Genomic DNA, 72,089 nt, shown 5'->3' on the forward strand with positions numbered 1-72,089 from the left:
CTGTAGATTATAACTCTTTGCACGTGTTTGGCTCAACTGCATATTATCATGTGACGGAGTCAAAATTGGATCCAAGGGCAAAGAAGGCTATTTTTATGGGAATTACTTCTGGAGTCAAAGGATATCGCTTATGGTGTCCTATGACAAAGAAAGTAATATTCAGCAGAGATGTTACCTTTGATGAATTTGCTATGGTAAATAAGGTAACAGAAGATACCAAACAAAATGAAGGTGCTTCTAAGCAGGTGGAGTTTGAGGGAAAATTTATTTTTCCTACACAAGAAGCAGAGGAGGAAACAAATGAAGATTACCCTCTGGAAGGAGAGCCAGTAGAGGAGATTCCAACTCAGGAATCTCAACAACAACTTGAATCAATAGCAACCAGCAGGCCAAAAAGAACAATAACGAAACCTGTTCGTCTCATAGAGACGGTTGCTTGTGCAACCTCAATTGTAGCTGATGATGTTCCTACTACTTATAAAGACGCTGTCCAAAGTTCAGAAGAAGATAAGTGGAGGATTTCCATGAATGATGAAATACAGTCCCTTCATCAGAATCATACATGGAGATTGGCCAATCTCCCGAAGGGAAAGAAAGCAATTGGGTGCAAATGGGTATTTGCAAAGAAAGAAGGATTTCCTAACCAATTAGATGTTCGCTACAAAGCAAGATTGGTGGCCAAAGGATATGCTCAAAAGGAGGGAATTGATTACAATGAAGTGTTTTCTCCAGTTGTAAAACATTCCTCCATTAGAATTATGTTGGCTTTGGTAGCACAATTGGATTTGGAACTAGTTCAGATGGATGTAAAAACTGCGTTTTTACATGGAAACTTGGAGGAGGAAATCTACATGACTCAGCCAGAAGGATTCAAAGTTGCTGGAAAAGAAAATATGGTGTGCAAACTTGAAAAATCGTTGTACGGATTGAAACAATCTTCTAGACAATGGTACAAGCGATTTGACGAGTTTATGTTGCGGCAAGGGTACAAGAGAAGCAAATACGATCATTGTGTGTATTTGCACAAGCTTAAAGATGGTTCCTTTGTATATCTTCTCCTATATGTTGATGATATGTTGATAGCTTCCAAGAATTTGGAAGAAATTGATAAGTTGAAGATTCAACTGAAGAAGGAGTTCGAGATGAAGGATTTGGGTGAGGCAAAGAAAATTCTTGGCATGGAGATAATTAGAGATAGACGTTCAAAGAAACTCTGTTTATCTCAAAAGGAATATTTGAAGAGAGTACTTCAACGTTTTGGCATAGATGACAAGACTAAGCCAGTTAGTACTCCACTTGCTTCCCATTTTAAGCTAAGTACTACTATGTCGCCAATGGATGAAGCTGAACGAGAGTATATGTCAAAGGTACCATACGCAAATGTTGTTGGTAGCTTGATGTATGCAATGGTTTGCACAAGGCCTGACATTTCACAAGCTGTTGGAGTTATTAGCAGATATATGCACAATCCAGGGAAGGAGCATTGGCAAGCTGTGAAGTGGATTCTACGGTATATTCATAATACTGTAGATGTCGGGTTAGTTTTTGAGCAGGAAGACAATCAGTCTGTAGTTGGATATTGTGACTCAGATTTTGCGGGTGATATGGACAAACGAAGATCAACTACTGGTTATGTGTTTACTTTTGCAAAGGCACCAGTTAGTTGGAAGTCTACTTTGCAGTCAACAGTTGCTTTGTCTACAACAGAGGCAGAATACATGGCTATTACAGATGCTGTGAAAGAGGCAATTTGGCTTCAAGGATTGCTAAAGGAGCTTGGTGTTGAACAAAAAGGTATCACAATTTTTTGTGATAGTCAAAGTGCTATTCAATTAGCGAAGAACCAAGTTTATCATGCAAGGACGAAGCACATTGATGTTCGGTATCATTTCGTACGCGAAATCATAGAAGAAGGTGGAGTCACGGTGAAGAAAATTCATACTACAGAGAATCCTGCTGATATGCTGACAAAGGTGGTGACTGCGGTCAAGTTTCAACATTGTTTGGATTTGATCAACATTGTTGAACACTGAAGATTGAAGATGAAGACACAACCAAAATTTGTTATTGAGAGAGAATTGAAAATGTGGAATTTTGCCAAGGTGGAGATTTGTTGAAGTTTGGCAAAATGCCAAAGTCCCACATTGGTTGGGAGTTAAGTTTGGGGGGATTTTTCCCCTATAAAAGAAGGCCTAATGTTTAGGATTGAAACACACCTCTCATTTGCCTTCTCATCTGTTTAAGGCATTTGTATCTTCTCTCTTTAGTATTATTTCACTTGTATTTTTGGAGTGAAATAAAATATTGGTTGTGTCCGAGGAGTAGGCAAAATTAGCCGAACCTCGTAAATTCTGGTGTTCCCTTTATTATTGTTTTATTGTCTTATTTATTATTTGGTGGCTGTCATAATTTTTGGTATAGTAGTTGTGACTTATTCACACTATATACATTTGGCTTCCGCAACAACTAACCCTCCTAAAATTAATAATTTATTACCCAATAATCTTGACATGCACCAGTCCACGTGTATGCTAGATTCTACTAAGTGTGATAATAGTAATAATACTCCTACTAATCTCATTACTCTAGTCCCCAATTTATCTTCTAATAACCTTCAGCCAAGTCATCTCCCTAATGACCCTAACAATATTAATTATATTACCCCTAAATATTTCTCCACTAAAAACAAAAACCATGCTCTTACTACCTCACACATGTCCAGTGAAACACATCCAAACGAACAAATGGACAAAGCCACACGACAAGTGGCAGAACAGTGCCATGCAAAATCCACCCCAAAATCCCCAAAATCTTCTTCTAATACTCATACGCTAGCCTATTCAAAATGCATGCATGTAGATGCAATTATAACCTATCCTTATACCCCTCCATTTTAAGTATATACAAAGATCCCAAACATGCCAAGGCTTCCATTGAATAATCGAAGGAGATATAGACTTATACAACTCCTTCGTCCATCAAGGCCACTGAATATGGAAAATCTTCCACCACTACCATATCAACTCCCAAACAACCCAGTAATCTATGTCCAAACACCATTACCTCAAGACCATCACCCACTATCCTGGATAGAGATAGGTCTAATGGGGCGAGGTCTAATGTTCAATGCCACCATCAACGGGTAGGAGAGTGTGATACTAATCCAAAACCCAAGATACTTAGCACAACTAGTGTCAGAGGGCCTCCATCTGGCCATGAACAATTACATGAACCACGTCTAGGTGAACAACATTTTACAACCTTTAGCTCCAGCAATGAATCCAAATCTAGTCCAAGAAATGAGAGCTCAATAGAACCTACCCCCTCGCTTCAATCCCGTTCCAATTCTACCCCAGAATTTAGGCCTAGACCTACCCTTCTTTCCCCCGGAAGCCCTAACTGTTGTGAACCCTATCTTAATGCAGTGGGATGTACCACAACCCCACCCACACCCACAGAACATCAACATGGAAGTCCCTATGGAAAATATCAATCTCAACCCCCCAGTAGCTCCAAACGTAGAAACTACATGGAAGAGGAAATGATAGATCCAATAGATTTGATAGGAGAATCAGTGGTGGAGTTGGGAAACCTAAGCGAAGTAAAGTTCTTTCTATTCAAAGAAAATCAAGAGAAGAAGCACATTCTCTCTTGCCCTCAGAATCTTTTCAAGTGTTCAATGGACATTCGTCCACCACACTATCCAATAGTGGGGAACAGGGCAATGATCCTTGTACCAACACTGAGGGGGAACTCAAACCCTACCAGGGAAATATTGGAGAATGGTCACAACCCAACCCCAAATGTTAACATGTTTAATCCCACTAATTTCATAATATGAAATATTAGGGGAGGGAATAATGAGGATTTTAGAAGAAACTTCAGGGATCTTATTGACACCCACAGGCCATGCATGGTAACACTGCTCGAGACTAGAATGCAATCCCATGCACCATTATTAAACGAGTTTGGATTTTCTGAACTCATTGAGGTGCCAGCAGATGGACAAGCTGGAGGCATGGTGCTCCTTTGGGACCATACCAAAGTGACTGTCCACAATGTTGTGCATAGAAACCATGAAATTCACGCAACAATTGAGGTGCGCCCTACTAACCTTAAATGGCTTTTTTCATCAATATATGCTAGCACTAATACTGCAGATAGAGATGTCATGTGGAACAACCTGAAAAATATAGCTGACTCTCACAAGGACTCATGGCTAGTAGGAGGGGATTTTAATGATGTGTTTAGTGCTAATGACAAAATTGGAGGGATACCCTTAATCGTAGACGTGCTTTTAAGCTCTGGGATAATTTAAACTATTATAAACTACAAGATTTAGGCTATAAAGGATGCAAATATTCTTGGTCTAATCGTAGGTTTGGTAATAATGGCCTAATCATGGAACGTTTGGATAAGATTTTTGGTAATAATGAATGGATTCAATGTTTTCCAAACGCTTCTATTACTCATCTACCTAAGATCCACTCTGATTACAAGCCTCTTCTTATTAATCTTATCCCTAAAAAGAGTCATTTACTTAATAAACCATTCCGATTAGAACCTTACTGGTGCAAACACCCTCACTTTAAGGCATTAGTTAGTAATGCTTGGTGTAACAACTCTTATAATCAAGCTTTGTCGACCTTTAAAGATGTTGTCATTAGTTGGAAAAATATTACCTTTGGGGACCTTTTCAAAAATAAGAGAAACATTCTTGCAAGACTTAAAGGTATCCAAAACTCTCCTTCCTACTATTATAGTAAATTTCTTCAATCCTTAGAGCACTCACTAATTCATGATTATAACAACATTCTTCGTATTGAGGAAGATTACTGGAAGCTTCGCTCTAGAATCCATTGGTTAAACGAAGGCGACGCTAACACAAAATTCTTCCATATTGTGGCTACCAACAGGAAAAGAATTAATAAGATTAATTTCTTCAAAAACGACCTAGGAATGTGGATTGATAATCCTAAAGATATTATTATCCACACAAAAGACTACTTTGAAAAAGCTTTCACTTCTTCTCATATTAGTAGCAATTGGAGACATATTAAAGATGACCCCAGGTGTTTTATTAACTTAGATTTATCCTCCCTTGACGACCCCGTTACACATTCTGAAATTACAAAAGCTTGTTTCTCTTTTAAACCATATAAGGCACCCGGGCCTGATGGACTTCACCCTTTTTTCTTCCAAAATTATTGGAATGTTGGAAATTCTGTCACTAGTCTATGCCAAGAAGTTTTCAAGACTGGCATTATCCCTAGGAATATTAACGATACTTTACTGTGACTAATTCCTAAAATCCCTAATGCTAATAATTTAAAAACTTTAGACCTATAGGACTTTATAATACTGTCTATAAAATCATTACTAAGATCATCTCTACCAGGCTGAAACCCTTCCTTAATAACTTAATTAGCCCATTCCAAAGTAGCTTCCTAAAAAATAGGAAAGCAAGTGATAATGCCATTATCATTCAAGAATTAACTCTTAAAATGAATAAATATAGTGGTAATAAACACAACATGATTTTGAAAATTGACTTAGAAAAAGCTTTCGATCGTTTAGAATGGTCCTTTGTCTATAGAGCTTTAAGATTTTTCAAATTTCCTCCTAATATTACAAAGCTCATAATGAACTGTATCTCTTCTAGTAGAATATCCATCTTGGTCAATGGTACAAGAACTAGTTATTTTTCACCAAGTAGAGGTATTAGACAAGGTGACCCTATGTCTCCATATATTTTTATCCTTTGTATGGAGATGCTCTCTACCCTAATTAACCATAAAGTCGATATAGGTTGTTGGGATCCCATTACAATTGGCAGCAATAAGCACCAAATATCTCATCTATTTTTTGCAGATGACCTAACCCTAATGACTAAAATTAATGATAAAACAATTGAAGCCATCAATGACTATCTCAACTCTTTTTGTCACCTATCAGGGCAATCCATCAACAAAGCTAAGTCCAAAATCATTATTTCCAAGCACTGCCATAAGCCTACACAAGTTATCCTCTCACAAACCCTTAAGATCAAAGTTAGTAGTTTTTTCGAAAAATACTTAGGTTTTCCTATTACAAGCTCCAAACCCAGGGCCCAAGATTTATAATTTGTCCTTGACAACATGATTTCTAGACTCAGTACCTGGAAATCAAATTTACTAAGCATGGTTGGTAGATGTACCTTAGTAACCTCTTGTCTAAACTCTCTTCCAAATCACTTAATGCAATATACCCTTCTACCGGCTAAGATTCTAAGTAAAATTGATAAGATCCAACGGGATTTTATATGGGGTACTTATGGAACCTCAAAAAAACTTCATCTCATGAAATGGGACAATATCACTCAAAACAAAAAGGATGGTGGGTTAGGGCTTCATGCTGCAAAAAAGAAAAACCTAGTAAGCCTAGCTAACCTAACTTGGAGACTCCTCCACAATACCCATTCTCCCTGGGCTAAAACAATATTAGGTCTATATGGTGCAAGGAAAACACTGAAAAATAATTCCTTTATATGGAATAGTATTGAACTAGGCTGGGAAATATGTAGCAAAGAGATTACTTGGCTGCCTCATAAGTCCTCGGCCTTGAGTATGTGGAATAGTCGTTGGATTCACCAATCCAACTCTCTCTGTCAATATATTCAGGGTCCTTTAACCCTCTAGGATGAAACCCTTACCATAAAGAATATATGGAAATAAAACATTCGGGAGTTATCTCATCTATCAATGACCCTAGAACCCGGAATTATCAAGAAGATAAATGCTACACAACCCACAAACAAATCCCATGATACTCCGGTTTGGTCATTGAACTCCAATGGTCTTTTCACTAGCAAATCATGCTACTCTCTCTTAGACAATCAGTTGGATTGCTACAAGGATTTCTCGTGGATTTAGGAATCTAATTGTCCAAATAAGATAAAATTTCTTTTGTGGAAAAGCTACCATAATAGACTTTCAACAAGAAGCTTCTTAAACCATATTGGCATTAACATAGATCCTATATGTTCTACTTGTAAAACTGATAAGGAAACTATTAATCATGTTTTCTTGGAATGCATGGCAGTTAAACAACTATGGTCATACTTAGGAATTGATCCCAAAAGTCGGAATGGTGCTACATATTGGCTTACTTATATTCGATATCACAACTCTACTTTTAAAAACCCTATTATCACTTGGCATGACCTATTTCCCTTTGTCATTTGGATAATTTGGATTAACAGAAATAACAATTTATACAATAACTACATGCATTTGGCAAGTCTTAAAAGTGCTATTAACTTATCAGTAGAGTTCAAGCTTTTAACTGGAAAAGAAAATAATAGGCGGGAAACAATTCTAATAAACGTTAACTGGAATAAACCCCCTAGAGGTCTCATCAAGCTCAATATTGATGGCTCCTTCAATGAGGACCAATCGCTCTGTGGATTTGGTGGGGTGTTCAGAGACAACTATGGCCAATGGATAGTTGGCTTTCATAGAAACACCCCAGGAACTTCTGCACTTCAGGCGGAATTAATGGCCCTGAATATTGGTTTGAAAACTGCCATTAGGCAAGGATTTACAAAATTAGAAGTAGAAACAGACTCAATCGATGTTATTACTTGTTTGGATAATGGAATGGTATTACTTAATGACATTATTAACGAGTGCAGGTTGTTAATGGGACAAGTGAAGATCCAGGGAGTACATCACATCTTCAGGGAGGCCAACAAGCCGGCACACATACTGGCTAAAGATAGGGTTGTGCACGGATCGGATAGGATCGGATTTAGCATATTTCGGATTCGAATTTCGGATTTCGGATTCTAGAAAATGCAATCCAAATTCGATCCGAATTATAGCGGATCGGATCGGATTTTAAAGTTTGGATCGGATCGGATATCGGATCGTATTATTATGCCTCAAAGTTAAACTAATATGTATATTTTCTTTGTAAAAGCGGCAATACATTAAGAAAAATTCATGTTTATGCAATTATGAGAGTACTATGGTGCCAGTATAGCTAAATCTAGCAATTGTAAAGGTAATAACTTGGAGGTTGATGTAAATTAAAGTGTAGTATTTATACATGTCCTAATAATTTCGGATTTCGGATTGGATTGGATTAAAATATACCAATCCGAAATTTTAATAATCATAATCCGAAATCCGATCCAATCCGAAATCCGAAATTTAAAATTGAATGGATCGGTTCAGATTTCGGATATCCGATCCGAATGAACAGCCCTAGCTAAAGAAGGGCTGAGTGGCAACAACAATAGGGATCTTAATGTTATCTACTATGCACCTTATTTTGTAACCAATATCTTGAAATCAGATTATAAAGGAAAGACTTATGCCGTTAGGTTCCTTAACAAGGATGTTTGCTCTAGGCTAGCAGCTTTTGGTAACAAAAATGTCCTAAGGGACATGTTATTAGTTTGTAATAACCAAGTAGGTAATGCCCCTTCGGGCAACATGAACAACATTATCTCTACTATTTCGTGATATATATAATATGATCCCTGTTGGAAAATTAATATTTTGTGTTATTTTAGACAGTTTTCTTCGCAGTGAAGAATTAAAAAAAACCAAAAAAATAGAATTACTTGTCCAACCCCAACCAAACTCTTTTGGACAAATATCCTTTTTATAAATGATGATTTTTTGTTTTTTTAAACCTTTCTGAGTATTTGTATTTTGACCGTTGATTTTCTAAATATATTGTGATTGTTGAGAGTTGTAGCAGTTTTATTCTTGAGTTGGTTATGTAGAATCAGTATTCCTTATTCTATATTAATTTATATTTTTATTTTATAACTCAAAATATTTATATAAAATTTAATAAGTTTTTATTTATTTAAATAGGTTACACGTGCAATGCACGTAAGTAAGACTATTATACCGGTGTAAGCATAGTTACCACCAAAGCGGGGTGGCGTGTCAATCTCTCCCTGCAACATGGATCCGCATAGATCCGCACTTGGATACAATCAGTATTTGTTCCGTGCCAAGCTGATAGAGGAGTATGATCAAAATAGAGAAGTTACTGTCTTTTAATTTTATTAATAATAATTATGCAAAAGTTCTTTTTGGGTCAATTTTATAAACTCTATGATTAGCCTTAAGAAGTTATTGTCTCACCAACATCATTCCAAACACTTGCTTCTCCACGTTTGTTAAAAAAAGGATATTGAGCATTTATTGGCTTCTAATTTTGTACTATTTAGTCATTTGATAGCCAAAGATATGACTGATAGACAAAGGAAGATTTGTATATTAATTAGATGCAATATGCCTCCTTAAACTGTGTAGATAACTAGATTACAAAATATAAGAGACAAATCTCATGAAAATGACACACATCACAAGAAATAAAATGAAATGAAGACATCCAGCATCTCCAGCCTGTATTATTGACCCAAATGAAAATGTGAATCGAACAAGAGCCACCAATTGAACAAAGTCGGTTCCCAGTTCCAACCCCACCCCATTTATTAACAAATCCTAAAAGGAAATGTGATTCTTGTACGTTATAGTTGGCTTATTATTTCTTAGTACTTAGAATTGATGGGAGACCAAATCATAACCTTGTGTAACAAAGAAGTGCAGAAAGGACAAAATAGTTCTTGGACTTGTCGATATGTGATTGGAAAACAAGATTTACATGAATTTGGGGGTAAATTTCACTAATAGTAATATAATTATGACTTTTTTCACCAAAGTCTCACACACATGTATATATATATAAATCATAAAAGTTTTACTAAGTCACGTAAAAATCATAGTGACTGAAAATACAACTTTTCAGTAGTATTTTCTTATTCTACAATTATTTTCAGTTTAATAAATAATATTTTAATTAAAATAGGAATGACTCAACCTCACTCGACCCTATATATATATATATATATATATATATATATATATATACAAAAAGTGAATCATTTAAAATACAATACTTCTATCTTGTTTTTCAAGATTTTCATCCAAATTGATTGCATTTTGTATCAAGTGCTCTAAAATTATACTCCCTTCGGTTCACAATAAGTGACCAATTTTCTTTTAGCACGCCCATTAAGAAAATACTAAATTCTATGCAAAAATGCCTACTATGACTAAACTACCCCTAATTAAACATTTAATGTGAGGAGTAAGAAAACTTTTTAGGGATATGTACATAGGGGTTATTTTGTAAAAATAAATTGAATTCTTTCTTGATTACATAACTGGACACTTATTTTGAACCAAAATTAAAAAGTAAATTGGTCACTTATTGTGAACCGGAGGGAGTAACTTTTATTTCTTTCTTTTTTTAACCAGAATCTCATGCATGCCAAACTAAGTTTTTTATAGTGGAAGGATTCATTTTTAGTATTAGTTAATATATGATATGGGTATTGGGTCAAGTTGGGATGGGTCATTTCTATTTTAAGGGAAAAATATAAAATTGACCGATCGGTCAAAATTAATTGCATTCTCTAGCCAATAATTATATTAAAATATATAGATATTATATGTATATAATACACACATATATAAATATATATATATATATATTATCGGCTATTATTTTTAGAACGGCTAAAATATATATATCCTATTTTAACTAGCTTATTATTTATTAGACTGAAAATAAAAATCAAAGAATCTGGAAGAAAATATTACCGAAAAATTATATTTTTCGGGTCACTATGATTTTATTGTGAGTTCGTGAAAGTTTTATGGTTTTTGTGTGAGAAAACAAAATTATATGATTTTAGTGAAAGAAAGCCATAGTTATATGATCATTTGTGAAATTTACCCTGAATTTTAGTCGAGTAGTAATATAAACTATGCTCAAATAAGATGTGTCACGCCTCCTTTTTTTACTACCCCAAAAGGGATATGAGGGAGTTTTTTTCAATTTAAGTGACAATCGAAACGGGATCATTATTTAAAATTCAGAGTCGTCACTTGGGATAATTTATGGTGTCCCAAGTCACCGGTTTAAAATTCCGAATCGAGGAAAGTTTGACTCTAATTATGGTCCGTGAACACAGAAATCCGGGTAAGAAATTCTGTTAACTCGGGAGAAGGTGTTAGGCTTTCACGGGTTCCGTAGTTCTAGCATGGTCGCTCAACTATTATATTGGCTTGATTACAACAACAACGACCCAGTATAAATCCCACAAGTGGGGTCTGGGGAGGGTAATATGTACGCAAACCTTACCCCTACCCCGAAAGGTAGAGAGGCTGTTTCCAGAAGACCCTCGGCTCAAAAAAGCAACATGAGACGATATATTAGTGCCATAAAAATGCATAATAAAATAACAGCAATATAAGAGATATAAAATACAGAATACGAAATAGATGGCTAGTATAGTAAAAACTAGCAGGTAAAGCCCTGCATCAATAGACGACCAATGGCATTCTTAGTCTAACTTCTAACTGGCTAGTCTCACTCTATTGTGCTGTAGAAATATTCACAATTTTCCCCTAACCTACAACCTTAATGCTCGACCTCCATAATTCCCTGTCAAGGGCCATGTCCTCAGTAATCCTAAGTCGCGCCATGTCCTGTCTGATCACCTCTCCCCAATACTTCTTAGGTCGCCCTCTACCTCTCCGCGTGCCCACTACAGCCAGTCGCTCACACCTCCTCACCGGTGCATCAGTGCTCCTCCTCTGAATGTGCCCGAACCATCTGAGTCTTACTTCCCGCATCTTGTCCTCCATGGGGGCCACGCCCACCTTCTCTCGAATATCTTCATTCCTAATCTTATCCATCCTTGTATGCCCGCACATCCACCTCAACATCCTCATCTCTGCTACTTTCATCTTCTGGATGTGTGAGTTCTTTACCGGCCAACATTCAGTTCCATATAACATGGCAGGCCTAACCACTGCTCTATAAAACTTACCTTTTAGTAACGGTGGCACTTTCTTATCACACAAGACTCCCGACGCATTTTTAAACTTTATAACTACTTTTAATATTTTAGGAAAATTCAAGATTATTTAAAACGCATCCTAAGCTATGCTACATGAAATGCACCTGCGGTTTATAATATTTAACCTTGTTGGAAATTAGAATTGGTTCATCCTAAAATGTACACCCGGATTTTAGTTAACACGCCTAAAACAAATTACGAGATTCATTTTTAATATCTAAGTTATAAAATATGAGAGCCATAGGTTATGAAATTTATTTATGAAATGGCGCACCTCAATTTATCTTAAAATCTTATAGGAACACATTCCATTGCTAGCAACTAAATCCGCCATTCCCCACGATCTAACACTCGTTTGAAAAATGACAATTCCGTATCCAACCAACTAGTCAGCTAAATAAGCGCCTAACAAGCAAAGATCCAAACCATAGAATTAAGAGAAACTAGAATACAACAAAAGTAAGAAATGTGAATCCAATCCATCAGAAAGAGCCATTTAAACGTCCTCTACCACCCTAATTCCGTCGTAAATTTCCAATTAAAACAGTGATAAATATCTGGACTGATTTAACAATCCAACACACAATGGGAAAAGAAAGAAACGGGTTGGGTTTGACATTCGATGAGCCAATTAAGATGTGAAGGTCTTAAAAATATCCCTAGCCATTTCTATAGATTATTACTGTATGAGACTTGCAAAAGATGAGATTATAACACAAAGAGAATTTAGACCTGAATGCTTAAAAGACTCGGCTAGCAGACAAAATGAGTTTAAAAAATGCTAAAATTGGGTCCAAATGGGTAGGAGAACTTACAAGAATTTCATGAACTTACTTTTACTCTAGTTAGGAGATTATGACAGAACTCATGAAAAGAACTAGAGCCACTGATTCAGATTAGAAGGACAATTTAAGGACATGCCTATTATTTTGATATAAACTAATGGACCAAAACAGCGACAAATCAATTTTTATGCAGATTCGATGATTCGATCTTACTTAAAAATCTAGGAAACCGATGAATGTTTCGATCCATTTTTAGAGTGCAGACTGAAGAAGGAAATATTTTTTAAAACCAATATGTTATCATTTCCTCAAAGAAATAACCAAACAGATACACAAATTGGGCACAGTAATTATACAAAAATACGGAACCGAAACATATTTCAAATTTACTATGACCAAACAACAGAAGAGAGTCATGAAAGGCAAACAATCTAATTGATTCAAGCTGAATAAACAGTTTCTTGCATAAATATATTTTAAGTCTGTATAATAGTCACGATGTGATCCCACCTTCGTCGGACTCTATGCATAACAAGAGCTCAATGCACCATACAATTTTTTTTACTGTATTATAGAGAAATATCTAACTCTAATTCAAAAAAATAATCTGTTGATACAAAATAAATGTAACGTTGTTATGACAAAATAATTAATAATATATATATATATTTTTGTAACGACCCGGTCGGTCGTCTCGAGCTTTAGCGTTCCATTCGGTGGTTTGAGACTTTGAGTAGCTTCATATTATTTATTATGACTTGTGTGTATGGTTGATTTCGATTTTCGAGCGGTTCGGGATTGATTTGCAAGAATGATTCTCATTTTTGAAGCTTTAAGTTGGAAGAGTTGACCTGTCACGACCCTAAATCCGTACCCAGTCGTGATGGCGCCTATCGTGAAACAAGGCCAGCCGACACAACACCCAATTCATTTTAAACAACTATAATAACACAATTTAAGTCATTAACTTGCTAATAATCCCAAAATAAAAGTGAACTAGTACAATTTGCGAAAAACTAACACACCCCGACATCGAGTTGTCACCAGTCATGAGCATCTAAACATGTGTCTAAGAGTCTGAGAGAGCTTATACAGTCAATTACAGAACTAGAAACAGAAAGTAAGATAAGAGGGAGAAACACTAGGCTGCGAACGCCGAGCAGTTACCTAATGGACTCCGAATAGCCTGCTGGGAGCAATCAACCCTCACTGGTGGGATCCGAAACTCTTGAATCTGCACACAGGGTACAGGGAGTAAAGTGAGTACTCCAACTTAGTGAGTAATAAAAATAAATAAAGACTGAGCGATAAAAAAACACGTAAAACACAGCAAAATGCTACAAAGAGGCAGTGTAAAGCCAATACAATGCAATAAAACAGTGAAATCTTATAAAAACACCTTAGTTCAGTATAAGCTTCTTTAAAACATCTTTTTAATAGTTAAACCAGTAAATGAAAAGCAGCGAGAAAAGATAAACACATAAACTCAACCCCTCGGGCACAATACCAATAGAAATCAGCTCCTCAGGCAACAACATGGAACAACCTCAACTCCTCGGGCTATATCACATATCTCATTGGGTACCCGCGCTCACTGGGGGTGTACAATCTCGGGGAGGGCCCTTTACGGCCCAAGCGTAATATCAAGCTATCTCGTGGAATAATCAATAGGCTCTCAGCCTCATATCAAGCCACATTGTGGCGTACAACTTAGGCCATCGACCTCATAATCATAATCAGTACAACATTGATGTGACGTGCAACCCGATCCCATAATGATCCTTACAACACAGGCCCTCGGCCCTACTCAGTCAGAAATCTCTAAAAGCTACTCGGGCACAGTAAAATATGATGCACAACCCCAAAATATCATTTAAGATATCAAAACAGAGTAAACATGGCTGAGTTATAAAAACAGTAAAATATGGCATGACTGAGTACAAGTATAAAGTCAAAACAGTGAGAAAATAGTAATAAAAATCCCCTAAGGGTCCAAAACTGTTGGCACGAGGCCTAAATATGGCATTCATCCCAAAACATGATGATAGCAAACAATTTTCAATCAAATACACGGTAAAACAGTCATTCGAGATGGACTAAGTCACAATCCCCAACGGTGCACGATCCCACGCTCGTCATCTAGAGTGTGTGTCACCTCAACATAGCACAACGATATGCAATTCGGCGTTTCATACCCTCGGGACAACATTTACAATCATTACTCACCTCGATTCGGTCCAAACTCTAACCCGTGATGTCCTTGCCTCTCGAATCGGCCCCCGGATGCTCCAAATCTAACCAAAATCAGTACTAAACCATCAAAATGTGCTAAGGAAACAAAGCCCACTCGAAAGAAATCAATTTAAAACACAAATCCCGAAATTGGCCAAATTCGACCCCCGGGCCCACGTCTCGGAATCCGATAAAATTTATATCAATAGACTCCTTATCACCCCTCCCCCTTACTTCCCGAGTTCATTCATATCAAAAGCACCAAAATCTAACCACAAACGACCCCTCAAATCCCAAATTCTAGGTCTCCAATTACAAGCCTTAGTTCTTCAATATTTAGGCTTAAATTCTCCAAATTCCATGATTATTTAGGTAGAAATCACATTAGCATTGAGTATTAAGTCCATAAATCTTACCTCCAAGTGTTCCCCCTTGATTCCCTCTTCAATCCCCTTCAAACAGCTTCAAAATCGCCCAAAATGGAGGAACTTAGGCTAAAAATCGCAGAATAGGCCTTTTAAATCATTCTGCCCAGTTATTTTAGTTCCTTCTTCGCGAACGCGGTCAATGCCTCATGTTCGTGAAGCACAAACTTAAGTTGACCAGAAATTCCTCTTACGCGAACGTGACCACCCCTCTTGAATGCGATGACTCAACTACTCAACCTTTCACGGATGCGGCATCAACCTCGTGAACGCGATGACCAATGAGCTCAACCCTTCGTGATCGTGGGACCTCCTTCGTGAACGCGAAGGCCAACTTCATAGCCTCCCATCCTAACCCTTCGCTAACGCGAAGAACATTTGTATGCAACATCAATAGCGGATTTTTCTGCAATTTTATCCAACTTGAAATGGTCCGTTTAACCACCCGAAACTCACTCGAGGCCTTCGGGACCTCAACCAACCATGCCAACATATCCCATAACATCATTCAAACTTGTTCCAACCTTCGGAACGCTCAAAACAACATCAAAACACCAAATTTGCATCGGATTCAAGCCTAAAAATTCTAAAAACTTCCAAATTCCGCTTTCGATCAAAAAGTCTATCAAACCACGTCCGAATGACCTGATATTTTGCACACACATCCCAAATGACACAACAGACCTACTGCAAATCCCGGAATTCCATTCCGACCCTTATATCAAAATCTCACCTATCAACCGGAAAACGCCAAAATTCCAATTTCACCAATTCAAGCCTAAATCTACTATGTACCTCTAAAACACATTCTGATCACGCTCCTAAGTCCCAAATCACCTCCCGAAGCTATCCTACCCATTGGAACTCACATCCAAACCCTTTAACACATAAGTCAATATCCAGTTGACTTTTCTAACTTAAGCTTACTCAAAAGAGACTAAGTGTCTCAAACCTTACCAAAACCTCTCCGAACCCGAGCCAACCAACCCAGTAACACATAATACCGCTGAACAAGATAATAAGAAGTAGAAATGGGGAAAAAGGAGAGGTAACTCATGAAATGACTGAACGGGTCATTACATCCCCCCTCTTAAACAAACGTTCTTCCTCGAACGAGTCAAGAAACATACTTGAAGCCTCAAATAGGTGAGGATATCTGCTCCGCATCTCCCGCTCGATCTCCCAGGTAGCCTCCTCTACAGGCCGACCTCTCCACTGCACTTTCACTGAAGCTATATCCTTTGACCTTAACTTTCGCACCTAACGCTCCAAAATAGCCATTGGCTCCACATCATAAGTCAAATCATCATCTAATTGAACCGTGCTAAAGTCCAAAGCATAAGATAGATCCCCAATATACTTTCGGAGCATAGAAACATGAAATACCGGATGCACACTCGATAAGATGGGTGGCAAAGCAAGTTCATAAGCCACCTCCCCAATCCTCCGAATCACCTCAAAAGGTCCAATGAACCGAGGACTCAATTTACCTTTCTTCCCAAATCTCATAACACCCTTCATGAGTGAAACATTCAACAGAACCTTCTCACCAACCATGTAGGATACATCCCGAACCTTCCTATCAGTATAACTTTTTTGTCTCGACTGTATTGTACGAAGCCTCCCCTGAATCACCTTCACCTTGTCTAAAGAATCATGTACCAAGTCTGTCCCCAATAGCCTAGCCTCACCCAGCTCAAACCAACCAACTAGAGATCTACACCGCCTCACATACAAAGCTTCATATGGAGCCATCTGAATACTCGACTGGTAGTTATTGTTATAAGCAAACTCTGCGAGCGGTAGAAACTGAACCCATGACCCACCGAAATTAATTACACAAGCGCGCAACATGTCCTCCAATATCTGAATAATACACTCAGACTGCCTGTCCGTTTAAGGGTGAAAAGCTGTGGGTACCCAACTCTCGCTGCACAGACCTCCAAAACTGCGAAGTAAACTGGGTGCCCCTATCTGAAATGATAGAAACTGGGACACCATGCAAACGAACAATCTCCCGGATATAGATCTTTGCCAACCGCTCTGAAGAATAGGTAGTACACACCGGAATGAAGTGCGCGGACTTGGTCAGCCGATCCATAATCACCCAAATAGCATCGAACTTCTTCAATGTCCGTGGGAGCCCAACTACAAAGTCCATGGTGATCCGCTCCCACTTCCGCTCTGGAATATCCATCTGCTGAAGTAAGCCACCCGGTATCTAATGCTCATATTTCACCTGCTGACAATTGAGACACCGAGCTACAAATCCCACAATGTCCTTTTTCATTCTCCTCTACCAATAATGTTGTCTCAGATCCTGATACATCTTCGCGGCACCCAGATGAATGGAATACCGCGAGCTATGGGCCTCCTCCATAATCAACTCCCGAAGCTCATCTACATTAGGCATACATATCTGGCCCTGCATCCTCAATACCTCATCATCACCAATAGTCACATCTCTGGCATCATCGTGCTGAACTCTTTGCTTAAGGACAAGTAAATGAGGATCATCGTACTAGCGCTCTTTGATGTGATCATATAAGGAAGACCGAGAAATCACACAAGTCAATACCCGACTAGGCTCCGAAATATCTAGCCTCACGAACCGAGTGGCCTAAGCCTGAACATCAACTGCAAGAGGTCTCTCCCCAACTGGAATATATGCCAAACTCCCCATACTCACCGCCTTCCTTCTCAAAGCATCAGCCACCACATTGGCCTTCCCCGGATGGTATAAAATAGTAATATTATAATCCTTTAGCAACTCCAACCATCTCCGCTGTCTCAAATTGATCTTTCTGCTTGAACAAGTGCTGGAGGCTATGATGATCGTAAACACCTCATAGGACACATCATACAAATAATGCCTTCAAATCTTCAACGCATGAGCAATGGCAGCCAACTCCAAATCATGAACATGGTAGTTCTTCGCATGGGGCTTCAACTGACGAGAAGCATAAGCGATAACTCTACCCCCATACATTAATACACACCCAATACCAACTCTCAAAGCATCACAATACATGATATATGAACCTAAAGTTGATGGCAAAACTAACACTGGAGCTGTGGTCAAGGCAGCCTTGAGCTTCTGAAAGCTTTCCTCACACTCATCCGACCACCTAAATAGAGTACCCTTTTGAGTCAACTTGGTCAAGGACGATGCAATAGATGAGAATCCCTGAACAAACCGACATAATAACCCGCCAAACCAAGAAACCTGCAAATCTCTGTGGCTGAGGGTGCTCTGGGCCAACTCTGAACTGCCTCTATCTTTTTCGGATCAACCTAAATACCCTCACTGGACACCACGTGCCCCAATAATGCCACTGAACTGAGCCAAAACTCACACTTGGAGAACTTTGTGTAAAGCTTCTCCTCCCTTAGTCTCTGCAATACAACTCTCAAATGATCCGCATGCTCCTCCTGACTACGTGAATACACCAGAACATCATCAATAAAACTATGACAAACGAGTCGAGATAAGGCCGAAACATGTTGTTCATCAAATGCATGAACGTTGTCGGGGCATTGGTCAGCCCAAAAGATATCACCAAGAACTCATAATGACCATATCCGGTCCTGAAAGCCATCTTAAAAATATCCGAGTCCCTGATCTTCAACTAGTGATGACATAAACGGAGATCAATCTTGGAGAACACCCTCGCTCCCTGAAGCTGGTCAAACAAATCATTAATGCGAGGCAGAGGATACTTGTTCTTAATTGTTACTTTATTCAACTGCCTATAATCAATACACATCCTAATAATGCCATCCTTCTTTTTCACAAATAGAACTGGCGCACCCCAAGGTGACACACTAGGCCGAATGAACCCCTTATCAAAGAGTTCCTGAAGGTGCTCCTTTAACTCATTCAACTCCGCTGGTGCCATACGATACGGTGGAATAGAAATGGGCTAAGTGCCCGACACTAAATCAATACCAAAATCAATATCCCTGTCCGGTGGCATGCCCGATAGGTCTGCAGGAAACACATCGGGAAAATCCCTCATAATAGGAACAGAATGAATACTAGGAGTCTCTCCACCAACATCCCTCACAAAGGCTAAGTAAGAAAGAAAACCCTTCCCAACCATACGTTGGGCCTTCAAGAATGAAATTACCCTATTGGGAACATAATCAGTTGAACCTCGCCACTCAATCTGTGGCACACCCGGCACAGCCAATGTCACTGTCTTAGCATGACAATCCAAAATAGCATGACACGGAGATAGCCAATCCATGCCCAATATAACATCGAAGTCTACCATACATAACAACAACAAATCCACTCGGGTCTTCAGACCCTAATAGTCACCACACATGACCGGTACACATGGTCTACAACAACTGTATCACCCATCGGAGTAGATACACGAACAAATGAAACAAGAGACTCATGGGCATATCCAAATAACGAGCAAAGTATGATGACACATAAGAATAAGTGGAACCGAGATCAAATAATACAGAGGCATCTCTGTGGTAGACTGAGACAATACCTGTGATCACGGCGTCTGAAGCAATAATATCGGGTCTAGCTGGGAGTTCATAGAAACGGGCTTAACCGCCACCTAATCAACATTCCCCTCTAGGGTGACCCCTAGCTGACTGACCTCCACCACTAGCTGACTGGGTGGGTGGTGGTACAATAACTGGCGCTAAAGTCGATAGCTAACTCCTCTACTGAGATGAACCCCAAAGATGACGAGGACACTACCTCCACATATATCCCATCTCTCCACACTCATAGCAACTCTCGGGTGCTGGAGACGAGGATTGAAGGGAACCTCTTGCACCAGAATGACTAGAAGATGCACCTAGCATAGAAGAGCCCAGAACTGATGGAGCACGGGACGAACTCTAAGTTAGAAGGGCACTGAGTGATGACTGGCCCTGATGTGAACTATGAGAACCATGACCCGATGACGCCCCACGATAACCTGGGCGAGCTGGCTGAGCATGCCTGAATGGACAGCCTCTACCATGCCGAAACTGACCTCTCGAAAGAGCACCACCATAACTACCAGATCCCGAGGCCTCTTGGCCTCTTTCTCATCTCATCATAACGACGAACTGACTCAATCTCATGAGCAATGTCAACAACCTCCTCAAAAGTAGCACCAGACACCCTCTCCCTAGTCATGAGAATACGATGCTAATAAGTGAGGCCATCAATGAACCTCCTAATCCTCTCTCTTTGTGTAGGAACCAACCAAACAACATGACGAGCTAACTCCGAGAACCTCATCTCATACTGCATCACAGTCATCTCTCCCTGACGCAACCACTTGAACTGCCTATGCAGCTCCTCTCTACGATACTGTGGCACATACTTCTCCAAAAAGTAAACGGAGAACTGCTGCCAGATAAGGGTGCTGCACCAACAGGCCTACGCCTCTCACAAGCCTCCCACCAAGTGAAGGCAGCTCTAGAAAACTAAAAAGTAGTGAAAACGACCCCGCTGGTCTCCAGAATACCCGTTGTACGAAGAATCCTCTGACACTTTTCCAAGAAATCCTAGGCATCCTCGCCCTCTGCACCACTAAAAGTCGGAGGCTAAAGTCTACCAAACCTCTCCAACCTGTGATGCTCGTCCTCTGGCATGGCAGGAGCTATATAGTCCTGAGCATCTGCAACCGGCTGGGCTAGATGTGCCCTCGATGTCTGAAGTCCCTGCACGACCTGCTCAAGTATGCGAGTGGCGGGAGTCTGAGTGTCTTCCCCGGCCTGAGAAGTAGTTGAAGCGGTGGTAACTGAGACAGCCTAAGCTAGGCCAGTGCATACGAATAGAATCTAAGCCAGGGCCTCCTAAAGACCCGAAATCACAATGGGCACAGCTAGTGCCTGAGCTGGTGCTGCTGGAGCATCCACAATTGGGACCTGATCCTGAACTAGCGCGGTTGGTGGATCTGTAGGTGCTGCCTTAGCTGTTGTGCGGGCCACACCCCTGTCCCTACCATGACCACGACCGCATCCTCGGCCTCTAGTGGCCATAGTTGGTGGTACTGGTGGTCGTCTATCCTGACCGATAGCGCGTGTACTCACCATCTGTGAGAGAATAGAATAACAAAAGTTTAGTACTCGGATCACCAGATTCGCACGACAAGAATTTCAAGAATACGAAGTTTTTCTTAAAGGTTCTGCAGCCTCTCAAGGATAAATACAAACGTCTCTGTATCGATCCGCGAGACTCTACTAAACCTGCTCATGACTCGTGAGACCTATGTAACCTAGCCTCTGATACCAACTTGTCACGACCCTGAATCTGTACCCGATCGTGATGGCGCCTATCGTGAAACAAGACCAGCCAACACAACACCCAATTAATTTTAAACAATTATAATAACACAATTTAAGTCATTAACTTGCTAATAATCCCAAAATAAAAGTGAACTAGTGCAATTTGAGGAAAACCAAAACAGCCCGACATCGGGGTATCACCAGTCATGAGTATCTAAACATGTGTCTAAGAGTCTGAGAGAGCTTATACAGTCAATTACAGAACTAGAAATAGAAAGTAAGATAGGAGGGAGAAACACTGGGCTGTGAACGCCAAACAGCTACCTAGTGGACTTAGAATAGCCTGCTAGGAGCAATCAACTCTCACTGGCGGGACCCGAAGCTCCTGAATCTGCACACAAGGTGTAGGGAGTAAAGTGAGTACTCCAACTCAGTGAGTAATAAAAATAAATGAAGACTGAGTGATAAGAAAACACGTAAAATACAGCAAAATGCTATAAAGAGGTAGTGTAAAGCCAATACAATGCAATAAAATAGTGAAATCTTATAAAAACACCTTAGTTCAGTATAAGCTTCTTCAAAACATCTTTTTAACAGTTAAACCAGTAAATGAAAAGCAGCGAGAAAAGATAAACACATAAACTCATCCCCTCGGGCACAATACCATCAAAATCAGCCCCTCGGGCAACAACATGGAACAACCTCAGCCCATCGGGCTATATCACATATCTCACTGGGTACCCGCGCTCACTGGGGCTGTACAAACTCCGGGAGGGGACCCTTACGGCCCAAGCGCAATATCAAGTCATCTCGTGGCATACTTAATAGGCTCTTGGCCTCATATCAAGCCACCTTGTGGCATACAACTCAGGCCCTCGGCCACATAATCATAATCAGTACAACACTGCTGCGACGTGCAGCCTGATCCTATAATGATCCTCACAACATAGGCCATCGGCCCTATTCAGTCAGAAATCTTTAAAAAACTACTCAGGAATAGTAAAATATGATGCTCTACCCCAAAATATCATTTAAGATGTCAAAACAGAGTAAACATGACTGAGTTATAAAAACAGTAAAATATGGCATGACTGAGTGCAAGTATAAAGTCAAAATAGTGAGGAAATAGTAGTAAAAATCTCCTAAGGGTCCAAGACAGTTGGCACGAGGCCCAAATATGGGCATTCATCCCAAAACATGATGATAGCAGACAGTTTTCAATCAATTACGCGGTAAAATAGTCATTCAGGATGGACTAAGTCACAATCCCCAATGGTGCACAACCCTACGCTCGTCATCTAGCGTGTGTGTCACCTCAACATAGCACAACAATGTGCAATCCGGGGTTTCATACCCTCAAGACAACATTTACAATCATTACTCACCTCGATCTGGTCAAACTCTAACCTGTGATGTCCTTGCCTCTCGAATCGTCCCCCGGATGCTCCAAATCTAACCAAAATCAGTGCAAAACCATCAAAATATGCTAATGGAACAAAGCCCACTCGAAAGAAATCAATTACAAAACAAATCCCGAAATTGGCCAAATCTGACCCCCAGGCCCACGTCTCGGAATACAATAAAATTTATATCAATAGACTCCTTATAACCCCCCGAGTTCATTCATATCAAAAGCACCAAAATCTAACCACAAACGACCGCTCAAATTCAATATTCTAGGTATCCTATTACAAGCCCTAGTTCTTTAATATTTAGGCTTAAATTCTACAAATTCCATGATTATTTAGGTATAAATCACATTAGGATTGAGTATTAAGTCCATAAATCTTACATCCAAGTGTTCCCCCTTGATTCTCTCTTTAATCCACTTCAAAAAGCTTCAAAATTGCCCTAAAATGGAGGAACTTAGGCTCAAAATTGCGGAATAGGCTTTTTAAATCATTCTGCCCAATTATTTTAATTCCTTCTTCGCGAACGCGGTCAACACCTCGCGTTCGCGAAGCACAAACTTCAGTTGACCAGAAATTCCTCTTACGCGAACGCGACCACCCCTCGCGAATGTGATGCTTCAGCAACTCAACCCTTCGCGGACGCGGCATCAACCTCGCGAACGCGATGACCAACAAGCTCAACCTTTTGTGATCGCGGGACCTCCTTCGTGAACGCGAAGGCCAACTTCACAGCCTCCCATCCTAACCCTTCGCGAACGCGAAGAACAACTGTCTGCAATATCAACAGCAGATTTTTCTGCAATTTTATCCAACTTGAAATGGTCCGTTTAACCACCCGAAACTCAATTCGAGACCCTCGAGACCTAAACCAACTACGCCAACATATCCCATAACATCATTCAAACTTGTTCCAACCTTCGGAACGCTCAAAACAACATCAAAACACCAAATTTGCATCGGATTAAAGGCTAAAAATTCTAAAAACTTTCAAATTCACTTTCAATCAAAAAGTCTATCAAACCACGTCCGAATGACCTGAAATTTTGCACACACATCCCAAATAACACAACGGACCTATTGCAACTCCCGGAATTCCATTCCGACTCCTATATCAAAATCTCACCTATCAACCGAAAAACGCCAAAATTCCAATTTTGCCAATTCAAGGCTAAATCTACTTCGTACCTCCAAAACACATTCCGATCACGTTCCTAAGTGACAAATAACATCTCAAAGCTATCCAAACCATCAGAACTTACATCCGAGCCCGTTAACACTTAAGTCAATATCCAGTTGACTTTTCCAACTTAAGCTTACTCAAAAGAGACTAAGTGTCTCAAACCTTACCAAAACCTCTCCGAACCCGAGCCAACCAACCCGGTAAAACATAATACCACTGAACAAGACAATAAGAAGCAGAAGTGGGAAAAACGGAGCGGTAACTGATGAAACGACCGGTCGGGTTATTACATGACCAAAGTTTGAGTTTTGGGTAAACGGACTCGGAAATGAGTTTTAATTATTATAATAAGTTTGTATGATAATTTTGGACATGTACACAAAGTTTGGTTAAATTTAGATGTGTTTTGGATAAGTTTGGGTTTTATGATGATTGTTTTCGGTTTCGACATCAATTTGAGCATAAAGGTTACCATATTGAGCAAACGACATTTGATTTGTGTTTAGACTAAACCATTATATCTGTATCTTAATTTTTGAACTATAGCAACTGAAATCATCAAGTTTTGACTTCGTATGAGAAATTTATGGCCATTTTACTACGAATTAGGTTGCTAGATTTTTTTCAAATTAATGACGAAATTGTCACTAAATTCGTATTTAAAAATCTGCATTGTTTTCAAATATTAAAACCAATATATCTCCTTCATTATAAGTTCAATGGAGTGATTCAAAAGCCTAACTTGACTGAAATTTCACGAGGAATCAATTGGAGGCATCAAAAGCGAGTTTCGGGATTATTTGGCACAAGAAACGAGGTAGATCAATTGGGTGTTTTTGGCTATTAATATTGTTGGAGTTTTTCTCATCTTAAAAGTTTGGAATTGGGAGAATTCAAGGATGTTCTTCAAGTTTCTTTCATGGGGTAAGTGTTTTCTATTCGGTTTTGATTATATTCCGTGATTCCATCTTCGTTTTTAACATTTGATTGATGATTTCAAAAGAGAAATTAGGGGGTTTTGTCTAAACTTTTCTAAAGTGAATTTTTTAGTTTTGAACACCTATTCGGAGTTGGAATTGAGTGAAATTTGTATAGTTGGACTCGTAATTGAATAGGTTGTCGAATTTTATGAGTTTTGTCGGCTTCCGAAGTGCGGGTTGGGATTTGATTTTTAGGTTGACTTTGGATAAATGTGTAAAGATTCTACCTTTATCAATTGGGTTTGCTTCCTATGGTATTATTTGATGATTTTAAGTTGCTTTTGGCTAGTTTCGAGCCATTCAGAGGATGATTTAAGCAGGAAGGCGCTTCTACTGTATCGATTGGGCTTGTTTGAGGAAAGTATCTTGCCTAATTTTGTATGCGAGAAACTACCCCTTAGGATTTGGGTTGGTTGTGCTATTTGTGTTATGTGAAGGCCGCGTACGCAAGGTGACGAGTGGGTACACGTGCTATATGTGGTAGTTGATCGGTTTAGATTATCTAGACTTTTCCATACCTTTAACTGAATTGTCATAACATGTTATATCTCTCATTGTTAATCTACTCTTACATGATCTATTTGACATTGTTAGCACTTGTTCTACCTCTTACTTGTTATTTTGCTCTTATATGCTTTAGTTGAGGTTATTGCCCTCCTTATTGTCTTGTTACCTCTTAATTGTTTAATTACTTTTAATTGAAATTGTTATTTTGTGGAATATCATCTTGTTGAGTTATTGGTGTTGAAGTTGTAATAGTCGTTATCACATTGAGGCGAAGTTATTAATTGTTGAGATAATTTTTCTTGTTGATCATTCCCATTCATTTTGTTATTGTTGAAATTCTTGTACACACTGTGATTGAGCAATGGGTTATTGTTGTAGAAATATTGGTGTTGTTGATTTTGTGGTAAGTTGAGGCATATGGGCACTTGTGGTGTGAGTTGTGATTGTGTTGTGATATTGATACATACGATGTGGTATAAGACTAGGGGTTGATACTCATGCGGTGAGATAAGGTGGGCTTGATACGCGTGTTTCTAGTAGGAGAACTACTTGAAGTCACGCGGTGAGATAAGGTGGGCTAAAACGTGTGTAGCTATTTTGGGAAAAATGATTTTCAAAACTAAATGTAAGGTTCACGTGGTGATATAAGGAAAGATTGTGAAATAGAATACGAGGCGGTACCTCGATTGTGATTTTCATTGTACATTCCATGTTGAAACAACTTGTTGATTTGAATGATCATTGTTCTTCCTTCAATCATTCATCCGTATTTTGATTATATTTGGTTATTCGTTGTTATCTTGGTATTTAAACGATTGTGATTTCTTATGTGAGTCATGCATTCTACGTGATTTATTTTGTTGCTTTAACATGCCAATATTTGCCTCCGTTATGACTTGGTGAATTGATTGTTAATGTGAATGTAATTGCGTGGAGTCACTATATCATATTTTGTTGAGTTGTTGATAACACAATAGTTTAAATAAAAAAAATTATTAACATGCTTTATTCTTTGTGCCTCTTAAGATAATACTCATTATCTGACTCGGTGTCTTATTATTTTAAATGGTTATTGCACTTTCACTATAATTGGGTTCTCAAATTATATTCATCACCCTATTAGATGTTTACCTTACTTAAAATTGTTATCATATTTTTTCTTAACAAATTCTATATTTAATTCGTTAATTTAACTTATGTTTTGTTTTGTTTAAAATGATAGTTTTACTCAATTTTATTGATTTCTAAACTAAACCCATCTTATACTCTGTTTCGTACAAATTGTATATTATTTTACTTGATTTCTAAAATAAACTCATTATTTCATTTGACACCTTACTTTATTCAAGATTGTTATTATATTTTATGGTGTTTAAATATATCTTTTGTTCATCTAAATTAATATTTATCATGGTTGTAATGTACAAGTTAGCACATGGGCTTTGCTGTGAAGGTGATTGTTATTGTAGGCACGAGGTGTCATATGTGTAAGATTTGAAAATTATTGTCCATGACTTGTGGTTCATAAGGTATGGTGCCTCGGAGTAATTCTTGTTGTTAGTCCATGCGTTGGGAGCGATTTGATTATTTGAGTTGTCATCCGTTTTTCCTTATTTGAATTCATTTACTTTTCATCGGTGTTCTGATTATGTTGTTTCTGTTGGGGTTTTAAGCTATATTAATGCTTAAAAGAGGGTGAATGAGAAATGGAAGGAAAAATGAAATATTTGAGTAATATTTGAGTTTCCCTCCTTGACAAAGGGACATTGTCCCATATTGGAAGAGGAAGGGTTTTTGATGGGTATATAAGCAATTTCTCTTCTTCTAGCTCTTAAAGAGTTGAGAAGAAGGCAAGCCTCGACGGTCGCCGTCGTCGCTCGCTCGGCTCGGCTTTGGCTTCGGATTTGGTCAAATGATTGATTGATTAATTTTTTGGATCAAATTTATTTGTTAATAGTAAAATATTAACAGAAATGTTATTAAATATTTGTTTTAATAACAGAATATTAATATTAAAACGAATATTAATATTAAATCCAATGGTCCGTTATCAGTTTTTCATTTTTCATTTTTGTAACTGAAAACTAACCTCCCTCTTCAATTCTCGATTTATTATTGCATAAATTAGCCAGTTATGTTATGGCATTTATGCTATGGCCGTTTTTCATAAACAGTCATTCTAAAAAGTTGCACCTCTTCAGTTTTCAGCCCAACGTTGGCTATAAATGCAAGTCTATTCTCTCAGAATTTTCATATGATTTTCTGAGTTCTCCTCCTTTCTTTTGCTTACTTTTAATTTCAAAGAAAGCAGCAGTAAGTGTGATTCGCTACCGAACTTTGTGGTCGCTGAAACACTGGGGTTTGAAGTACCACTACACCAGTATGTAATTCGTTCTATCCTGGGAGAAAATAATCCATAACCTTGGATACTAGGAGGGGATTAAATTCCTTAAGGAAACACTATGAATTCAGTGGGCTCGGATTAACTTTTGTTTCGTTTATATTTTCTGTTTATATGTCATTTTATCTTTTCCAGAATTAGTTTACAAATACAGTATATAACAATATTTTTATTACTCGTTTATTACTTGCTGCCATTTATATTTCTATTACTTTATTGTTGGTTGTAAATCAATAACTTTTTCGATGTTGATCTTACATGGATGTTCTTTCCATTGTTAGCTTATGTATATCTTGAATAGGTTTCTATGTCTAGTTGGTGTCTTGACCTGGCCTCGTCACTACTCTATCGAGGTTCGGCTTTATACTTACTGGGTACCACTGTGGTGTACTCATACTACGCTTCTGCACATTTTTGTGCAGATCCAGGTATTTTGATTGTGTTGTTGAGAGTTGCGTCTGCGCGACGGGAGACTTCAACGTATACCCGCTTGACGTTCGCAGGCCTCGGAGTCACCATCTTACTTCATTATGCTACTGTTAAATTATAATTCAAAACAATATTGTGTTTAGAAATTCTAGTGTGATTTAGTAGTGCTTATGACTTCGTACTACCGATTTTGAGAAATGTATAACTATTGGTCGCTTACGGCTATGTATGTTATTTAATGGTTTATGATAAATGATTAAATAGTTCAATTCTGTTATTAAATCAGCATATACTAGTTTTATTTAGTCTTAGAGACTATGTGCCGTCACAATATCCTAAAGTGGGAAATTGGAGTCGTGACAGCTTTGAAATGAAATGAATACTAAAAATTATTAGAAACTTATAAAAAATGCATGTAAGCCATCAAAATAAACAAACCTATATAAAAAAAAAATAACGCAGTAGTAGAAGCAGCAACCCTCAATTTCAAACACTCGTTTGTACAAGACCATATTGAAGTCCTCCATAAAAAATCAAGGAAAATATTACAATTATCATACACCTTGATCTTGGCGGAACCCTTGATAGAGATCACTACCTTAAATTTGGACATGATTCGATCGATTTGAAGTCTTATTTAAAGGAATCTTCCTACAATGGTAAACTTACCTTCAACATCCATAATTGTAGTCTGTTTCCTTAAAGATTACTACGGTCATCCCATTGTGAGTAGTTTGCTTTGCAAACATCGATTCTCTTTCACATGTTACTTTCTTATCATAGGAGAACTTTCCATCAATTGTTTCAGTATTTTGGGTTCGCCATTACTTAAGGAATATTTTGACTTTTCAGGCGCAGTGGAATGGTGTCATCCGGCGGGTCCATTAGACATAGGCGAGGCAAGGATTTCAACCTTGTGGGTTTAGAATTATAATCCTTTTAAATTAATGAGTTTTAAATTAATAATTTGTATATATTTATTGAATTTTTTAATACAAATATATAATTTGAACAAAAGCTATTGGATTCGGTCCAATCCACAACCAATATTGTGGCTCTGACTCTGCCATTAGGGAGTAGCGTGGGGTTCCTCGTGTATTTAGGTATTCATTGAGGATTTTCTAGAGAGAAAAGAGTCGTTAGGTTGGTTTTAAAGAATATCGGAGATCTTACAACCGCGATCGCCATTAATTACAGACTTATCAATGTAGACATGTGATTTTTGACCCTTCCCAAGATTTTTCATATTTTAGCATGTAAATATTTAATTTAGGCCTAATATAGCTATTTCAACTATTTCTAACTTCTTTACTTTATTTTCATCATAAAAATGGAAAATTACGAAAAATATTATTTTACCTTATGTATCTTTCATAAATTTAAATAAAAAATATACAAAAATAGTACTTATTTTTATCTTTATATAATTTTGAAAATACAAAAAATATATCATAGTTTCATGTTAGCTTTCGCATTGTGTAGTATTTTTATCTTATTTTAAAAGGAGTCGATGAAGGTGTTGGATCATAATTTTAAGAGTTTTAGAACCTAATTTTTGGCCCAATTCAGATTAGTCCATTAAGCCTAGGGACCCTTCTAGACTCTTCTTTAGAACAAAAAATAAATAAAAAGACCCTAAGGACTTAACACAAAAGACCTAGGGACTAATTGACAAATACACAAAAATAACCTAGACCAAGATATATATACACAAGTCTAGTAGATGAAGAAAGAGAAGGGAGTACAGCTTTTAACGGATCCCCCCCCCCCCACTTCGTTTTCTTCACAAGCACCCCCCCTTGTTTTAATTTTTCTTCAGCAAACAAGAACAAAAAGCAGAAATACACAAGATACCCACCCCTCTGCGCGTCGTCTTCTCCAAACGACCCTAGCTCTACAAAAACGACCCCCCCGCCCCCCCCTCCCCCGGCGTCGTCTTCTTCAACTCCCCTGCCCGTTGGCCTTCTCCGACACTAACAGCCATGTGACCTTCATGACCTTCAACCAAGGGACGACCCTTGCCACATCTCTAACCAACGACCCCTATCGACCTTCCTTTTTAGAAGAAAATGAAGCAGCCTTCGATGGCTTCTTTCTGAACAAACACCATACTCGTTTCCTCCACCCAAAAGCAGCACGCTCGAACCCAGTAGCCTTACTTCAGTCGCGAACCCACTCGTTGGAACTCATACGGACAGACACACAAAACACGCACATACACTGAGTCGTCTTGTCTCTTCTCTGTTACTGTTGCAACAAAGGTAATGTTTCTGTTGAGATCGGGCTCAGCTAGAGCTTCGTTCGTTGGTTGTTAGTTCCTTTCGAGATTCCGATGAGGTTCCGTCACTGCTATGTTTTCTGTTCGAGTGTGTATTTGTTAGTCTAGCATCGAAACAATATCGTGAAGTGCATGGAGTTCATTCACTTGAGTTCGGAATTGTGGTGTGACCGGGTTGCGCGGAGATCGTTGGTGAGGTTCGAGTAGGCGAATCTGTGTTCGGGTTTCCCGTTGCCGTTAGTTTCTGTCCTAGGTTCTGTTTTCCGGCCATGTAGCGCATCCAAATGTTCGGAGATCTAGAGGTCGATTTCTTCTTCTCTTAGTTCTATTTGATGTTGTTCTTATATGTTGTTTGGGATCATCTGCTATTCATCGAATTCATTTGAAGTTAATTCAACAATTTTGGTTCCATGTTTTTCTGGGAGACGTATCTATTAAGAGCAATCTTATGTTTTATGTTTGGCTCATTAAGTAGAGATGGGTGTTTTCGTTTGATGGCTTGCTTATTAGAAGATCAATTTTTATGTCAATTTTTCTTCTATTAACTGTTGTTGCCCTACGTTTGTTAATAAGGGTTAGTAAGGATCCTTCTTGTTTGTTATTAGCTAATAAAAAACGGAGCTCAAGTATGCTGAAGAAATTAGTTCTCGAGTGAAATGTAGTTTGGGTCTTTGGCGACGTTACTAGAGTTAAATGTAATTAGATGGGTTCAAAATTGTTGAAATGTAGGTGCAACAATAACTATTTGGTGACATTACTGGAGTGAAATCTGTTGAAATGGTCTTTAATTTGTTTTATTAAAAAAAACCTATTATTTGAAATGTTGTGGGGTTTGGATCAAAAGAGCAAACAATATTGGGTTACAAGATTTGGATTCAAGAAACAGATTGGAAATGTCTTTTAGTAATTTGAGGCGAGCCATGTTAGACGAGTCATAATTTATGGCCCTCAAAGCTAAGTTAGAAATACTTTGATAGAACAATTTGAGGTGTGTCATGCCAAGTAAAATCCCAAAATGCATGGCCCTCGCTTAATTGATACTTGAATCCTTAGAAATCGAGGTGCGCCATTTAGTTGAATTTTCCATGGCCCTCGCAAAATTGAAAATACGTAGTTGCTTTAGGCGCGCTATTTAAAAATTACCTTCCTAAACTCGGGTGTGCATTTCATGTGACTCAAATCCAAATCTTAACAACGTTAAATAAAATGTGTCTCGGACTGCGGGTGCATTTCATGTGGCGTGGTCCAAAGATGTGTTTTAGATGATGTTGAAATCTTTCTTAAAATAATTAAAAGCGGTTAAAAGTTTAAAATGGTATAATAGGTTAAAACGTGTTTCTAAAATCAGATAGTTAAGCCAAATATAACAGTTGAGCGACCGTGCTAGAACCACGGAACTCGAGAATGCCTAACACCTTCTCCCGGGTTAACAGAATTCCTTACTCGGATTTTTGGTTTGCGGACTGTTGAACAGAGTCAACCCTTTCCTCGATTCGGGATTCAACCGGTGACTTGGGACACCATAAATCTCCCAAGTGGCGACTCTGAATCCTTTAATAATAATCCCGTTTCTATTGTCCTTTAATTGGAAAAACTCCTTTACGCCCTTCCGGGGGTAGGAAAAAGGAGGTGTGACAGCTCTGGCGACTCTGCTGGAGCCAGGAATCCAGAATCTCTGGTTCAGGGTTCAAGAATTATAGCTTAGATGAATTGTTATTGTTGGCTTTACCCATTATCTGATTTTGTTGCATGATTTGGGCCTAATGTGCTAATTGATTGCTTTTACCGCTTTGATATTCTGTGAATTGTATATAAATTGCTATGAAACCCCTCTTCTCTCTGAGTCTTCTAAATCATGAAGAAGTATGCATTTCGTGTGACTTCTTTTCTGTTAGAGTCTTATCCCAAATTTTAGAACGAGGTTCAGACAAGTTGCAAAGTCAGTGAAGCTTCTGTATTCCCGATACGCTTCCCTCCCCCCTCGGCTCGAGTTGTCTGCTCGGGTAAGCCAGGTCTAGAACAATAAACCCAGGTTTTAAATCTAGTATAACAAGACCTCATATCGGATCCCTAGTAGGAGTGCTTGCTTGCATCATGTGCATTTTGACTTTGGGGACTCAACACAGGGGTTGGGTTCGTCTAGGACAGGTGCACCCAAAATAACAAACCATCTTGATGCATCCTATGTGCTACATGTTGCATTTATTCAAGGGTTAAAGGGTCATTTGGACGACCAATGATAGTTGAGGGCAAATGAAAAATGAAAAAGACAAAAAAAAAAAAAAGTGAAGTGTGAAGTTAAAGCGAGTTGGTCCCAATTATGTTGTTAAAAAAAAGAGCTTGAAAATTATTTAAAAAACAAAATTTTGCACTTTTTCATCATTTTCCGAAAATCAGAAAATCAAAAAAAAAAGAGAAAAAGGAAATCCAAAAAGATTTTGCATGTTTCATCATTTTTCAAGAAAAAGCAAAAAAAAATATTTTCTCTAAATTAGTTATTTTTTTAATTCTCGCCCGTATCCAATATGCCCGAACTACGCGAACCTGATTCTCGTCTCTCGGGGCGGGATACGTAGGCAACCCACATAGGGTTCGGTCTTCCTAGTAAATCTTAGGTTCTTGACTTTGCAGGGTCTTAGCCAAATTTTGCACTTCTAGCCACCTTTTGGCCAAATAAGCCATTTTGCAAAACAGCTTCAATCATGTCTTACATGTGTCTAGTAGGGAATGTTATTATCTCACATAGTGTTGGTTTAAGTTTTATCATACATGTATGGATTTATTTACCGGAGTTTGAGCATGACAGACGCCCCATGACCATCCAGTCAGGATCGCTCAGTCAGGAGTTGCTTAAGGAGATTTGTTTTATTTTTGTGTTTTGAGTTTGTTCTTCATTTTATGTCGTCTTTTACTTTCTAATTTTATACAGTAATGTCAAGTCTTTTGTTATTGTATTTTCCGCTTTATATTTGAAAAATGTGTTATAACTCAAAAATCCAAAAAAAAGAGATGTTGCATTTTATATTTCCGTTATAAGTTTTCTTTAGAATACTAATTCTAGAAACGACAAAAAACAATTGAGGTTGTTTTCCTTTAGGCAATTAATATCTAGGATTTAAAATGAATTTTTTTTATGTTTCTTTTAAGTATATTAGGACCAAAATTCAAAAAAAAAGAATTTTCTTTTAGTACTTCTTTAAAAGCTTTCTTTAAAATGTTAATTCCAAAATCCAAAAAGATTTTCTTTTGAGGTGTTTCTTTGGAAATTAGTGAAAAATGAAAAAAAGAATCTTTTGATCTTCATTAGAACTTTAGGATATTGTACATAGAAGAAAAAAAAAGACAACATACTTTATCTTTGGTTTATTTTCAGAGTTTCTCTTTTAGGCAATCAAAATCCAAAAATATTTTATTGCTTGTTTCGAAATCTTGCGTCAAGATATCAAATGAAAATTCAAAACATTTTTCTGTGGTTTATTCTTTAGATTTTCTTCCTAAAAAAAGAATCAAAAAATATTTTTCTCTTCTTGGATATTTCCCTAATAGAGTATTTGTTTCAAAAGGATAAATAAAAACATGCCCATTAGGCTTGAGGTTAGAATAGGTCATAGAACGTTAAGTTTAGGATTTGCTGCTTTTATTTCTCTTTTCTCTCTAGAATAGTCCTTAAGGTAGAAAGAAAAGGGAGAACGTCAGTTTGTTTCCTTTATTCCTGATCTTTCAGAACTACGCAAAGATCTGAGTCATGCGGGGTCATGATACGTAAGCAACCTACATAGGGTTCGATCGAATCATTTATTTTTTTTGTTATTAAAAAAAAGAAAAAAAGAAAAGAAAAAAAAGAGAAAGAAAAAAGAAAAAGAAAGAAAAGAGGATGAAGCTATGGGATGCAAGAAATGAGAGGAAAAAAAAGAGTGATGATTAAAAAAGAGCAAGGAATGAAAATGGGCAAGCCAAGAAGTGTTGGAAAAGAAAAGAAAAAGAAGATTGAAATGAACAAATTGGGATGATGCCAAGTGACCTTATGACCCTCGAAGTCATTCTAGAACCATTAATTGTTGCTAGGTGCATTGCACACAATGCGATATTTTTTGCTGTTAAATGCCCTAACACTAACGGGATGACCCCATTTTGTTCCTCTTGTTATCTTCATTGAGCAGAAGGGTGGTTGGTTTGTGGTTTTTAAGTAACTCATCCATACAACACAAGGTCAAAGAGTAAGGTAGTCATGGCTAGCAAAGACTTGGACACAAGGGTTGTTGATCCGTTTAAGGGAATTATTGAATCAGAATCTGGGTTGAAAGAATAGGTCTTAAGGTTGAAAAGACAGATGACCGAAATATACCAAGCTTGGATTAGTGGGCGTCCTCCACCATTAGTCCCCGGTACCCAACACTATGCTCCAGAACCAATTTTCAAAGTCTCGGGTCCATACTCACACGCTCCTCATTTTGAGCCTCCCGGTGAGACTACAAAGCTTGCTAAGACAGTGGAGCATGATGAGATATCCAGAAAGCTGAAAGGGTTTAAGATGCCGAAGTTTAATTTATATGATGGGCGGGGAGATTCAGTAGCTCACTTGAGGGGTTATTGCAGTGAAATGAGAAATGTTGGCGAGAAAGATGAGCTGTTGATGGCGTATTTCAGTGAGATCCTGACTGGGGCAGCTTTGGAATGGCATACTCATCAAGATGTCGGTAAATGGCATACCTGGGATAACATGGCTCAATATTTTGTGCGGTACTTTTAATACAGTATAGACATTGTCCCAGCCAGCTCCTCCATATCTCAGATAGAAAAGAAACCCAAGGAAAGTTTTAGGAAATTTTGGTTCACATGGAATGAACAAGTTGCTTGGGACAGTCCTTCCACTGATAGAAAAAGTGTTTCCGAGCCCCGCCAACGGTAGGATCCAGTAGGCATTCCTGCTAGCGCTTTAAGTCTCAATACCAACCCCATAGATATCCTCGAACTCCACATAATCCACCCCAGTGTTATCCTCCGAACAATGTTCGGCCATCTGTCCAACCACTGGGTCACTCCAAAAGGCGAGCACGAGTACGAGCACCACAAAATCCCCACCAGCCTCCGCAAAATTTTCAAGTACCCTATAACCCACATTCAAGCCAAAGGTGTAGAAGGGAACAAAGGCTGAAAGATAATTTTACACCAATAGGAGGGTCCTATGCAAGTTTGTTTAAGAGATTAAAGCATTACGACATGATTGCATCTATTCCTCTAAATTATATAGACCCACATGCGAGAAATTTTGACCCTGCTAAAAGGTGTGAATACCATTACAATGCCCAAGGGCACAATATTGAAGATTGTCGTGCTTTGAAAAGGGAAATAGAAAGAATGATTCAAGAAGGGGTAGTTGTGGTCAATGATAGTGACAGGGAGCATGCGAATCTTCTTGGGAACTTGTTGATTAAGGTTGATAATGTTGAAGTTGGTAATGGTCTTGGCAATATTGATGCAAAACCTAGTGGCTAAGATGTCGTTCTTGGTAATTGGGAAGACGCTCCATTTCTTGGTCAGCTGGAATGGAGTTTTGGTGGTTTATTTTGTTGTCATTTCTGTTGTCCGGGTTATTTCAGGGTTGTAATCCGGATATTGTCTTGTGACTCAAACCCTTCTGTCCTTTCATTTTTCCTGGTTTGTTTAGTCGTAGTAACTCGTTTAGTGCTGTCTAGGTTTGTTCCAGGGTTGTAACCCTAGTCTAGTTTGCTTGTCTTGTTGTTCGAACTATTTCATCGCCTGTCTAAAGCAATTTCCTGTTTTCTGTTAGTTCTAGACATTTTCTTTTGTTTAGTTCTCTTTTCTTTCTACAATTATTTTCATGTTGGCTTTAGTGACATGACATGCATGCATAATTCTCAGCCTGAGCTCAAAAAGTTAGTTTAGTCATGAAGCATTGAAACAATTTTGAAGATGATAGGGGCATTTGAGGGAAATAAGAACAGTTTGGATATTATGAGATCATTTGAAGCCCGAACCATGTGAAACTGGGGCAGATAGAACATAAAGAAACCCTAAAGGCAAGTTTGCCAAATTCACAGGGGTCGTTCGTGGTAAGGAGAGTGAGAGTGTTGTCAAGTGGTGCTTTGTATTCAATAGATGTAGAGGGTGAATGTGTGGATATGGTTATCAAGTCCGGTATGATCAAAAGATGTTACAAATATTTTCCTTGGTTTGTTTAATTGTGTTGTTTGTACTTGGCATATTTTGTAGATTGGAATGACGAAGGCATTTTGTTCTGCTATCTAAACACTTTATCCTTCGTTACCCCTTTGAGCCTTATCTATTTTTTTTTTCATACCCCTCTTTCGGAATTAGTAGCAAAGATCAGAAACACAAGCGTGAAAGATAAGTAAAGGAAAAGGAGAAACGAAAAAGAATGAAAATAGAGAGGAAAAAAAGAATGAGAAAAGAAAAAAAGACGAAAAAGAGAAGAAAAAAGAAAAAGAAAAAACAACAAAACAACAAAAAGAGAAAAGGAAGAAAGAAAAGAAAAGAAGAGAAAGAGAAAGAAAAAGAAAAGAAAAATCACAACAACAAAGTAATTCCTATGACATGAACTACGTTCGACCTGATTCCTTTTAAGGATACGTAGGCAGCCTCACGGTTCGGTCTCATCAAAATAAAAATCCAAAAGTCCCCAAGCAAGAAACTGGGGCAGAAGTTGTGGTTGTTGTAAGAAATCTGATTCCGAAAGTTGTAATTTTGAACCCATGTGAATTGTTTTGAGCCTTTGATATCCTTTCTTTTTAACCCTATCCAAAATCCCACGTTACGGTCCAAAGAAAGACCTTCTGATCAGTCTTCGAGAGATGCCAAGTCAAGTAAGGAGAGGTAATTCATATCAGGGGCAACACTCTGGTCCAAGCAGAAAAAATAATGAAAATGAGAGAGTCTTATTGGTGAAAATCCTCACGGGCACCGTAGGGCGACGGGAGCTGAGAGAAATCCAAAAAATGAGAGTGTCTTATTGGTGAAATCCCTCGCGGGCAGCGTAAAGCGACGATAAGTTGAGAGAAAGAACAGAATGAGAGAGGCTTGATGGTGAAAATCCTTCGGGCACTACAAGTCGAATAAGGATTGTGAATCAGATTGGATGATCGGAGCATTGAAGCCCAGTTTCTCAGTTTAGAGGTATAACAGGAGTTGAACATCAGACTTGCTCAACAGAATAGGCTACAGGTGCATGTTATGGTCATTAGAGTTGGTATCCACATCTGATAGGTTTCTACTTTGTAGTTTTCTTGTTAGGAATCATCTCTTTCCTTTGTCCTTTACTCTGTTCCTTTTGTCTTGTTTACTTCCTCTTCCTGAGTCTATTTGGTCAAAATAAGTGAGAAATGACTTCAAAATTTGCCACCAGCTTTCCAATTGCACAAAACGGGATCTGGCCAGCACATCAAAGTGGCATAAGTTATGAAAGAACAACAAGCGCACTGAGTTGGTAGCAATCAACATGCTTTGGGGTCCATGAGAAATACAAAGGTTTGGTATATTTCAATTCATGAACAGTGCAACAGATGGAGGGTGTAGGGTGAATGGATCAAAGGTATTTTTCGTGATAAAATTGACAAAGAAAGTGGTTAACCAGTGACAAGCAAGGTCTTCCAAGCAGAAATCAAAGTTATCATGGCAAGTGAAGGAGTACTAGACCTCAAGGCCAAAGCTAGTGGTTTAAGCAAGAAAGAACAACATACGTACTGAGTGGGTGACAATTGGCGCACTTTGGGATTCATGTGAGACACAAAGGTTTGGTAAATGTCTGTTCATGAGCAATGTAACAGATAGAGGGTATTGGGTCTGAACGGAGAAGAGGTATTTTATGTGATAAGGATGACAGAGAAAGTGGTTAGCAAGGTCTTCGAGTGGAAATCAAAGTTATCATGGCAAGTGAAGGAGCAATAGACCTCAAGGCCAATTCTAGTGGGTTAAGTCAGGAAAGAACAACATGCACATTGAGTGGACGATAATTGACGTGCTTTGGGATTCATGTGAAACACAAAGGTTGGTAAATGTCAGTTCATGAGCAATGCAACCGATAAAGGGAATTGGGTCTGAACGGAGAAGGGGTATTTTCTGTGATAAGGATGACAGAGAAAGTGGTTAGTCCATAAGCAAGCAAGGTCCTCGAGCAGAAATCAGTTATCATGGGAGGTGAAGGAGCAATCGCCCTCAAAGTCAAGGCCACAAACTAACCACCATATTTTTAAACTGACAAAATTTTTCTTTGATTAAAACAGGGCCAGAAAATTTTCTTTGTTTTTGTCTATTTTGTTGAAGTTAGGAGCCCGCCTGGAGAGCAGGGAATACATTCAAGTCTAGCAGTCAGTAGCCCTCCTGGAGAGCAGGGAATACATTTCAAGTCAGCAGTCAGGAGCCCGCCTGATGAGCAGGGAATACATTTCAATTCAGTAATTAGGAGCCCACCTGGAGAACAAGGGAGTACAATTCAAGTTTTAGCTTTCAAGTTCTTACTTGGTAATATGATTTAGTTTTACACTCATATCTGCGCCCAGCCACCAAACTGGGGCAGAAAAATTTTCTTTGTTTTTTGTCTATTTTGTTGAAGTCAGGAGCCCGCCTGGAGAGCAGGGAATACATTTCAAGTTAGCAGTTAGGAGCCCGCCTGGAGAGCAGGGAATACATTTCAATTCATCAGTCAGGAGCCCGCCTGGAGAGCGGGGAATACACTTCAAGTCAGCAGTTAGGAGCCCACCTGGAGAGCAGGGAATACATTTCAAGTCAGCAGTCAGGAACCCGCCTGTAAAGCAGGGAATACATTTCACGTTAGTAGTCAGGAGCCCGCCTGGAGAGCGGGGAATACACTTCAAGTCAGCAGTCAGGAGCCCACCTGGAGAGCAGGGAATACATTTCAAGTCAGCAGTCAGGAACTCGCCTGTAAAGCAGGGAATACATTTCACGTTAGTAGTCAGGAGCCCGCCTGGAAAGCAGGGAATACATTCAAGTTTAGCAATCAGGAGCCCACCTAGAGAACAAGGGAGTATAACTCAAGTTTTTGCTTTCAAGTTCTTACTGATATTTGGTAATGTGGTTCGTTTTACACTTACATATCTGCCCAGATACCCAAACTGGGGCAGAAAAATTTTCTTTGTTTTTGTCAATTTTGTTGAAGTCAGGTGCCCGCCTGGAGAGCAGGGAATACATTTCAAGTCAGCAGTCAGGAGCCCGCCTAGAGAGCAGGGAATGCGTTTCAAGTTCAGCAATCAGGAGCCCACCTGGAGAACAAGGAAATACAATTCAAGTTCAGCAATCAGGCGCCCACCTGGAGAGTAAGGGAATATAGTTCAAGTTTCATCTTTCAAGTTCTTACTGATATTTGGTGACATGATTCAGTTTACGCTCACGTATGTGCCTAGCTACCAAACTGGGGCAAAAGTTTTTCTTTGTTTTAGTCTATTTTATTGAAGTCAGGAGCCCGCCTGGAGAGCAGGGAATACATTCATGTTCAGCAGTCAGGAGCCCGCCTGGAGAGCATGGGAATATGTTTCAAGTTCAGCAATCAGGGGCCCGCTTGGAGAGCACGGGAATACAATTTAAGTTCAGCAATCAGGCACCCAACTGGAGAGCACGGGAATACAGTTCAAGTTTTGGCAATCAGGCATCCACCTGAAGAAAAGGGAAAACATCTCAGATTACAATTCAAGTCAGCAATAAAAGAAGCTCGCGATGAGAATGCGAGTCAGCAGTCCAAGGTATCAACAGAAGTTAGTCACAATAAAGAAAAAGAGAAAGGCAAAAAGTTAATCCAAATGCAGAAGTTGATGAAAGATATGAGCTTCTCTAGACATGGTTGAGGTCACAAGCACTGCATGCCCGGTTTTGATCCGAAAAGCTGAAGAAGAACGAGCTGGCACCTGCAACTAGCAAGCGTCAAGGTTCAAATCTAAAGTCTGCATGAAGAACCATTCAAGACTCAAGATCAAGCTTCAGAAGACTTATAGATAGGAATCTTGTAACTCGTAGTTGACAGGTTTAGTTAGTCTTTTTCATTTGATTTTTTGATGAAATAACAGGAACCGCGGACCGAACCCCGGCAGAACGGCACCTCGACCGGCTCTCCACCTCGGTACTCCATCATCTCACTCGCCTCTAAACTACACGTGGTCTGATTCCTTTATAGCCAAGGATATGTAGGCAGCTCAGATACCAGGGCTCGGTCACATTCCCCTCTCTCTTTGTTTTGGTTTCTTTAAATAAGGGTCGGGTCAAAATACCTGTCTAGTCGTTCTTTATCCGAAAACGCTTCGCGTTTCCAGTCAAAGAGGGGCAGCTGTAGACATGTGATTTTTGACCCTTCCCAAGATTTATCATATTTTAGCATGTAAATATTTAATTTAGGCCTAATATAGCTATTTCAACTATTTCTTACTTCTTTACTTTATTTACATCATAAAATGGAAAATTACGAAAAAATATATTTTAGCTTATGTATCTTTCATAAATTTAAATAAAAAATATACAAACATAGTACTTATTTTTATCTTTATATAATTTTGAAAATACAAAAAATATATCATAGTTTCATGTTATCTTTCGTATTGTGTAGTATTTTTATCTTATTTTAAAAGGAATCGATTAAGGTGTTGGATCATAATTTTAAGAGTTTTAGAACCTAATTCTTGGCCCAATTCAGATTAGTCCATTAAGCCTAGGGACCCTTCTAGACTCTTCTTTAGAACAAAAAATAAATAAAAAGACCCTAAGGACTTAACACAAAAGACCTAGGGACTAATTAACAAATACACAAAAATAACCTAGACCTAGATATATATACACAAGTCTAGTAGCTGAAGAAAGAGAAGGGACCACAGCTTTTAACGGATCCCCCCCCCCCACTTCGTTTTCTTCACAAGCACCCCCCCTCGTTTTAATTTTTCTTCAGCAAACAAGAACAAAAAGCAGAAATACACAAGAGACCCACCCCTTTGCGCGACGTCTTCTCCAAACGACCCTAGCTCTACAAAAATGACCCCCCCCCCCCCCGGCGTCGTCTTCTTCAACTCCCCTGTCCGTTGGCCTTCTCCGACACTAACAGCTATGTAACATTCATGACCTTCAACCAAGAGACGACCCCAGCCACATCTCTAACTAACGACCCCTATCGACCTTCCTTTTCAGAAGAAAATGAAATAGCCTTCGATGGCTTCTTTCTGAACAAACACCATACTCGTTTCCTCCACCCAAAAGCAGCACGCTCGAACCCAGCAGCCTTACTTCAGTCGCGAACCCACTCGTTGGAACTTATACGGACAGACACACAAAACACACACATACACTGAGTCGTCTTGTCTCTTCTCTGTTACTGTTGCAACAAAGGTAATGTTTCTGTTGAGATCGAGTTCAGCTAGAGCTTCGTTCATTGGCTGTTAGTTCCTTTCGAGATTCCGACGAGGTTCCGGCGCAGCTATGTTTTCTGTTCAAGTCTGTATTTGTTAGTCCAGTGTCGAAACAATATCGTGAAGTGCATGGAGTTCATTCACTTGAGTTCGGAACTGTGGTGTGACCGGGTTGCGCGGAGATCAATGGTGAGGTTCGAGTTGGCGAATCTGTATTCGGGTTTCCCATTGCCGTTAGTTTCTGTACGAGGTTCTATTTTCCGGCCATGTAGCGCATCCAAATGTTCGGAGATCTAGAGGTCGATTTCTTCTTCTCTTAGTTCTATTTGATGTTGTTCTTATATGTTGTTTGGGATCATCTGCTATTCATCGAATTCATTTGAAGTTAATTCAACAATTATGGTTCCATGTTTTTTGGGGAGAAATATCTATTAAGAGCAATCTTATGTTTTATGTTTGGCTCATTAAGTAGAGATGGGTGTTTTCGTTTGATGACTTGCTTATTAGAAGATCAATTTTTATGTCAATTTTCTTCTCTTAACTGATGTTGCCCTACGTTTGTTAATAAGTATTAGTAAGGATCCTTCTTGTTTGTTATTAGCTAATAAAAAAACGGAGCTCAAGTATACTGAAGAAATTAGTTCTCGAGTGAAATGTAGCTTGGGTCTTTGGTGACGTTACTAGAGTTAAATGTAATTAGATGGGTTCAAAATTGTTGAAATGTAGGTGCAACAACAACTATTTGGTGGCATTACTGGAGTGAAATCTGTTGAAATGGTCTTTAATTTTTTTTATTAAAAAGAAAAACCTATTATTTGAAATGTTGTGGGGTTTGGATCAAAAGAGCAAACAATATTGGGTTACAAGATTTGGATTCAAGAAACAGATTGCAAATGTCTTTTAGTAATTTAAGGCGAGCCATGTGTCACGACTCGGATTTCCCACCATCGGGTGTCGTATGGCGCCTACTTTCGAAGCTAGGCAAGCCAAATATTTAAAACACCTTTCCTGCTTTCTTTCAAACAATATAATAAACGAGACAAAATCTAAGCGGAAGACTTTAAATCTAAAGCAACTGAAAACCAAAAGTGCGGAAGTTTGAACCAAAATGCTACCCAGAGTCTGGTGTCACTAGCTCACGGACTACTACAGAATACTACAATCAATGTCTGAAGGGAAAATACATCATGTTTGTCTGATACAAGATAAACAAACAAAAAACATGGAAAGGGACTTCGGCCTGCGAACGCCATCTAGGCTACCTCGAGAGTCCCTGGACTGAAGATAGCTCCCAGAAGTCCTACTACTGCGGTCCGTAAGCTGCTCCCTGATTTGTGCACCAAAAATGCACAAAGTGTAGCATCAGCACAACCGACCCCATGTGCTGGTAAGTGTCTGGCCTAACCCCGGCGAAGTAGTGACGAGGCTAGACAGTACCTACCACAATTAACCTGTACAGATATATATACAACAAGTGCAAGAAAACAATAACAAGATAATACAAAGTAAAACTGGGAGGGGACATGCTATCGGGGAGTAACAGATAAAAATGAAATATCGGAAATAAATAGAAGAAACTCCGGTTTCCATGATATATATATATATAGTGGACGGCGTGCCACACGATCCCATAATATCATATATAAGTGGACGGCATGCCACACGATCCCATAATATCATATATAAGTGGACAGCGTGCCACACGATCCCATAATATCATATATAAGTGGACGGCGTGCCACACGATCCCATAATATCATATATAAGTGGACGGCGTGCCACACGATCCCATAATATCATATATAAGTGGACGGCGTGCCACACGATCCCATAATATCATATATAAGTGGACGGCGTGCCACACGATCCCATAATATCATATATAAGTGGACGGCGTGCCACACGATCCCATAATATCATATATAAGTGGACGGCGTGCCACACGATCCCATAATATCATATATAAGTGGACGGCGTGCCACACGATCCCATAATATCATATATAAGTGGACGGCGTGCCACACGATCCCATAATATAGATCGTAATATCTGACTTCATATAGTAGACCCCTTCAGGGGAGAATAACAACTCAATACCTTTAATTACAGCTAACAGCCCAAAATATCCCGACAAGGGAGAATATATATATCAGTCTACACATCCCGGCAAGGGAGTATTCACAACACATTCTCCTTTTAAATCATTCTTCCTCAACCGTTCACATTATATGAAACTTATCAAATAAACAAGGAGCTTGTGTCACATTATTCGAATTAAAAGCAATCAAGACTCACGGTCATGCTAGACTCCGGTGCATAGATAACCGTCACCATGCCTATACACCGTACTCCACATTAGCAAGTAGCAAATATCATCCTAATCCTATTCCCTCAAGCCAAAGTTAGAACAAACACTTACCTCGAATGCTCCAAACTCAACTCACGCTTCTAGTATAGCTTTACCTCTTGATTCCACCACCAATCCGCTCGAATCTAGTCATAAGTTACTTAATCACATTAATAATTACTAAATGAATCATCCCCAATGCATGAAAATAGATTTTTCAAGGTTTTTTCCAAAAAGGTCAAAAATACCCCCAGACCCACGTGGTCGAAACTCGAGGTTCGGACCAAAACCCGGTTACCCATTCCCCCATGAATCCCAATATATGATTTGTTTTTAAATCGGACCCCAAATTGAGGTCCAACTTCTCAATTTGTAGAAAACCTAGGTTCTACCCAAAACACCCAATTTTCCCCATGAAAATCTTTGATTTGAAGTTGAAATTATGTTAAAAGATGTTAAGGAATAAAGAAATTAAGTTAGAAATCACTTACCAATCGTTTTGGAGAAAAAAAGTTGTTTGGAAAATCGCCTCTTAGGTTTTGGGTTTTTGAAAAGTGAAAAATGACTGAGATTTTCCGAACTTGTATACCTTTCTAAGGACCTGGCGCGGACCGCACAAAAATGTGTTGCGGCCGCACCGAGTGGGAGAAAAATTGGGGCTTCTCTGAACCCTTCCAGCGCGGACCGCACTATTTTGGTGCGCGGCCGCACTGGTTGACCTGAAAACCTAGCCCTCAGACTCAGCCACGCGGACTGCACAGAAAGGCATCGCGGCCGCGCGGAAATGACCGCGGCGCGCTGGTGTCTGCAACACCTGAACCTGCATTTTCTTAAGTCCAAGACCTCTCGGGCCCCATTCAAAACTCACCCGAGCCCTCGGGGCTCCAAACTAAACATGCACACAACCTTAAAAATATCTTACGGACTTACTCGTGCGATCAAATCGCCAAAATAACATCATATACATAGGATCAAGCTTCAAACACATGATTTTCTTTCTTCAACTTTCATAACTCAAATTCTCCATTTTTAGTCCGAAACACGTCATATGACGTCCGTTTTTAGCCAAACTTTACAGATAGTACTTAACACATATTTAAGACTTGTACCGGGCGTCGGAACCAAAATATGAGCCGATACCTATATTTTCTAACCCCTTTTCATTTCAAATTTTCATATCAAATTTCAGAAAAATAATTTCTTTCAAAAATTCATTTCTCGGGCTTGGGACCTCAGAATTTGATTCCGGGCACATGCCCAAGTCCCATATTTTCCTACGGACCCTCCGGGACCGTCGAATCACAGGTCCGGGTCCGTTTACCCAAAATGTTGACCGAAGTCAACATTATGCATATTAATACCAAAATTCATCAAATATTTCACATAATTCACATATTCTAACATAAAAACTTTCCGACTACGCGCCCGAACTGTGCACGCCAATCAAGGCAACTAAAAGCGAGGTTTTCATGGCCTCGAAAGCGCGGAACAAGGAAGAACTACGGAGATGACCCTTCGGGTCGTCACATTCTCCACCTCTAAAACAACTGTTCGTCCTCGAACGGACAAAAGAAAGAAGTACCTGAGTCGAGAAATAAATGAGGATAACGGCTCCGCATATCGGACTCGGACTCCCAGGTCGATGCCTCAGGAGGCTGACCTCTCCACTGAACACGCACCGAAGGAAAACTCTTTGACCTCAACTATCGAACCTGCCGGTCTAGAATAGCCACTGGCTCCTCCTCATATGACAGATCCTTATCCAATTGGACAGTGCTGAAATCCAACACGTGCGATGGATCTACGCGATACTTCCGGAGCATAGATATATGAAACACGGGATGCACAGCTGACAAGCTAGGTGGCAAGGCAAGTCTATAAGCCACCTCTCCCACACGATCAAGAATCTCAAATGGATCGATGAACCTAGGGCTGAGCTTGCCCTTCTTCCCAAATCTCATCACGCCCTTCATAGGCGATTCACGTAGCAATACCCGCTCACCGACCATGAAAGCAACATCTCTGATCTTGCGGTCTGCATAACTCTTCTGTCTGGACTGAGCTGTACGAAGTCTATCCTGAATAATCCTGTCCTTGTCCAAGGCCTCGTGAACCAGATCCGTACCCAATAATCGAGCCTCTCCCGGATCAAACCATACAACTGGATACCGACATCGCCTACCGTACAACGCCTCATACGGAGCCATCCGAATGCTGGACTAGTAGCTGTTGTTGTAGGCAAACTCTGCTAAAGGCAAAAATTGGTCCCATGAGCCTCCAAAATCAATGACACAGGTGATCGCAACAGACTCAACCTAAGGATGAGTGGGCGCTAATAGTTTTACCCAATAGCGATATCGGGGTCGATTTTCCACAAGGAAATTCAAATTGGAGTCGAGTATTTGTATGGTCTAGGATAGTGTTTTAACTCATAATTGATCTTCAAACATTTTTAGTTTTCTTTTGTTTAAGAGCTACAATTTATCAACTACAGTTGTAAAACTAGGCTATGCTAAAATTATGATTCTAAATTGTATGCAAGATAGATAAAAGCACTAGGGATGCAGCATTTACCTAGGTGGTCCACTAACGGGTAGAAATTCCTAATGCAAGAATGACGAATATGGGGCTTATGCTATAACCGTTGCACCTTTTACACCCACTCTCACACCTCTCGGTAGAGAGAGTGATTTTGCCCAATTGACTCTCTCGAGACCAATTGGGTAGGCTAATTTGCCCAAGCAACTTATGGTTCAAGTTGGGTAATTACTCTCTCGAGGTTTAACCCGTTAATTGGGACTACCATTCTCATGGGTCCATCCCGATTCCTTGTTGGAGTTAATCTTGAGGTCATAGACTCTCTTTCTCAAGAAGAGTCAAGACCCACTAAGCTAGACTTAGTGTTTGCAACCACCAAATCTTAGTGAAAACTTAAGATTAATCCAAATAGCAAACACCCAACATCATTCATGCACTAAACAATCACACCCATCAATTTCCCACACTAGGGTTGAGCCACAACCCTAGCTAATGGGTTTAGCTAGACATAGTAGTAACAAAAATCAAAGAAATAATAGATGAAATTGACATAATAGTTAACTACAATGTTAATCTACTTGATTCCACTTTAAAACTAGAAGAAATGGCCCAAAATAGGCTGATAATAGGGTAACACGAGTTCAGCTGCTCTCTGCTCTCGAACCGCCTTCCAAAACTGCTGCTAAAAAGTAAAATGTTCTATTTATACTACACAGGAAAAACCTGACAAAAATATCCCTGAGGGTCTGGCGCGGACCGCGCACAAATGACGCGCGACCGCGTAGGGCTTTGGGTCTTCATTACTTGCATCTGGTACTGGGGGGTGCGGACCGCACAAAAGTGACGTGCGGCCGCATGAACTTCATCCACACGGACTGCACTGATTAGGTGCGCGGTCGCATGGGCTTTTGTCTCGAGTGATTGCTTCTCTGATTCTCTTAGGCGCGGACCGCACAAAACGGGACGCGGACCGCGTTGGAACTGGGCGCGGACCGCGCGAGAAGAGGCACGGACCGCGCAGCTTATCTTAAAAATATCATGGCCTCTGAACTTTCCTGCACGGCCGCGTGGCAAAATAGTGCGGTCCGCGCAGGTTGAACTTGGATATGCCCAGCTTCTGAACTTTCCTGTGTGGCCGCGTGACAGAACAGTGCGGACCGCGCAGGGCCTTTTGATCCCCCCTTTAAGTTGTCTCTTGACACTTGGCAGATTTCACTCCTTTTTGAGCGGATATTTAGTATTTGTCATCTTGTCGCTCAAACCTGCAATCAAGTGTCATTTGTAAGCATTTTGGGATTATTATATGGCAATAAATGCACAAAGCTCAGGTAAGAATGGGTATAAAAAAACATGCAAAAATCGCAGTTATCAACTCTCCCAAACTTAAACCTTTGCTTGTCCTCAAGCAAATAAAATGAGACCTACCCCTCAATGAAAAACAACCAAGTAATTCCTGTTTATCTTAAAGTAACCTCAGCAAGCATCAATTGGGACTAGCAATTGCCCTCAATGCAAATGCATCCTCAACATATTTAAACTTGCAAACTTGTGGATCAAGTGCGACACAAGAGCATCAAGAGTTGACACATTTCATCACGGAACCTTTCTCAATTTCTTTGGTCATCATGGAACCCAAACTCACACATCCTTGACTTTCCCTAAGTGAATCTCACCTATTAGGGTATTTGCACACAAATCGAGATGAATGGATTTCTTTCTTGTCTCGCACAAAGAAGAGGCCCTGAGTTCGGCTCTAAGTACCATATGCTTGCCCCTTATGTAAGTATCCACTAATGTAGGCTTCCCTCAACTCAAGATCATATAGGGCTTTTGAGGAGTCATTGTGAAGGCTTTTGGTAAAGGTAGGACGTGTTTTTGTTCAAATGGGTTTAATCTTCCCTTAAGCCCTTCTTTTGATTTATTTTGGCACACTTTCTTGACTCAATTGAGTAGTTCACTTCTTTCAAGGGGTTAGAGGGACACATTGTCACTCTTTCTTTTGCAATTCAAATCCTTTCTCCTTTTTATCACTTTTCTACACCTTTTTCACTTCTTTTTGTCGTCCTTGGATTCCCTTTTTGGTTTTTATTCATTTTTGTCTTTCTTTTTGTCTTTTTCTCTTTTTCATTGCCTTCCTTTTCTTTTGCTTTTGCATCTTTTTAGCACATTGATGCCCTTCCTGTCTTTCCCCCCCAAACTTAGACATTTGCCATTTACTCAAGGGAAGATTTGGGTGCCAAGAGGGGGTTTCGTTAGGAACGGGTATAGGTTTTTAGCTTGGTTCATGAACGAAAAAGATTTAAGGCTCAAAAGGGTTGAACTAGGGATTATTTCATTGGTAGGTCATGAAAAGTGTTCAAATTTTGCATTTTGGATCAAGGAGAGCCTATACTCACGTCTCAAGTCAAGTTCTACCTATGATTTCGCCTCAACAAACATTCAGGGCAAGTTCTAGACCATCGGCTCAGTACTTGGGCTCGCGATTCGAATTCTCACCACACACACTCAAGGTTTCCTAAGACAGAGTCGAGGGCCCACAACAACCTTAGATATAATTCAAGCGCCCCATGGCCCAAAATGACCACGTGATGATTATTTGGTCAACACAAGAGTCTCAAGGCCACAACTTTCACCATCCTAAACACAACATAATGTCTTCGACCATAGGATCAAAGGAAAATGTGTTAGGCCCAAGTGAGGCTTTGCCTGAGGTATCCTTAACTACAAAAACTTGAAAATCAAAAAAGAAAACAAAAATCAAAAACAGACTCAAATCCTTAAGAAGGTTGTCACACCATCTATCATTGGGAAGAGCCACCCGGTTCGCACAATATCTACCCTTGGAAAGAACCGTGGCATTAAGAAAACCAAGGGCTTATTGCAAACGCCAAAACAAAACACAAAGGCTACGAGCCTAACTTTGCAACTAATAAAAAAATAGAAAATCAAGATGAAAACCTAATGAATATGTACAAACGGGGAGTAGAATATACAACCAGGGGGAAATGAATATATACATAAACTCTGAAGATCATCTGGAATGAACAGTTATACACAAACCATCTATCCACTACTAATGTATAGAAATTAAAAGAAGGTAAAATAATATATACAGTCATCCTGACAGTTAATCCAAATAGTAGGGCCACACCCCCATGAATAAGAGCTAGCATTGTCCCCAATGCTAACTACCAAATAAGACATCAAAAATCAAAAATAAGCAAAGGATATAGAGCGGCCCCTCAAGCCTCATCAAACTGGTCCCCAGCCTGCTGCTGTTGTGCTGCTGGGACAGGTGTCTGCTCATGATCCTGCTCATCAACTGGTGGAACTGAAAAGGGCTCAACATTTGCTGTACTAGACGGGGGAGCCACCTCGATCACTATTCCCTCTGTATTAGGGAGCTTCCTCTTCTTCCTTGGCCTATCCTCCTCTGCTTGTGGCTGCTCTGCTGCTGGCTCTCCAGCTGGATCTCCAAATAATAAGTCGAATGGCATCTGATCCGCTAGCAGCTTGTCCACATCCCCTCTCAACTGTGCAACTAACTCCTTGGAAGCTTTCTGTTTCCTTAGCTTTTTGTGCTCCCGAGCCAATTTTTCCAAAGCTTTTCCATGTTCCCCAACCGCCTTGGTCAAGGTATCCTGTGTTGCCATCATCTTTTTCTGGTTGGCCAGGATCTTTTTCAAAACATCCTCAATGGCAGAGGGAATATCTACAGTAGTTGGTGCTCCCTGTGCCTGCACAACAGTGGTCAAAGAAGATAACTTGGATGTCGCAACTGACATCCAGTTGTTTAAACTGGCAAGGGAGTGTGCGAGCTGGTTGGCAGTGAACCGGTGAGTCTTTGATGAAGGAATCACCAGATCAGATGCAACTGATGGACCAGCTGTGGGGGAAGGACCTGGGGGAAGTGTCTCATCAGGAGTAGGGTCAGAGGGTTGCTCTGTCGCAACTGGCTCTTCAGACTGGCCAGGTGCGGAGGAGGTAGAAGCTGGAGTTTTCTTTCCTCTCTTTGGGTTGTCCGGACCCAACTGATCATACCATGAGTAGGGGGCCACTGGAGGTACCGTAACATCATATCTTTTCTTCTTCACTTTCAACTCTCTGAAGTAAAGGGAGAGTGTGTTCGGAAAGGGGAAGTTTGTTTTTGTTTCGTTCCCGACTTGATAAATCACCCTCGACATTATGTTTCCCACATTCAGAGGGGAGCCTGCCATGATATCCGCCACCAAGACAGCCCGAGGAAGGGGGACGGAGTGATCGTGTGTAGACGGGTCAAGTCGACTACACACGAAGGTTAACCACCCTTTTGCTTCAAAGTTGAGGGTGTTCCGCAAAATCTTTTCATGTGCCTTCAACCACACAGGGACTGTACCTGGAGCTGCTAAATGTTCGGCCAACCACGGACGAACCTCCTCTTTCAATGCCAGCTTCTCAAGATATTGAGACTCGTCCTCATCTGCAAACCCCAAAAAGTCATTCAGCGACTTCCCATCAAAGACTACTATCTTGTCCCTCACTTTTGTTGCTTTGGAGTTCCGAACTGTGTGGTGAACATTGCAATAAAACTCCTTCACCATATGCTCGTTTGCAAATTCGACTCTCTCTTTGAAGAATCCCCAACCCTCTCTAGTGCGGAATTGTGCTTGCACGTGAGGGTTGAGTGGGACAAGATCGGCGTCTATGAACCGCCTTTCCGGAATCAACTTTCTCTTCGGCCACCATTCCCTGAATTTGTGGAAAGCGACCTCGCTGACAAACCTATCCTCCCATGCTTCTGGTTTCCTGGTTCTCTCTATACCTCCAACCTGTGGTTCACCCCCTTCGGCATATCCTCCACTATCCCCTGATATTGAAGTTGTGGGAGACGTGGAGTAAGTGCTCCCCTTGTCTTTTTCTGCTCCGGACTCATCAGACGAGTCCGAGATAACATCGACCGGCTCCTTGGAAGAGGCTATATCATCATGATCCGGGGAAGGAGGGTCACGGAGTTGGAATGAAGTGGCCCTATGTGTTGGAGAAGACTCCGAGGTAATGCTCCGTGACGAAGCATACTCACTCCCCGTAGAGTGAGATGCAGCTTTATCTGCTTCCCTGGTCTTAGGATTTAGCTTTACAATTCCTTTTCCCCTTCCCCTACGGGAGGAACCACCTCTCCCGGATTGTATTTGTTTCCCCGTTCGCTTCTTAGCCACATGTTTTTGAATCATTGTCTGCAAGGAAGACATGTCTAGCATTGTTAGTAAAAGCACATGATATGAAATGGACAGTTCAATTGAATGAAAGAATTGCAGACACAGTTTCACAGACAGAGGAACGCGGACCACATCAAAAGGCATGCGGTCCGCGCAGTTTACTGATTCACACAATGGTTTCTCTGAATGAACCGACGCGGTCCACACTGTTTTGTGTTGCGGCCACGTAGCTTCAGCGCGGACCGCACAGAAATGGACGCGGACCGCACAGGTGAACTGCCAAAATGGTGACTTCTCTAAACTTTTCACACGCGGTCCGCACTGTTTTGAACCACGGCCACGCTGGACTCACACGGACCCCATAGAAATGTCACGCGGACTACATGGAGGCGATTCATCATAGCACACAAAAAAGCCACGCGGGCCGCGCAAAAATACTGTGCGGCCGAATAGGGCAGATTTAACTGAGGCGGAAAAAAAAATTCTCTTTAAGTCCCATTTTGATTGGAATTTGGCCCCTCAGTGTCCCTACTCAATTAATTACATGGATTTATGCCCCTAAGTCTCACTAAATAATATAAATCCAAACTAACAATCATTAAGAAGATTAGGCTATGCATGAAATGAACAAGATTTGTTACCAGGATTAGTGAAAAATCGACTGAATGAGCAGGGAGTGCGAATGAACATGAAAATTTAGAGCTCCAGTTGAAAATTTGCGAAAAGGTTCAAATGAGGCCCAAGGCTTCTGTTTATAAAAAATACCCTGGGGCTTTCAGCTTACCTACCAATGCGGCCGCACAAAAATAGCCGCAGTCCGCGCTGGTTTTCTTTTAGTCACATTTTGACTACTCAGCCCACGCGGACCGCACTGCTTTGATGCGCGGCCGCGTGGGAGTTTATCAGAGACTTGGTAATTCCAGCTTCTCACACGCGGACTGCACAGAAAGGGACGCGATCCGCGTTGAATTTTTTTCTAAAGATGAACTCACTGCTGCTCAAGACCACGCGGACCGCACCGCTTTGATGCGCGGCCGCGTGGGGCAATTTCCATGGACTGATCATTTTTTTGTACTTATTCCCTGCACTGGTTCAATATAATCCATGCAACACTTCACAAATTATCAGCTCAAAAATCCTACTCTACAACAGAAAAACAAAGAAAAGGAAAAAGACATGGGTTGCCTCCCACGAAGCGCCTCATTTAACGTCGCGGCACGACGCATGTTACCATCACAGTTATTTCAAATGAATGCGCGCCACCACGTGGCTGTCATCAATCTTTCCCAAATAATGCTTGACACGATGCCCATTGACTCGGAAGACTTCACCATTTTTATTTTTGAGATCAATGGCACCAAAGGGAGTTATCCCAACCACTTCAAAAGGGCCGCTCCACTTGGACTTCAACTTGCCCGGAAATAACCTCAACCGGGAATTGAAAAGAAGAACCATATCACCCACTTTGAATTCCTTCCCTCTGGCATACTTGTCATGAAGGTACTTCATCTTGTCCTTATACAAGGACGAGCTGGAGTAAGCATGAAACCTAAACTCATCAAGTTCATTCAATTGCTCCACCCGAAGATTTGCAGCTACATCCCATTCTAAGTTCAACTTTTTCAGCGCCCACATAGCTTTATGTTCCAATTCTACCGGAAGATGACAAGCCTTCCCAAACACCAACCGATACGGCGACATACCAATCGGCCTCTTGAAAGTTGTACGATAAGCCCAAAGAGCATCATCCAATTTCTTCGACCAGTCAGTCCTATTTGCATCGACAGTTTTGGATAAAATACTCTTAATCTCACGATTGGACACCTCAACTTGGCCACTCGCTTGAGGATGATAAGGAGTGGTTACCTTGTGATTTACCCCATACTTGGCTAGCAGAGAGTCAAAAGCCCGGTTGCAAAAATGAGAACCCCCGTCACTAATTATGGCACGTGGAGTGCCAAACCTCGTGAAGATACTCTTTTTCAAAAATGCCACCACACTTCGAGCTTCATTATTTGGCAAAGCTATGGCCTCAACCCATTTCGACACATAGTCAACCGCTACCAAGATGTAAGTGTTGCCACAGGAACTTACAAATGGTCCTATAAAGTCTATCCCCCAAACATCAAAGATGTCAACCTCTAGAATTGTGTTAAGGGGCATCTCATCTTTCTTCGAAATCCCTCCGGCACGTTGGCATTCATCACATCTTTTCACAAAGTCACCGGCATCCTTGAACAACGAAGGCCAATAGAAACCACAGCTCAACACTTTAGACGACGTCCTTGCCCCGCCATGATGGCCACCATAGGGCGAAGAGTGACAAACTTCCACAATACTCATTTGCTCTTCTTCAGGAACACACCGGCGAATTACACCATCGGTGCAGATTTTAAAAAGATACGGCTCATCCCAATAGTAATCCAAGCAATCCCGCTTGAGCTTCTTCCTTTGGTTAGAAGAGAGCTCATACGGAACCACACCGGTAACAAGGTAATTGGCAATGTCGACAAACCATGGCATGTCTAGCATTGAAACCGAGAGGAGTTGTTCATCAGAAAAAGCATCATTAATCTCAAGGCCGTCCAAAGGCCTCCCTTCCTCCTCCAATCGAGACAAGTGGTCCACCACTTGGTTTTCACTACCTTTTCTATCAATGATCTCCAAATCAAATTCTTGAAGAAGAAGCACCTATCTCATTAACCTCGCTTTAGAATCTTTCTTCGTCATCAAATACCTAAGGGCGGCGTGATCGGTATGAATAATCACTTTGGCTCCCATAAGGTATGGGCGAAACTTTTCCATGGCCAAAACAATGGCAAGCAATTCCTTTTCGGTGACCGTATAGTTCATTTGAGCTTCATTCATTGTCTTACTTGCGTAGTAAACCGGATAGAACATCTTGTTGATTTTTTTGGCCCAAGACCGCCCCACCGCAACATCACTAGCGTCACACATGAGCTCAAAGGGCAAGCTCCAATTTGGTGCGGTAATAATGGGGGTAGTCGTTAACTTTTGCTTTAGAAGCTCGAAAGCCTCCATACATTTCTCATCAAACACATATTTGGCATCTTTCTCAAGCAATTTACACAACAGGTTAACTACCTTAGAGAAGTCTTTGATGAATCTTCGGTAGAAACCCGCGTGTCCAAGAAAACTCCTCACCCCTTTGACAGAAGTAGGGGGAGGGAGCTTCGAGATAACCTCAATTTTCGCTTTATCAACCTCAATCCCTCTTTTTGAAATTTTGTGACCCAACACAATGCCTTTTTCTACCATAAAATGGTAGTTCTCCCAATTGAGAACCAAGTTTGTGTCTTCGCATCGGGCTAATACACGATCCAAGTTTTGAAAGCAATCACCGAAAGAGTTCCCGACCACACTAAAATCATCCATGAAGACCTCCAAAATGTCTTCCACCATATCGGTGAAGATTGCCATCATACATCGTTAGAAAGTCGTCGGTGCATTACATAACCCAAATGGCATTCGAGAGAAGGCGAATGTGCCATAAGGACATGTGAAAGTTGTCTTTTCTTGGTCTTCCGGGGCAATGAGAATTTGGTTATAGCCTGAATACCCATCCAGAAAAAAATAGAAAGCCCGGCCTGCAAGACGATCAAGCATTTGGTCCAAGAACGGCAATGGGAAATGATCCTTTCTATTCACCTTGTTCAACTTCCGGTAGTCCATGCATACCCTCCAACCCGTCACAGTGCGAGTCAGAATAAGTTCATTATTGTCATTAGTCACCACAGTCATTCCTCCCTTCTTTGGCACACATTGTACTGGAGAAGTCCACGAACTATCAGAAATTGGATACACCACACCGGCGTCAAGCCACTTGATGACTTCCTTTTTAACCACCTCTTGCATGGATTCATTGAGTCTCCTTTGATGTTCAAGAGACGGCCTAGCATCATCCTCCAATATTATCTTGTACATGCAAAATGGGGGGCTAATACTCCGAATATCCGCCAAGGTCCATCCAATTGCCCGCTTGCGCTTTTGAAGAACCGCCAAAGTGGCTTCAACCTGCACGTTAGTCAAGCAAGAAGAAAGTATAACCGGCAAAGTAAAATTAGGACCAAGAAATTCATACCTGAGGTGAGGAGGAAGTGGTTTCAACTCCAACACCGGTGGCTCCTCAATAGATGGCTTGGTGGGAGGAGTTTTGCGATTTTCAAGATCAAGAGATAACTTCCTCGGTTCATAAAAATATGAGCCCATGCCATGTAATGCATTCACACACTCCACCCTTCTAGCATCATCATAAACATCCATGTTCAATAGCACGGCCTCAAGTGGGTCCTCAACATTAGCCATAGCGCTTGTGTCATCCACTATCACTGTCGTGACAATGTCAACAAACGAGCACACCTCGTTGCTATTTGGTTGCCTCATTGATTTGCATACGTGGAACACCACCTTTTCTTCACCAACACGGAAGGTCAATTCTCCCGCTTCCACATCAACCAAGGCCTTTCCCGTAGCTAGGAAGGGCCTCCCAAGAATGATAGGCACCTCAAAATCCACTTCACAATCCAAGATCACAAAATCGGCTGGCAATATGAACTTATCAACACGAACAAGGACATCATCAATAATTCCTAAAGGCCGCTTCATTGATCGGTCCGCCATTTGAAGCCTCATAGAGGTTGGACGAGGTTGGACGATTCCCAAGGTCTTGAAGACCGAATATGGCATTAAATTGATACTTGCCCCCAAGTCGCAAATGGCTTTTGTAAAGTCGGCACTTCCAATGGTACATAGGATAGTGAATGCGCCGGGATCCTCAAATTTTGGAGCCATAGAATGCACAATTGCGCTCACTTGATGGGTCATCTTGATTGTCTCACACTCCATTGATCTCTTTTTTGTAACCAAATCTTTCATGAACTTTACGTATCACGGCATTTGCTCGAGTGCCTCCACCAAAGGCACATTGATAGTCAAACTCTTCATCATTTCAATAAATTTCTTAAATTGGTTGTCACCCTTTTGCTTGGCCAACCGTTGAGGGTAGGGCGGAGGAGGTCTAGGCAAGGGTGCCTTGGCTTTTGGCACCTCCGGTTCGGTCAAATCAATGATGTGTTCCCTAGACGGGTTCACGTCCTCTTGAGTCTCCTCCTCACCCTCATCAATTGCAATTCTCCCATCATCATTTGCACTTGGTTCGACAACATCCTCAACTACCAACGGGATCTCATCATTTTGCAACTCATCTGCATCTACCGGAACTCGGTTATCTCTTGAGGCATGCACATTACCGCCTCTTCCACTTCGTGTTGTCACTGCCTTCACATGATTGTTGTGCCCTCCCTTGGGGTTTACTACTGTGTCACTTGGTAGAGCACCCTTTGGGCGAGTATTTAAAGATTGAGAGATTTGGCCTAATTGCACTTCCAAGTTCCTGATAGATGTGTTATGTGAAGCTAATTGGGCCTCAGAATCTTGACTTTTTTTCATCATTTGTTCGAACATGCTCTCTATTCGACTCATGTCATTGCCCGACGAACTCGACCCTTGAGATTGGAACGGAGGCAGATTATTGGGCTGTTGATACATTGGGGGCCTTTGATAGCCTTGCCCCCTATTACCTTGACCACCATTGTTGTTGTTCCAATTGTTGTTCCTGCTCCAATTTCCTTGATTCCCAGTATTATTGTTCCCCCAATTGCCTCCTTGATTGTTGTTGTAATTCCAATTGCCGCCTTGTTGATTGCCCCAATTACCTTGGGGTCTCCATTGTTGATTCCCTTGGTTGCCTCTATTCCCTTGGTAGTTGTTGACATATTGGACTTCCTCACTTTGGTCATCAAAACCTTCATTCGAATACCCACCACCATCATTGTTGTTGTCATATTGTTCACAATTACCTTGAGGTTGTTGTCCTCTTTGCCTCCTTTTCAACATAGAAACACCTTCCATTGCATTGACTTGGCGCGGGTTTTGGACTTGTTGCAATTGCGCCTTTGCTAATTGATTCATAGTTGTTGTAAGTTCGGCTATCGCTTGGCCATGATCGTGCAATTCCTTGTGCAAATGGATGACCGTGGGGTCACCTTGTGGCACGTTTGCTCGGCTTTGCCATGCCGAAGAGGTGTCGGCCATTTCATCAAGTACATCACATGCCTCTTGGTAAGAAAGTTTCATAAAATTCCCTCCGGCCAATTGGTTCACAATGCATTGATTTGTGGTGTTGATGCCCCGATAAAAAGTTTGTTGAATCATAGCCTCGGTCATGTCGTTATTAGGGCACTCTTTCACCATTGTTCTATATCTTTCCCATATTTCATGCAAAGGTTCTGTTGGCTCCTGCTTGAAAGCTAGAATTTCATCCCGAAGAGCCGCCATATGACTTGGAGAGAAGAACTTGGCAATAAATTTGTCCGCCAATTCATCCCATGTTGTGATAGAATGATTGGGGAGCCTTTCTAACCAATCCAATGCATTACCCCGAAGAGAAAATGGGAAAAGCCTCAATCTCAACGCGTCTTCGGACACGTTTGTCTGCTTGCTACCCCAACAAGTATCCACGAACCCCTTCAAGTGCTTGTAGGCATTTTGATCGGAGGCACCCGTGAAATAACCTCGTTGCTCGAGCAAGGTCAGCATAACATTTGTGATTTGAAAGTTCCCCGCCCGGATTCGGGGAGGAACAATAGCACTGGCGTATCCTTGATTTGGTAGAACTCTGGGAGTCACGCTCGGCGGTTGCGGAGGAAGGTCTGGAATGTTGTTGTTCTCATTTGCATTTATATTGACATTCTGGCCTCTCCGTGGAAGTTGAGGTAAGACCTCATCTTGTTCTAGATCTTCTACCTCCACCCACGTTATCACATTGCCGAGAGGGTCATTTGTATTAAGATCCATGGTACCTGATTGATCAACACACAAAATTAGTAAATAAGAAGGAAAGAGAAGCAAAACACAATACTAGCTACACAGATAGTCAACACCGTAAAGTCCCCGGCAACGGCGCCAAAAAGTGATCGCAGCAGACTCAACCTAAGGATGAGTGGGCGCTAATACTTTTACCCAATAGCGATATCGGGGTCGATTTTCCACAGGGAACTTCAAATTGGAGTCGAGTATTTGTATGGTCTAGGATAGTGTTTTAGCTCATAATTGATCTTCTAACATTTTTGGTTTTCTTTTGTTTAAGAGCTACAATTTATCAACTACAGTTGTAAAACTAGGTTATGCTAAAATTATGATTCTAAATTGTATGCAAGATAGATAAAAGCACTAGGGATGCAGCATTTACCTAGGTGGTCCACTAACGGGTAGAAATTCCTAATGCAAGAATGACGAATATGGGGCTTATGCTATAACCGTTGCACCTTTTACACCCACTCTCACACCTCTCGGTAGAGAGAGTGATTTTGCCCAATTGACTCTCTCGAGACCAATTGGGTAGGCTAATTTGCCCAAGCAACTTATGGTTCAAGTTGGGTAATTACTCTCTCGAGGTTTAACCCGTTAATTGGGACTACCATTCTCATGGGTCCATCCCGATTCCTTGTTGGAGTTAATCTTGAGGTCATAGACTCTCTTTCTCAAGAAGAGTCAAGACCCACTAAGCTAGACTTAGTGTTTGCAACCACCAAATCTTAGTGAAAACTTAAGATTAATCCAAATAGCAAACACCCAACATCATTCATGCACTAAACAATCACACCCATCAATTTCCCACACTAGGGTTGAGCCACAACCCTAGCTAATGGGTTTAGCTAGACATAGTAGTAACAAAAATCAAAGAAATAATAGATGAAATTGACATAATAGTTAACTACAATGTTAATCTACTTGATTCCACTTTAAAACTAGAAGAAATGGCCCAAAATAGGCTGATAATAGGGTAACACGAGTTCAGCTGCTCTCTGCTCTCGAACCGCCTTCCAAAAACTGCTGCTAAAAAGTAAAATGTTCTATTTATACTACACAGGAAAAACCAGACAAAAATACCTCTGAGGGTCTGGCACGGACCGCGCACAAATGACGCGCGGCCGCGTAGGGCTCTGGGTCTTCATTACTTGCATCTGGTACTGGGGAAAGTGACGTGCGGCCGCATGAACTTCATCCATGCGGACCGCACTGATTAGGTGCGCGGTCGCATGGGCTTTTGTCTCGAGTGATTGCTTCTCTGATTCTCTTAGGCGCGGACCGCACAAAAAGGGACGCGGACCGCGTTGGAACTGGGCGCGGACCGCGCGAGAAGAGGCACGGACCGCGCAGCTTATCTTAAAAATATCATGGCCTCTGAACTTTCTTGCACGGCCGCGTGGCAAAACAGTGCGGTCCGCGCAGGTTGAACTTGGATATGCCCAGCTTCTGAACTCTCCTGCGCGGCCGCGTGACAGAACAGTGCGGACCGCGCAGGGCCTTTTGATCCCCCCTTTCAGTTGTCTCTTGACACTTGGCAGATTTCACTCCTTTTTGAGCCGATCTTTAGTATTTGTCATCTTGTCGCTCAAACCTGCAATCAAGTGTCATTTGTAAGCATTTTGGGACTATTATATGGCAATAAATGCACAAAGCTCAGGTAAGAATGTGTATAAAAACATGCAGAAATCGCAGTTATCAACAGGCTCAGAGCATGTCCTCAAGAATCTGAATAGTCCTCTCGGACTGACCGTCCGTCTGGGGATGAAATGTTGTACTCAACTCAACCTGGGTGCCCAACTCTCGCGGAACTGCTCTCCAGAAATGCGAGGTAAACTACGTACCCCGATCCGAAATGATAGATAGCGGCACCCCATGAAGGCGAACAATCTCCCTGATATAAATCTCGGCTAACCTTTCGGACGAATAGGTGGCTGCAACAGGAACAAAATGCGCTGACTTGGTCAGCCTATCAACAATGACCCAAACTGCATCAAACTTTTTTCCGAGTCATCGGGAGTCCAGTAACGAAATTCATCGTAATCCTCTCCCACTTCCACTCGGGAAGTGCAATCCTCTGAAATAGACCACCGGGTCTTTGATGCGCGTACTTAACCTTCTGACAATTCAAACACCGAGCCACGTACGCAACGATGTCTTTCTTCATCTTACGCCACCAATAGTGCTGCCTCAGATCCTGACACATCTTCGCGGCGCCCGGGTGAATAGAATACCGAGAACTGTGGGCCTCCACTAAGATCAACTCTCAAATCCCATCAACATTGGGCACACAAACTCGCCCCTGCAATCTCAATACACCATCATCAGCTAAGGTTACTTTCTTGGCACCTCCACGCTGCACTGTGTCTCTCAAGACACATAAATGGGGATCCTCAAACTGCCGCTCGCGGATACGCTCTAATAGTGAGGAACGAGCAACCGTGCAAGCTAACACTCTGCTAGGCTCAGAAATATCCAACTTCACAAGACGATTGGCAAGGCCTGAACATCTAAAGCAAGCAATCTCTGGCTGACTGGAATATAAGCAAGACTACCCATGCTGGCGGACTTCCTGCTCAATGCATCGGCCACCACATTGGCCTTCCTCGGGTGGTATAAGATAGTAACATCATAATCCTTTAGCAACTCTAACCACCTCCTCTGCCTCAAATTCAACTCTTTCTGCTTGAACAGATACTGAAGACTCTTGTGATCAGTGTAAACCTCACACGTCACGCCATATAAGTAATGCCTCCAGATCTTCAGGGCATGAACAATGGCTACCAACTCGAGATCATGAACCGGATAATTCTTCTCGTGGATCTTCAACTGCCTCGAAGCATAAGCAATGACATTGCCTTCCTGCATCAACACTGCACCAAGCCCAATACGAGACGCATCACAATAGACCGTATATGGCCCTGAACCTATGGGCAGAACCAATTTCGGTGCCGTAGTCAGAGCCGTCTTGAGCTTCTGGAAGCTCGCCTCACACTCGTCCGACCACCTGAACTGGGCACCCTTCTGGGTCAATCTGGTCATAGGGGCTGCAATGGATGAAACCCCTCCACAAACCGACGGTAGTAACCTGCTAACCCCAGGACACTCCGAATATCCGTAGCTGAAGCTGGTCGAGGCCAGTTCTTGACTGCTTCTATCTTCTTCGGGTCTACCTGAATACCTGTTGCTGATACGACATGACCCAGGAATGCAACCGAACTCAACCAAAACTCGCACTTTGAGAACTTAGCATACAACTGACTATCCTTTAGGGTCTGAAGGACCACTCTGAGGTGTTGCTCATGCTCCTCCTGACTGCGGGAGTATATAAGAATATCGTCAATGAAGACTATCACGAACAAGTCCAAATAAGGTCTGAACACTCGGTTCATCAACTCCATGAACATTGTTGGGGCATTAGTCAATCCAAATGACATGACCAAAAACTCATAGTGCCCATACCGAGTGCGAAATGTTGTCTTAGGGACATCAGACGCCCTAATCCTCAGTTGGTGGTAGCCAGATCTCAAATCTATCTTTGAAAACACCCTCGCACCCTGAAGCTGGTCGAATAAATCGTCGATCCTCGGCAGTGGATACTTATTCTTAATTGTAACCTTGTTCAATTGCCGGTAATCGATGCACATTCTCATCGAACCATCTTTTTTCTTAACAAACAACACCGGCGCACCCCAAGGCGAAACACTGGGTCTAATGAAACCTTTCTCAAGCAAATCCTGCAGTTGTTCCTTTAACTCTTTCAACTTCGGCGGGGCCATACGATATGGCGGGATAGAAATGGGTTGAGTGCCCGGGGCCAAATCAATACAAAAATTGATATCCCTGTTGCGCGGCATACCTGGCAGGTTTGAAGGGAAAACCTTAGGAAACTCCCGAACAACGGGCACAGAATCAATAGAAGGGGCCTCCGCGCTAGAATCGCGAACATACGCCAAGTAGGCCAAACATCCCTTCTCGACCATACGCCGAGCTTTCACATACGAGATAACACTGCGGGTACAATGACCAGAAGTCCCTCTCCACTCTAAGCGGGGTAAACCCGGTAAGGCTAAGGTCACGGTCTTGGCATGACAATCCAAGATCGCATGATACGGGGATAACCAATCCATCCCCAATATGACGTCGAAATCCACCATATCCAAGAGCAACAAGTCAACACGGGTCTCAAGACCCCTGAATACCACAACACATGAATGATGAACCCGGTCCACCACTATAGAATTCCCCACTGGCGTAGACACATATACAGGAATACTCAAGGCCTCACTAGGCATAACCAAATAGGGTGGAAAATAGGACGACACATATGAATACGTAGATCCGGGATCAAATAGCATAGAAGCATCCCTATCACAGGACCAGAATAGTACATGCAATCACAGCATCTGATGACTCAGCCTCTGGCCTGGCTGGCAAGGCATAACAACAGGGCTGGGCCCCACCTACTTGAATCATATCCCTGGGATGATCTGCTGCTGGCTGACCCCTACCTCTAGCTGTCTGAGCTCTACCTCTAAGACCTCTACTTCCACCTCTATGTCCTCTACCCCCGCCTCTAGCTGGCTGGGCAGGCTGTGGGGCAACTGGTGCCTGGATCATCGGGCGAGAACCCTACTGCTGCGAGCTGTTGGAAGCTCGAGGGCAATATCTGGCAATGTGACTCACATCGCTGCAAGTATAACAAGCCCTCGGCTGCTGAGAATAACGAAGTGGTGGTGCACTGATAGGTGCTGATGGTGAACTGAAGAGCTGTTGGTGAGAATACTGCGGTTGAGAACCACGACCACCTGGTGTACCATGAGAAGCCTGAAGAGCTGACTGAAAGGGCCTCGAAGGATGGCCTCTACCATAAGAATCCCTACCTCCAGACGAGGTACCACTGAATCTACCAGAATGACGGGGCCTCTTATCAGACCCATGACCACCTCCCTGAGCAAGTGCCATCTCTATCCGGCGGGCACCATCTGCCGCCTCCTGAAATGAAATCTCACTACCGGCACTCATGGCCATCTGAACACGGATCGGCTGGGCCAACCCATCAATAAACCTCCGCACCCTCTCTCTATCGGTGGGGAGTATCACAATGGCATGACGAGCAAGATCAATGAATCGGGCCTCATACTGGGTGACCGTCATAGGACCCTGTTGGAGACGCTCAAACTGCCTGCAAAGAGCATCTCGCTGAGTAACTGGAAGAAACTTCCCCAGAAATAACTCTGAAAACTGATCCCAGGTCAATGATGGCGACCCTGCTGGCCTGGCTAAACAGAAATCCCTCCACCAAGTCTTGGCGGATCCTGCCAGGCGAAAAGTGGCGAAGTCGACCCCATTGGTCTCTACAATGCCCATAGTCCGTAGAACCTCATGACAGCTGAATATGAAATCCTGAGCATCCTCTGAGGGGGTGCCACTATATGTGGTTGTGAAGAGCTTGGTGAAACGATCAAGCCTCCACAAAGCATCCGCGGACATAGCCGCACCATCGCTGGACTGAGCCGCAATACCTGGCTGGGCTGCCACAGCTGGCTGAACTGCCACGGCTGGCTGAACTGCTGGAACCTGAGCCTGAGGAGCTACCGGCTCTGGAGTACGAGTATCGGGAGTCTGAACTCCTCCCCCAGCCTGAGATGTGGCTGGAGCTACGGGAAGCAAACCCGCTCTAGAAATGCCCTCCATAAAGCCTACCAGTCGGACCAAAGCGTCCTGAAGCACTGGAGTAGCTATGAAACCCTCTGGGACCTGAGCTGGGCCCACTAGAACAGGTGGGGCCGGAACCTCCTCCGCAAAATCGACCTGAGGCTCCGTCGCTGGAAATGCTGCGCGGGGCTGAGCTCTGCCCCGGCCTCGGCCTCGCCCTCTGCCCCTAATAGGGGCTCAAGCTATTGCGCGGTAGAAGAGGAAGTACGTGTCCTCGCCATCTGCGAAAGAACAGAGTGGAAAGACAATCAGTACTAGAGAAACAGAATCGCACGACAAGAATGAACAAGGTGAAGTTTTCCTAACTCAGTAGCCTCTGCGGGATAAATACAGACGTCTCCGTACCGATCCCTCAGACTCTACTGAGCTTGTCCGTGAGTTGTGAGACCTAAGTAACCTAGTGCTCTGATACCAACTTGTCACGACCCGGATTTCCCACCATCGGGTGTCGTGATGGCGCCTACTATCGGAGCTAGGCAAGCCAAATATTTAAAACACCTTTCCTGCTTTCTTTCAAACAATATAATAAACGAGACAAAATCTAAGCGGAAGACTTTAAATCTAAAGCAACTGAAAACCAAAAGTGCGGAAGTTTGAACCAAAATGCTACCCAGAGTCTGGTGTCACTAGCTCACGGACTACTACAGAATACTACAATCAATGTCTGAAGGGAAAATACATCATGTTTGTCTGATACAAGATAACCAAACAAAAAAACATGGAAAGGGACTTCGGCCTGCGAACGCCAGCTAGGCTACCTCGAGAGTCCCTGGACTGAAGATAGCTCCCAGAAGTCCTACTACTGCGGTCCGTAAGCTGCTCCCTGATCTGTGCACCAAAAATGCACAAAGTGTAGCATCAGCACAACCGACCCCATGTGCTGGTAAGTGTCTGGCCTAACCCCGGCAAAGTAGTGACGAGGCTAGACAGTACCTACCACAATTAACCTGTACAGATATATATACGGCGTGCCACACGATCCCATAATATCATATATAAGTGGACGGCGTGCCACACGATCCCATAATATCATATATAAGTGGACGGCGTGCCACACGATCCCATAATATCATATATAAGTGGACGGCGTGCCACACGATCCCATAATATCATATATAAGTGGACGGCGTGCCACACGATCCCATAATATCATATATAAGTGGACGGCGTGCCACACGATCCCATAATATCATATATAAGTGGACGGCGTGCCACACGATCCCATAATATCATATATAAGTGGACGGCGTGCCACACGATCCCATAATATCATATATAAGTGGACGGCGTGCCACACGATCCCATAATATCATATATAAGTGGACGGCGTGCCACACGATCCCATAATATCATATATAAGTGGACGGCGTGCCACACGATCCCATAATATAGATCGTAATATCTGACTTCATATAGTAGACCCCTTCAGGGGAGAATAACAACTCAATACCTTTAATTACAGCTAACAGCCCAAAATATCCCGACAAGGGAGAATATATATATATCAGTCTACACATCCCGGCAAGGGAGTATTCACAACACATTCTCCTTTTAAATCATTCTTCCTCAACTGTTCACATTATATGAAACTTATCAAATAAACAAGGAGCTTGTGTCACATTATTCGAATTAAAAGCAATCAAGACTCACGGTCATGCTAGACTCCGGTGCATAGATAACCGTCACCATGCCTATACACCGTACTCCACATTAGCAAGTAGCAAATATCATCCTAATCCTATTCCCTCAAGCCAAAGTTAGAACAAACACTTACCTCGAATGCTCCAAACTCAACTCACGCTTCTAGTATAGCTTTACCTCTTGATTCCACCACCAATCCGCTCGAATCTAGTCATAAGTTACTTAATCACATTAATAATTACTAAATGAATCATCCCCAATGCATGAAAATAGATTTTTTTCAAGGTTTTTCCCAAAAAGGTCAAAAATACCCCCGGACCCACGTGGTCGAAACTCGAGGTTCGGACCAAAACCCGGTTACCCATTCCCCCATGAATCCCAATATATGATTTGTTTTTAAATCGGACCCCAAATTGAGGTCCAACTTCTCAATTTGTAGAAAACCTAGGTTCTACCCAAAACACCCAATTTTCCCCATGAAAATCTTTGATTTGAAGTTGAAATTATGTTAAAAGATGTTAAGGAATAAAGAAATTAAGTTAGAAATCACTTACCAATCGTTTTGGAGAAAAAAAGTTGTTTGGAAAATCGCCTCTTAGGTTTTGGGTTTTTGAAAAGTGAAAAATGACTGAGATTTTCCGAACTTGTATACCTTTCTGAGGACCTGGCGCGGACCGCACAAAAATGTGTTGCGGCCGCGCCGAGTGGGAGAAAAATTGGGGCTTTTCTGAACCCTTCCAGCGCGGACCGCACTATTTTGGTGCGCGGTCGTGCTGGTTGACCTGAAACCCTAGCCCTCAGACTCAGCCACGCGGACCGCACAGAAAGGCATCGCGGCCGCGCGGCTCCAGCGCGGACCGCGCAGAAATGACCGCGGCCGTGCTGGTGTCTGCAACACCTGAACCTGCATTTTCTTAAGTCCAAGACCTCCCGGGCCCCATTCAAAACTCACCCGAGCCCTCGGGGCTCCAAACCAAACATGCACACAACCTTAAAAACATCTTACGGACTTACTCGTGCGATCAAATCGCCAAAATAACATCATATACATAGGATCAAGCTTCAAACACATGATTTTCTTTCTTCAACTTTCATAACTCAAATTCTCCATTTTTAGTCCGAAACACGTCATATGACGTCGGTTTTTAGCCAAACTTTACAGATAGTGCTTAACACATATTTAAGACTTGTACCAGGCGTCGGAACCAAAATACGAGCCGATACCTATATTTTCTAACCCCTTTTCATTTCAAATTTTCATATCAAATTTCAGAAAAACTTTCTTTCAAAAATTCATTTCTCGGGCTTGGGACCTCAGAATTTGATTCCGAGCACACGCCCAAGTCCCATATTTTCCTACGGACCCTCCGGGACCATCGAATCACAGGTCCGGGTCCGTTTACCCAAAATATTGACCGAAGTCAACATTATGCATATTAATACCAAAATTCATCAAATGTTTCACATAATTCACATATTCTAATATAAAAACTTTCCGACTACACGCCCGAACTGCGCACGCCAATCAAGGCAACTAAAAGCGAGGTTTTCAAGGCCTCGAAAGCGCGGAACAAGGAAGAACTACGGTGATGACCCTTCGGGTCGTCACACCATGTTAGACGAGTCATAATTTATGGCCCTCGAAAGATAAGTTAGAAATACTTTGATAGAACAATTTGAGGTGTGCGATGCCAAGCAAAATCCCAAAATGCATGGCTCTCGCTTAATTGATACTTGAATCCTTAGAAATCGAAGCGCGCCATTTCGTTGAATTTTCCATGGCCCTCACAAAGTTGAAAATGCGTAGTTTAGGTGCGCTATTTAAAAATTACCTTCCTAAACTCGGGTGTGCATTTCATGTGACCCAAATCCAAATCTTAACATCGTTAAATAAAATATGTCTCGGACTGCGGGTGCATTTCATGTGGCGTGGTCCAAAGATGTGTTTTAGATGACGTTGAAATCTTTCTTAAAATAATTAAAAGCGGTTAAAAGTTTAAAATGGTACAATAGGTTAAAACGTGTTTCTAAAATCAGATAGTTAAGCCAAATATAACAGTTGAGAGACCGTGCTAGAACCACGGAACTCGGGAATGCCTAACACCTTCTCCCGGGTTAACAGAATTCCTTACTCGGATTTCTAGTTTGCGGACTGTTGAACAGAGTCAACCCTTTCCCCCGATTCGGGATTCAACCGGTGACTTGGGACACCATAAATCTCCCAAGTGGCGACTCTGAATCCTTTAATAATAATCCCGTTTCGATTGTCCTTTAATTGGAAAAACTCCTTTACGCCCTTCCGGGGGTAGGAAAAAGGAGGTGTGACAATCAAAACTAGCCAGGCACATAAAAAAATTTAAAACCTAGACAAATAAGTATTCTTTCTATCCATGAATCATACGCAAAGATCACATTCCATATTTTTAAGCGTGGTCAGTAGGGGTGTTCACGGTTTGACGAAAAATCGATCCAAACCGAAAACCGAACCAAACCGATTAAGTAAACCGATATTTTTCGTGATTTGGATTGGTTTTGGTTTTAAATTTTAAAAATCGATAATATTTGGTTTGGTTTTGGTTCTATTTTAAAAAACCGAAAAATAAACCGAACCAAACCGACTAATTATATATAAAATTTAATAATTATTTATATACAATATAATATCTTTTTGTAAATAATTTTAAATATTTTATGCATTTTAATTGTTATTTTGAATTTTGATTTATCCTTTTATATCTTAAAAGATTGCCTAAGCCCAAAACAATAGGACTCGGCCAATTTTCTTTTCATTAAGAGACTCTAATTCTCTAACCCTCCGCACATACTTTTGCCTAACAGAATAGTTAGAAAAAAAACCACCACAAGAGTAAAGAAAGCAAATTCAAATTGCAAGACAACAATGGCTAAAGCTTGAGAAAGCAAACTTTTAGTTTGTTTTTTGTTCATTCTTTTCATATAAACAGGTAAATAAACTTTCAGTTCTGAAAGAAATATATAAAAAAGCATAAATTTAGCAAATTATTTTCAAATTGTTGTCTAGCATTGTTTTACTATTATCGACTTATTATTAGCTTACTAAGAACCGAAAAACCGAATCAAACCGAACCAAACCAACAACAATCAAACCGATGGTTTGTATTTAATTTGGTTTGGTTTTGGTTTTAAAATTTTAAAAACCGATTAAATTGGTTTGGTTTTGGTTTTAATCAAAAATCGACCAAACCGAACCGTGAACACCCCTAGTGGTCAGCAATATTAGATGCAAGACGGAAAGAAAATTTCATGGATTAGATAGCACAAAGGTAATGAAACACAACGAAAATATATATATAATATTCTAAGAGCCCGTTTGGCTTAGCTGATTTGAAGTAGCTGATAAGTATTAAGTGCTGAAAAGTACTTTTAAGTGCTGAAGCTGATTTAATAAATACGCAGTTATGTGTTTGGATAAAAGTGCTGAAATTAATAATAAGCAGCTACAGAATTGAGTATACGAGGAGTTTTGTTTTAAAAAGAAGTATTTTAGGGATAGAATAGTAAATATTCTGGTCAAGCCTAAAGTGCTTATAAGCTGAAATTTGATAAGTTGGGGGAGATCAACTTATGGCTTTTGACTTATAAGTACTTTTAATTTTACCAAACGCGTAGATAAGTCAAAAAGTGTTTATAAGCCAGTTTGACCAGCTTATAAGCTTAGCCAAACACCCTCTAAATACTAAGCAAAAAAGAGACCTTTTCCAATGGTTATAGTTGCAATTCATTGAAAACATAAAGATGATTCAATATACAAATTTTGAGGAAGATTGGTGGTGATTGGGACAAGTTTTTAGTCAAAATTCATAGTTGAAATCGAGTTTAAATTGTTTTTCTACGACACATGTATCGTGCGTGTATCTCACACACAAGTATACATGGATATACATGTGATGCATATTTGATACGCATATGATACACAAATGATACACGTGTGATACAAATATCATCTTTTTCCATGTTCTCATTCTACTTCATATTTTCAATTCAAACTACCTCAAAACTCTACCAAATCATTCCAAAACTGAGGTTCAAATTCTTTAAGATGTACCTAATATATTCCAATAATACCAACTCAAAAGAAAATAAAAATTTGATATTTGTTTGCTACAAATAACTAATTAGCTAATATTGGTAGCATTTGAGTAATATTGGTAATATTTTATGAAATGAGTAATTTTTTTGCTAATTTACTTATGGGCTAATATAATTGGTAGTTGAAATAAGATAGTCAAGAGTAATTAAACAAAATAACTGTCAATCAACTGCTTAAACTAAAAATAACTTGTAAATATATAATTTATGCATTAGCAGCTAGAAAAGATAAAAAAAAATTGTTAGCTATTTGTGTAAAAATCCCATAATATATGCAAAATGGCCCCAATATAACACAGTTAAGTGGCAAAACTTGTTCTCCAAGAAAGAAAAGAGGTCTTCACTGCTAACTTCCCACCTGAATTCGTGAAATCACATAGGCCTTCCGGCTGCATGCTTCTCAATATCGATAATTCGTAAAAATTGTACGGGGCGTCCTATATGGTTTAAAATTATTTAACTTATATTCATATTTTTAAAATTATTTAACTTATATCCTAATTTTTACAACTTTAGGCGCCTCCTTCTTCCTGCTATCTGTGCGCTCCTTTCTTCCTCCTTTCGTTGTCAGTCTTCTTGATTTTAATAACATGATACTTCACTTCATCATTTATATTTGTGCAGATGCTTACATATGCTTGGGGTGAACTGCTTTTCTTTGTGCTTTTCATGTTTATTATTTCCAAAATTTATGATTTAGATACTGTTGACAATCTGATTATTTTATAGTAGTAATACACTACTATAAATAAGGTGATTATTTATCTAGTATGTTAGAAAGCTTTTTCAAAAACTTCAGCTTATATAGTGTTGAAATTTTTACAAATGAACTAAATAACTTCAGCATCTTCTGCTGAAGTTTTTGAAAAAGCTTTATAACAAAACTAATGAATCCAGGACAAAAAAACTTCAGCTTATTTAGTGCTGAAGTTTTTACAAATGAACTAAATAACTTCAGCATCTTCAGCTGAAATTTTTGAAAAAGCTTTGTGACAAAACTAATGAATCCAGGACAAAAAAAACTTCAGCTTATTTAGTGCTGAAGTTTTTACATATGAACTAAATAACTCCAGCATCTTCTGCTGAAGTTTTTGAAAAAGCTTTACGACAAAATTAATGAATCCAGGACAAAATTTCAGCTAAAACATGCAGAAGTTCAGCAAATAGAGAACAAAGCTTCAGCTAGTAGAATACTTAAGTTCAGCAATTACAAACAACTTTAGGCCCGTCTACTAGAATGTTGAAGTTTGTGTGATTGCATTTGCTACTTTAGGCCCGTATGCCTAAAATTTACGCGAAAAGTGGATACGCTTGCAATTTTTTTTACAAAACAGGTATAAGTTAAAACGTGATCCAAAAAACATGCCTCTTTTACGCATCCAAAAATATAAGAGGCGACTCGTTACGACACGAGCACATCCAAGATTTAAAGACAGTGAGCGCATC

The sequence above is a fragment of the Nicotiana sylvestris genome, chromosome 11, assembly GCF_000393655.2.
Source record: "Nicotiana sylvestris chromosome 11, ASM39365v2, whole genome shotgun sequence".
In the NCBI taxonomy this organism is placed as follows: Eukaryota; Viridiplantae; Streptophyta; class Magnoliopsida; order Solanales; family Solanaceae; genus Nicotiana; species Nicotiana sylvestris.